General features: G+C 37.1%; 6 protein-coding genes across 6 annotated transcripts; 3 read left to right on the top strand and 3 right to left on the bottom strand.

The window, feature by feature from the left end:
• Window positions 1–17,855: 17,855 nt before the first annotated feature.
• Window positions 17,856–19,386, top strand: GGS23DRAFT_600965 (cysteine protease ATG4; the record flags this gene model as incomplete). Its single annotated transcript, XM_051519149.1, has 4 exons — window positions 17,856–18,432; window positions 18,501–18,669; window positions 18,726–18,950; window positions 19,014–19,386. The coding sequence occupies 4 exons, from the start codon at window positions 17,856–17,858 to the stop codon at window positions 19,384–19,386; spliced, it is 1,344 nt and encodes a 447-aa protein (XP_051367579.1).
• Window positions 19,387–19,789: 403 nt separating this feature from the next.
• GGS23DRAFT_607916 (DnaJ-domain-containing protein) lies at window positions 19,790–21,514 on the bottom strand (the record flags this gene model as incomplete). The annotated part of the gene is made up of 3 exons (XM_051520119.1): window positions 19,790–19,903; window positions 19,964–21,335; window positions 21,405–21,514. The coding sequence occupies 3 exons, from the start codon at window positions 21,512–21,514 to the stop codon at window positions 19,790–19,792; spliced, it is 1,596 nt and encodes a 531-aa protein (XP_051367580.1).
• A 13,833-nt stretch (window positions 21,515–35,347) lies between these two features.
• On the top strand, window positions 35,348–37,658 carry GGS23DRAFT_388788 (uncharacterized protein). The gene is made up of 4 exons (XM_051513500.1): window positions 35,348–35,450; window positions 35,521–35,692; window positions 35,742–37,110; window positions 37,168–37,658. The coding sequence occupies exons 2-4, from the start codon at window positions 35,551–35,553 to the stop codon at window positions 37,628–37,630; spliced, it is 1,974 nt and encodes a 657-aa protein (XP_051367581.1). The 5' UTR covers window positions 35,348–35,450; window positions 35,521–35,550; the 3' UTR covers window positions 37,631–37,658.
• A 495-nt stretch (window positions 37,659–38,153) lies between these two features.
• GGS23DRAFT_607918 (histone H2B) lies at window positions 38,154–38,713 on the bottom strand (the record flags this gene model as incomplete). Its single annotated transcript, XM_051520120.1, has 3 exons — window positions 38,154–38,332; window positions 38,384–38,455; window positions 38,548–38,713. 3 exons carry the CDS (start codon window positions 38,711–38,713, stop codon window positions 38,154–38,156), a joined length of 417 nt encoding a protein of 138 aa, XP_051367582.1.
• A 2,117-nt stretch (window positions 38,714–40,830) lies between these two features.
• On the top strand, window positions 40,831–41,811 carry GGS23DRAFT_588270 (histone H2A). Its single transcript, XM_051517537.1, has 4 exons — window positions 40,831–41,100; window positions 41,209–41,297; window positions 41,351–41,554; window positions 41,606–41,811. The coding sequence occupies exons 1-4, from the start codon at window positions 41,045–41,047 to the stop codon at window positions 41,659–41,661; spliced, it is 405 nt and encodes a 134-aa protein (XP_051367583.1). The 5' UTR covers window positions 40,831–41,044; the 3' UTR covers window positions 41,662–41,811.
• Window positions 41,812–42,840, bottom strand: GGS23DRAFT_588271 (uncharacterized protein). Its single transcript, XM_051517538.1, has 5 exons — window positions 42,604–42,840; window positions 42,407–42,539; window positions 42,257–42,335; window positions 42,132–42,173; window positions 41,812–42,071 (listed from the first exon to the last, which is right to left on the bottom strand). Exons 1-5 carry the CDS (start codon window positions 42,627–42,629, stop codon window positions 42,049–42,051), a joined length of 303 nt encoding a protein of 100 aa, XP_051367584.1. The 5' UTR covers window positions 42,630–42,840; the 3' UTR covers window positions 41,812–42,048.
• Between the last annotated feature and the right edge of the window lie 29,249 nt (window positions 42,841–72,089).

The raw sequence follows: 72,089 nt of genomic DNA on the forward strand, positions 1-72,089 counted from the left end.
ACTCGGAGATAAGGATTTTCTCGAGGTAATTAGAGTTAAAATCGTTCTAAATTAAATTACTCGCGTGATTATTAATCTTATTACGGTGGACCGGCTTAAACGATAATTCCTTATTCTTATAGAACTCGGTAAAATATTTTAAGCCTTTATAATCGAGGATAAGAAAACCGGTAATATTAAACCGTACTATTAAGCCCTGGAAGTATACGCCTACCCCTAGTTCGTTATTACCGGTAAAACGTTACGATTAACCTCGTATATAACCGACAAAATAAAACTAATTATTCAATAACGGTACGACTTTAACGACTTCGCTTTCTTCCGAGCTTTTATTAAAAGCGACGGTTAGAAAGTTATTATTATTAATCTAAATAGTTCCGGAATTAACGCCTTTCGGAATAAGAAAAAGAAATAATCCGGTAATATTAACGTAACAATAATCGACTTACGTATCGTTTATATAGCCTTTAACGTAAGGATTTTCTTTACTATAGATTTAATGGGATATCTCTTATCCGAAAGTACTATCTTTGATAATTATAAAGTTATTTACCTTATTAATAACCGGGATCTATTAAATAAAGGTTCCTTTGCTTCCGTTAGAAACGGATAAACTATCGAAATTAATACTATAAGCTTGCTTATTATTAATATTAATACTCGCGTTATTAAGAACTACCTTTAAAATAAGTCAGGTAACCTTACGATCGACTTAATACTTAAAGACGTTATTCTTATTAAAGATTTTTATATTAATATCATTTCTGAAGTAAACCTTCTTATTATAGATATTTAATATTATAATTTTAATTACTTCTTTCGCCGGGGGTCGATTAAAAGTAGGTTTATTATAAAAAAGCTCGAACGTCGTTATAACTTAATTTTCTTTAAATTTAAATAATTTTCCGTTTACTCGAAAGTTCTTTTCGTAATACTGCTCTATACGCCTTTAATAATTCTATATAACGTAGTATCGTTCGTTATTATTCCGACTTTTAAGGAAATAAAGATCCGATAAAGGAAATCGAGAGATTAAACGAAACCGAGAGAAAGTTCCGAGTAACTTTAATACCTTAGAACTAGGTACCTTAGCTTAAAAAAGCTTAAAGTATTCGTAAAGAATGCCCGGAATATTTAAATTAATAGTATACCTACCCTTAAGTACGAGTACTATAGGCTTACGATAAATAAAAGAGTAATCTCGCGCCGATTATTATTACATCGTTCGCTACGTTCTTTTTAACGTATATATTAAGATCTATTTAACTTTCTCGAAGGATACCATAGCTTTAAATAGATATTCGTTATTAGAGATAAACATAACGGAATATTTTAAGTAGAGACCCTTAAGAATAAGTAAGGTTATTTAATTACGAAGATTATTCGACTCTTTAAAAGATAGGTACGACGATAATTCCGTCTCTCGATTTATAAATTCCGATACGATAATAAACGAATAATGATCGGGATTAAGGGCCTAACCGGATACGAAATCTAGGCTTAAGAAGAAAGTATTAATCTCGAGTTACCGCCGACGAATACTAAAGAGCCGATTAATAGGGATAAGAGAACTAGATAATTTATCATCGTTAAATCGATTAAAATAAAAATAAAAGCAAGGCTTTTAGAGAAGCCATAGCCTAAATACGGAAAGGCTACGGCATATCTAATAAATATAAGCCCGAGCTATATATACGATCTTCGTTCGCCTTATAAATTATTCGATACTTAGTTTACCGTTTACTTTAAATAATATATATCTACGCTTATAAGGGAATTAACGAACTACTTAAGGCCAGATTAATATGGAATTTATACGTACGGGTATCGCGCGAACCCTTTATTAGAAGTACGCGTTTAAGATCTCGATAAAAAAGGGTTTAAAGTTAAATTAAGAACTTACGTCGGTTACTTAGTTAGATATTATATATCTAACCTATACCGCGTATAGGTTCCTAGGTTAAGGAGAATATTACTAATTAAAGAAGTCGTTTTCGATAAAGAAACGTTTTACGATTAATTTAAAAAACTATAAACCGTAAAGCTCGTTTAAGAGGAGTTAAACCGGATCGACCTTATAAATAAAGTTACTAATAATATAACGGAAGTTATTATTAAAGCTTTAGATATTTAGGTTTCGTAAGCTCTTTTTAATAAATAATTTATTAACGAGCTACCTTAACTCGGGGATAACGAACTTACTCCGAGCAATAGTCTAGATATAACTTAATTTATTGATCCGAATTCGGAAGTAAGTAATACCGAACCGGAAAAAGCTCCAGAAGAAGAAAAATCCGATATCTTAATCTAAAAGAAAGTTAGATTTATAGACGATTAACCTTCGGACGATTAACCGTAAACGCCTTTAAACGTTCCGATTTAATTGATAAAAAAATCCTCAGAATTAATTGATTAGGAAAAAAAGATATAAAAATAACTTAAAACGGAATCCTAAGCTTTAGAGCTAACGGAATAAAGGAATAAGAAGAAATTGGATTAGCTTAATAAGCTCTCTAGTCCTAAGTTAATACCGGAGTCTCCTTCGGGGACGTCTAACAGCTAAAGGATTCTTACCGGAAGTCCTTCGTAACTAGAGCGAGGTATCGTAACGGAAAATTGTAGAAAAACTAATACCGATCGGATAATAAACTATCCTAACGGAACGACAATTAATAAAGAGCTTAATACTATACGGCTTCGAAAGTAATCTACTTAATCTAAGGTTAACAAACCATCGAGTTTATTTCTATTATTTAAAAAGGAACGGAAAAGATATAACTGTAAAATATATCCTTTAGTTACGCGTTATAACCGGAGGAAGTAAAGAAAAGGTCCCGAAGGAAAAGGATTAAATAAAGAATAAGTTAATACCGGCGCCTTTATATTGAATATAACCTCGAATAAGTTAATCGACCTAACGAACGACTATAATTAATTCGAATTTACTTTTATATTCTTACCTAATTAATGCGACGGAACGTAAAACGACCGACCTTATATTACGTTATATTTTATTATTATAGCCGCCTTTTTATAGGTATACGCCGAGTGACTAAACGTAACGCCTCATAAGATAATAATCTATCGCGACGAATTAATTAAACTCCCGAAAACGTAGAAAAAACTCGAGAACTACCCCTTAAGAGATCGTTTTAAGGAAAACGTTAAGTTAGAAATGAATATCTTCCTAAGCGTTAAGGTTTAGAAAGTCATTAATTACGATTAAGTTTAAATTAAACTAATACCATTAAAGTGGGGTTTCGACTATAAATTCGATAAAGATAGTTATCTCGATAAATATAAATCGCGTTTAATTACGCGAGGAGACCTTTTTCCGAAAGGCTTATTCGAATTAACGTATATAGTAACGTTCGTAATAAAATCTTTCCGAACGATAATAATAGTCGCGGTTTATTTTAATCTTAACGTAGATTAATTCGACATTAAAAACGCTTTCTTAAACGTAACTCGACCGGACGACGACCTAATATTAATCGAACTATTAAACGGATTTAAATAAAAAAGGAAGTACGCGTTCGTTATAAAAGTAATATACGGGTTTCGAGACTTATACTTACTTCATTTTAAAGAGTTCGAAAGTACCCTTAATCGTTTAAGACTTTAAAGCTTTCTGGAAGAGCTATATATATTTTATATACCGACAAGGGAAGTATTCGTATTAATGTACGTCGACGATCTATTACTTATATATGATAAAAGTAACGATTCCATGGCTTTAAAAGGTAGCTTAAGGGTTAAAAACTACCTATATAATAAAAGAATTAAGGTTAATAAGTTAGGATTTAGGAATTCGGGTAATACGTAATCGTAAAAACCGAACGATAACCTTAATATACGACGCCTATATCGAAAAGATCGTAAGACGCTTTAACTTAACGAATAATGATTAGTTTCTAACAATACTACTACCGATTATCGAGTTTATAAAATATATAAGCGTCGCTTCGAAGTAATAAATTAGGGAATATTAAGAAAAAGTAGGGTTATTACTCTATAACGTTATTATAATCCGTCCGGACGTAACTTTTATTACGTTACAACTCTCTTACTTTCTTACTAACCCGGGACCTTGATATATAAAAGCCGTTAATTAAGCGATTAAATACCTTTATATTACGCGTTACCTTAACATTAGGTATAGAGGTAAGAGTAATAATATATAAACGTTATTAATCGTTAACGACGCTTTTTTTTACGGACGATCCGGAAATTAGAAAATCGTTATAAGGTTATGTTATATCGTTCTTTGGAAGCCCGATAATATAGAAGGTAACTCGTTAAGTTATAATCTCGACGTCGATAACAGAAGTTAAACTCTTAGGATTAAAGCATATAATTAAAGAAACGATAACCTTTAAACGTTTCTTTAGTGATATTACCCTAAACTTAGAAAGGCTATAGATTATTTATAACAATAACTAATAAACTATTAAACCAATCGTATAAAATAAGGAAAGAATTGATATAAGGCTCCGTTATATAAATATATAATATTTATAGCTCTGATAAAAGCGATAAAAGGGCTTATTCGAAGTACCTTATTTACCTATAAGGTAAATACCGGCGGATAAACTAATCAAAGCTCTTCCTCGTTAATTATTCGAACATTTTAAGTCATTACTTAACCTATAAGACGTACAAGAAAATATAACGACATTAAAGCTCTTAAATAATACGAAAGTAACGTAAGATTTTAATTTTATTATAAGAAGAACTGACGTAAAATAATACACTTTATTCGAAAACGACGTAAGGGTATTAATCTAAAAAGATCTACGCGTAATAAGACTTTATCTCTTAATGAATAACTAATTTATTTAATAAAGTTAATATAATACCCTTAAACCTTCCCGAAAACTTAATAACCTTTAAAGTTACCGGCTTTAGTACCCTCTTTAAAGTTATATTTATTTTTTAGAACTACTTACCTTAATCCGAGTTAAGGTACGGTTAGTTCTATTATTATTAAACTATATATAATTATCTAAAGTTTAATCTGGAAATATCCAGGTCGGTAGTAATAAGGATAAAGCTTTAAACCGTAGTAACTTCTTTTTCTATACCGACCTAGGAGTTTTAACGGAGGCGAGTAAACCGGCGAGGGGTACGAGTAATTCGTTATCGGATAACGTTATTACGGATACGATTATTACGAATACGAGCGATACAAGAGGAACGGGTCGGAATTAAAACTTATTTACATCTAGTAAGAGAGCTATCTTCTTAGGCTAAAGTATCCGTAGTCGCCTAACCGCAGAACGAGTAAACGGTAATATACGTTAACGTTATTATTCGGGATAATATAAATGAAGTGACTGCTTTATTTTCTCGCGGAGAACGATAATTTAGAGTAATATAATTAAAAAAGCGATCGACGTTAAAAGAAACTTAAGGATTTACCGCTTTCGAATTAAAGTTCGTAATTTAAATAACGATAAATCGTTACGCGGGCCGAATAACGCTAAGATAATTATAGTTTATTAATTTACGATATAAGATATATAACTTTAAAGAATACTTAAAAAACTACGTAAGAGTAATTACGCGAATAATGTAAATAACGGTTAACCGAAGTTAAAGATTAAAAGTATTCGTTTATCGAGCGATATTAAACGGCGTTATTAATATATCGATAATAAAGAAGATTATTACGCGGGCCGTACTCCTCGGTAATTACGGGAAATAATTCGATTATATTATTATTAATTCGGGTAGCTCTTCCGTTTCGTTTAATAATAAGTAATAATTCGGTAACTCCTTAGGAATTAAATCGTATTAAACGTTCTCGGAAAGTACAAGCGACCGGGGTAAAGTTAGGTTCGATTAATTATCGGGTTACGGTAGGAGTAACGATAAAAGTTAATTCGAATTTAAAAGCGTTATCTTTATTAGAAACTCATTTATTAGGTATAAATATAAAGAACGGAATAATACTAAGGATAAGAAAGGAAATAACCGTAATACTCGTACGATACCTCTCTTCTAAATTCGGTATAGTATCGTTAATAATAAAGGAGCGATTAATAAGCCGTCCGTAGTTAGGAAAAGAAAAAGAACCGATAATTTTCGTCGAGCGAATAAACGTCGGCGCGACTGTAGTAATAATAATAAAAGAATTATCTTCCCCGTTCTAAGCTTTAATAAAAATACCTAATATATATATATATAAAGATAATCTTTTAGGTGTTCTATATCTACTGATAATCTTCTTAAAAGCTTTTAATTTAACGACGGTTTAAATACGCGAAATAAGAATAACTATAAGCTCTTATTCGGTTATAATAATAAACGCCCGACTAAATCCCGGGATAATTCGAATAACCTTTTCTGAGCCGTTCCCGGAGTCGCCCTCTATAAAGTTATCCGTAAACTTTATATCCCGAGGTATAAACTCGGAAATATCTTTATTATTATCTAACTCTATAACCCCTTACTTTCGAGTAGTACGACGAACCTCCTCTCGTTCTAAATCTTTACGTACCTATTCTTTCTTAATATATAGGGTACGTTATTTTCGAACCTTACTTCCAAAGCTACTATCTTTACGAATCCGCTTACGAATAACGATTTTAAATTTAAATATAACCGGGAGAACTCGAGGAAGGGATAGGACGCGACGGAGGATACGTCGTTCGAAGACGCGAAGCTTTACGATATTCTATACTATAATAAGGCTACTATCGGTCATCTAAAGTAGATAATTAATTATAGGTTTAAAGTAATTATTATACGAGAATTAACTTACGTATCAGTAAATAAACTATACTCTTTTATTGCGATAAAGAAAGAGATTATTTACTTTAGTATTAAAAGGAATATCCTTTATAATATTAACCGAGATATAGGTACTAATAACGATATTTCGGGTAGAGCTACCTTAACGAGTAATAATAACATCTAAAAACGTATCTCGATCCTCTTAATTAACGTTAAATATATTAATAAAAGTAGTTTTAACGGCCGTTAAAATATTCGAAATAACGATGGCTTCCTTAATAGTAATAAATTAAGTAACTAACTCTACGTACTCGGCCGGACCCCGGTCGGGCGTAATAAGATCGTAAGCTTACTCCTCGATAAGCCTTTAAACGTAGCTCCGGAATTAATTCATTCCTTTGCTTAATAAATTAACAACGCTATCGATACCGGCGAGGATCTCTTAAAAACTAATACGGTCGGATATTCTATCGAACTATTAATATTTAATTAATTATACCCGTATTAATATCATAAAAACGTAAGCTTATCTTATACCTTACGCCCATTATATTAATATATAGCTCGTATTAATAATATATTATAAACTCGCGACGAAAGCGAGCGATAGTAAGGGAATACTATAATTAAAAGAATACTTATTTAAATTAAATATAAACGAATAAAATAATATATAAATCAAGTTCGTAATAAAAAGCAATAAGAATTAAAAAGAAATGTATTAAATTAACTCTAGATATACTTCTATAAAAGAAAAGAAGGGAGGAAGAGAACTATTACGAAAGAGTAGGAGAATTTTCTCTTATAATATAAGAGCTTAAGTATAAGGAGGAGCGTTACTGGGTACTAACTTAATAAGGCTACGAAAGGGTTCGCGTGCGAGAATAATCCTATCCGGAGGATAGTTATAATACGCATAACCCCCTGTTATGCTAATTAATTGCGGGGTTAAATACCCCTGTAAATACCCCTGTAAAGGGGTGTCATTTAGGGGAAACTCTGTTTTTACTGGCTAAAAAACGTACTATGGGTTCCTAAAAATGCGTACACCTAATAAAAACGGCGGGATAAATAGAGTTTTTCTTATTTAGCATATCCTTATTACCCCTTAAGATTTCTACATATATTTACTAACGCGTTTATTTATACGTTTTTATTCTTATTTATATAATTTCTATTCTTTTTCGTATCTTATTATCTATCTTTATAATTTATCCTTAGTTTAATTAAAATAAAGTCGCTTTAAGTTAAAGAATGTCGTATTTACGGAAGAATTTAAGCTATCGAATAATTTATTAATCTACGAAATTACGCTATATCTATAAAAAATTATCTCTCTTGCTACGAAAATATACGCCGTCTTACTTAGGTTAGTATTCTCTATTAGTAGTTTATGCTTTATCGTTAATTTTATATAGGATTCCCGATCCGATCTTACGCTTAAGACGCTTTAACCGGCTCCGCGATTAAATGTTACTTATTATCGATTATATTTTACTACCGCGTAGCTTTAGGTATATAGTTTAAGAGCTAAAGAAGTAGCCTTACGCGTAGGTAACGTATTACGATAGTAAATTCGAAAACGATATAAGATAACCCGACGTAATAACGGTAATCCTTTTCTTATTCCTTTACTTTCTTTATTAATAATATAATTATAATTAACGGATTTAACGGTAGCGCTAGAATTAGCGCCCCGAGGGCGACTTCCTCGAGTACTTACGCGAGAGCTAGTTCGTCGAAGCCGATCTCTACGCGCGTCTACGTTAGAACTAACGCTAGAGTAAGTATAAGTACGTCGAGGCCGACCTTTACGGCCCCTTACGTTAGAACCTCCTACGCTAAAACTAGCGCGGGAGTAACCGCGCCTAAGCCGACCTTTTAATTAAACCTTTTCCTTAAATACCGCTCGCTTTTAAGAACTTAATAGCGTTTTTTATCGTTAAAGTTTATTTATAATTAAACCGTTACGGTAGGAAAGAAACCTCGATATTAACGTAATTAACGATATCGATTACGCGATTTTAATACTGAACAGGAGCAGCGTGGGCACGCTGACGGAGGCACGAAAAGGGCTACCCAACTGCCAACAACTGGCCCAGTGCCGATCAACCAAGATTACAGCTGTAAACAGCTGTAATCGGTTAATCGGCCAGCTGAAAACGGCAGCTGGGAAAAGGGAACTAGAAACGGGTAGCGAGGATGGCTAGAAAGGCATGGCAAGAAACGAGTGAATGGCTGTAGGTCGTGATGTCTATAGGTCTAAGTCTAACTGATGAAAATATGAGTGCGCGACCCATATAAATACACATCGAAAAGGCTACGTGGCCTAGATCCACCGCACCACTACAATACGGTTTTAATTAACGTTAAAATAAGAACGACGTAAATATTATAGTCGTTATAAGGAGTATTAATTTAATATAGATTTAAATACCGCGGGTATTTATAAGCGTTATCGTAATAAAGATTAAAAAAACGCGTAAATAAGTTATTTTTTTTTAACGTAGGTAATTATTTTAACTTTAATATCCTTTGTTTTTTTAATTTATTACTAGAACTAATAATAATCGAAGAACTACTTATTACGCGGGTTTACATAATAATAAATATATTTATAATCCGCGGCTAGTAATATAAATATCGCGGCTACGTCGTATACTTTATACGTAACGTTAATAAAGTATACGATTATCTTCCCCTTCTTCCTTAGTATCTTAATATCGTTTTATTACGCTTACGCGAGCTAGCGTAAAATCCTAAGTAAATATCTTAGTTTCGAACTAAGTTTAAAATACGCCGGCGCGTTATAGAGGTATAGCTTAAGTATCTAAAATATAACTACCCGGGTTATAAAGACTTTAAATAAAATCGCGCCGCGTTAGAAGAGCTACCTAACGACGGTAATGTTTTTAAGTAGCTTAATATTTAAGACTTCGTCGATAACGGTTAAGCGCTCTAGACTAGTTTAATTACGGAAGACGACCTAGAAGGATTAAAGGCTTAATACGACAAATCTATTATACTAAACGTTACGTTAAAGTAAATTAAAATAAAGCGTTTAAAGTTAAAATTAAAGGGAGTATTTATTTCTAAAGATTATTCCGTTAAGCTTATAAGTACTTATTATTTATCTATACCTTTTATTCGCTAAACCCTTATTAACGAATTTATACGTTTAATTACGTTATTTTTACTAGCGTTTCCTACCTTATTTCCGCGTAAAGAAGCTAAATTTATATATCTAGGGTAACGTAAGATCGATTTCGACGATTAGGTATAATACGTTTATACGTTAACGCGATAATCGATTCGTATAATACCTTACTTTCCGCTTTATCGCGTTTAATATACTTATGCGTTAATAAGTAATAATAATAAGTAAATATTTCGTAAGGAAAAAAGGCGCCTAGTAGTAATAAATTACGCGGTAGGATCTCGAGTAAGCGTTAAAGAACCTTAAAAGTACCGAGGCTAATGCGTTATTAAGGAATATTACGCGCGCTATAATTTATTTAAAAGATACGCGGCCTTTTTAGTTTAAACGAAAACGCGAATACGTTACTTTTACTAAGTACCTCGGGGTTTCTAGCGCTTTTCTTACCTTAAGCCTTATTAATCTTTACTAGCGGAGCCTTTTTTAATATATATTACGCTTTTAGGAATAACTCCCCTCCTTTAAAATCTAATACATACGCTTATCCCGCGAGCTATTAAAAACTAATCCTTATATTACCGCGTAATATTTTTACGCTCGGAATTAATTCTTCCGTAATATCGTCTTAGTTAAAAAGTTTAACTTACGCGATTATTAATATCGATATAAATTTTAAGGGCGTAAGAGTACGTATTATTATAAGTTATTTTAATTCGAAGGTAATCCGTTACTTAATATAACCTCTTTCGAATAGTATTAAAATTACGCTCGTATTTAGAGCTACTACGCCTTTACGGTTAACCTAAAGCCGCGCTAGCGCTTAAATTGAAATAAGGATAATTCGCTCGTATTACGCCCTTTAAACGCGCGGCCGTCGTTTCGTTAGCTCTCTTAGATTATTAATCGTTATTAACGCTATAAATACTCTCCCGTATATTACCTTCGTATTAATAAGCGTAAAGCGCGTAAAGCGAGATAGAATAATAGCGTTTTACTACCTCTAGAATGCCGATTTCTTTTCCCGCGGCCGTACCGCGCTTACGCCGAGATTATTATACGGCCGTATAAAACCTAGTAATTATTTAAAACGTAACGTAACGACGAATAATTAAATTAATATAATCGAATAATTACCTTTACTTAGCTAATTAATATCGATATTTCGCCCTATATTAGCATGGAAGTTATTATAAATTACGTAGCGAAGTATTACTTTAAAACGGAAATTAAAACCGATAGTTATAGCGTTTTTACTAAGTAGATCCTCCTAAAGATCTCTAACGTAAATCCTCTTCATTCTTTTATATCGAAGTTAATAAATAAATTAATCGGAAAGCGAGATTACTTTACGTAAAAGGTTTATTATATATTATATAAGCTATCCTTATAAGCTAATTCGCGTATTATACGTAACGTAAATTACCGGCCCTTAGCGGAATAAGATTATAGCCTCGAGCTCGGCTCTAGCGACGTTTCTAACGGGCGTAATACTTATAAGAAGTATTTCTAGCGCGATTTAAAAGTATTAAAGGTTATTAAATTAAGCTTCTTTCGCTTTATATCGATCTAGAATTTTAATAAGCCATACGCTCGCGATTAACGCCTTTTTTAACGTAACGTAAAAGAACGTATACTTAATTATTATTATCCTATCTACCGCGTAAATAAAGGCCTTAACGAACTAGAGTTATTTTATCGCGTTAAGTTTATATTAAATTATTCGTATATTAACGAGAACGAGTTACTTTTAATTAACGGTACCTAATTTCTAACGCATATATTAACGTATGCGCGATATTAAATAACCTATTAATACGAGGATAACTACTACGGCGACTTTCCCGGATCCGACGAAGAAAAGTTCGAGCTCTTAGAAGAAGAAAAGTAGGCTTTAAACGAAAAGAACTAGGCTAAATTAACGCGTCTACTCCCGAATTAAGCGCTTACGTAAGAAATATTTAACGTACTTAAGAATAAAGATATTGACGTAAACTACGATTAAACTATATACGTAGCCCGATATAAGTACTTTTACTTTTACGATTCTATTTATTAACGCGAGATAATAAGTATTACGAATACGCCGGAGTAGGAAATCGTTCCCTTAAATACCTATAATACGTTAAATCCGGAATAAAGGCTAGTTTACGATACCGTTTTCGGCTACGTATAAAGTCGTAGCTAAGACTAGCTCTTATTTAAAATCGACGGTAATAACGGTACTAAAAATCGTATCTAATTAAGATTTTAGCCTCTTACGTTCGCTAAGCTCTTACTTAAGACTCGGTAACCCTTACTACCTTAACTAACGCTACGAGTAATAATATTCGCGGGAGGACGATATATTCTTTCCTTTATTTACTCGTAGAACGTAGCTTTAAGCCGTTCTTTAATAACGCTTTCGCTAAGATATAACGACGCCTTATTAACCTTCGCTATTTAATTATCGACGAAAAAAGTATATTAAGGCTACGTATACTTAGGTTTATTAACCGCCGTTTACGGTAGATATTCTCGGGTAATTCGTAGATTTTTAATAGCGTAAATATAATCTTAATCGGCGACTTCTTTTAGTTATCCTTAGTATTATTAAAGCCTATTTATATTCCTAATTCGACGTATCTTTCGGTAGACGAGCTCGTCGGTTATAATACGTATAAAGCTTTTTCGAAGTCGGTATTTCTATCGGTAGTTTAGCGCTAGATAAGCGAGGATTAGGCGCCTTTTCGAAAACCGTTAAACGAGTTACGCTTAACGTAAGTCTCCGCCGAGTCGTTCTAGCTCTTATCTACGAAAATAACCGCAGTACTAATTAAGTAAGATCGTTTCGGCTTTAAAGAAGCGGTACGTATATATTCTATACGTAAAGAGGTACTTTAGTATAATTTTAATTATCTCGTAACGCTTAATTCGTTAGTTATTTAAACGTACGTTATTTATTACGGCCGAGGAGCGTTAAACGCGCCTAACGACTTAGCCGGTAACCTCTTCTCTAAGCTACCGCTTTATATAAGCGCTCGAGTAATATTATTACGTAATATTTCTTTCGAAATACGGCTTATAAATAGCTCTTAAGGCTTTATTTACGATATAAGTTAAGCGTAAGGCGTTAATTCTAAACGCGAGCCGTTAATAGTAGTTATGATAGCTTTCGACGATTACGACGGACCTGGGTTTAAAGATACTTAGGGAGATAAGCTACGCGATTTTCGAGGGAAAAAGGTAATGTTAATATTATACGAGCGCTAGGAGTTCGATTATAAGGGCGTTTCTTATATACGAAAATAGTTCTTTTTAATTATTTCATACGTAATAACCGTCTATAAAGCGTAAGGTATTATTATTCTTTACGTTGTTATTAGAATTATAGAAAAGAAATTCGCGTTAGGGTTAAATTACGTCGCCTACTTTAGGGTTACCTCGTTATAAGGCTTAATATTTAACGAGCCGTTTTATAAGAATACGGTATATAAAGAGCTAATAAATAGTAAGTTTCTTTTTACGTTCGTTAATATTTAAGCTAATATATATTTCGTAGGTATAAAAGCTAAGCTAAAAGATAGAGATTTCCGTTTACGTATATAGTTATTTACTTAACCTTTATACTTATTACGATATCCTTATAAATAACGTACTTTAGCGTTATAAATAACGAATAAGAGTAGCGTATATACGTTAGTTCTATCGAGCGAGTATAGTTTATAATACTTTAATTAATCTCTATATAGCTAGATCGCGTAGAAGTAAAGAGTATGGGTATAAAAGTAGCGTAGATATATTATTTTCCATATAGGAGTATATTTTTCTTGCTTTAATTATAGAGAGTCTCTTAAAATACGCCGCTTCTTCCTAACGTATAAAGATATCGTAACTTCTTTAATAATTAACGCCGTACCTTCCTTTAATCGCGAATTCTTATAACGCTTCCTTATTTATGAAATAAAATAACCTATTTCCTATTATTAATTACTTTCATTATTTCCTTTCCTTTTTCCTTACGCCTCTTATCCTTTTTATAACTACCTAAGTTTAAACCTTCGTATATAATTAATTAAGCTTAAAACGAACGCTAACGATATTTCGTAATCTTTTATTTAATGAAATAAGATTAAAGTAGTTAAAAAAAGTAAGAAATTTAATACGCGCGCGATGGATTTAACTAATTAAAGTAATATTTAAGATTTCGACTACCGAATTCGTTAACCTAAGCCTCGGTTAGCTATCGGTTAGCGACACTAGACGCGTAGCTAGTATTAATACTACGATAAGTAATACTAACGGCCTAGCGGCCGCCGGCTGCGGTAGCGACCCTCCTTTTCTTAGTATACCCTATAAAGTAAGTTATGCTTTACGAACTTTATAGTATAAAAAAAGTACGCGATTAAGTAATAATATACGTAGGCGTTAATTTTACTATATAAAATCTACTTATAAACCGAGTCCGCTCCCTTGCTAGTAGCGACGACGACGACGGTAGCGACGACGACGGCGACGAGGAAAGAGCGTTACCTTATAAGGTATGCTTTAAACGAATTAATCGATTATAGGCGAACGCCTACGTAAAAAGAACCGGTATATAAAATAGCGTAGAAAACGCGAAAAGTTACGTATACGCGATAATTAATAAGTATAAAAGATAATCGCTACTACTATTATTATAAAGGCTACTACGTTTACGCTAAGGTACCCCGGAAGGCCGAGCTAAAGCTCGTTGAATTTATAGAATTAAAAAAAGCTTTCGATTCTAAAAGAATTAATAAAAAGGTACGTTAATACGTAATAAAGTATGCTAGCGTAGAAATTCTAATTTAAAGTAAGCTTTTAATAAAGTCTATAAGAAAACTAGAAAGGTAATCCGGAAGGCGGAAGAACGGGTTATAGAGTAATAAGGATTAGATATTAACGCTCTTTCTAGTAACGAATTATTGTGAGAAATCGTACGTATATTAGGAGAAAAAAATACGGGTACGTAGAAAAAAGTAGAAAAGAAACGTAGAAAGAAGTAATGAAGATATAAGTTTAAGGGTTTCGTAGCTTTATTAGGCATAGCGCCCTTTTTTAATATAGAAATTACGTATCTATGTAATTTTAACATTAAAAACTTTTTTCTATACTAGATTTCTTTTATATTTTATTCTTCTTAAATTCGGTTTACTATATACGTTTTTCATCGTAAATAATGTACGCTTTACTTGATATAATATACGTTAACGTAAAAATTTAAACTAATTTCGAATTTAGAAAAGATAGTTTCGTATAAACTATAAGTTTTCTACATATAATTTCTTACGTTTTCTAGGTTTTCTATAATAAATAAAGTTCGTAGCTCTAAAAGCCGTTATTAAATAAACTAAGTATACTTTTTATATCTCTTTATCCTCCGGATAGGTTATTATTTTTAGCGTTTACGTTAAAAATAAGCCCGAATTATTCTACGAAGCAGAATAATTCGGGCCTTATTTTAATATAAAGCGATATAACGGGAGCCTATATATATATATAATGTATATAATAAATATATACTGTAGTGGTGCGGTGGATCTAGGCCACGTAGCCTTTTCGATGTCTATTTATATGGGTCACGCACTTATATTTTCATCAGTCAGACTTAGACCTGTAGACATCACAGCCATTAGCTATTCACTCGTTTCTTGCCATGCCTTTCTAGCTATCCTCGTTGCCCCTTTCTAGTCTCTCTCCTTCTTTTCCTTTCCCAGCTGCCGTTTTCAGCTGGCCGATCAACCGATTACAGCTGTTTACAGCTGTGATCTAGGTCTGATCGGCACTGGGCCAGTTGTTAGCAGTTGGGCAGTCCTTGTTTCGTGCCTCCATCGCAGCGTGCCTACGCTGCTCCTGTTCAATACTTGATTAAAAGCTATAATATATCTCCTTTATTAGGATATTGAAAAGAATTAATATAGAAACTAAGTAAGAGGATATTAAGAGTTATTAGGAAAATGATATAAAGGTTTAGGTAACTAAAGCGACGTATAAATTACCTCAGAGAATTAGCGAAACGAACGAAGCTAGAGCTAACCCGGTATTTCTATTAGAAGGGTAGCTAAGCTAAATTATCGCGAGCCCTTTGCCTAAGTTACTATTTAATTAAGCTCGTTATCGCGAGCCTAACTAAAGGGTATATTACGTAAAGAGCTACTTATATATAATATAATAGTGCGGTAGATCTAGGCTACGTAGTGTAGTGGTGCGGTAAGACATGCCCTCTTGATACATCACGTGATACGTTACGATAGGCCTTATGCTTATATAGAGTAACCATAGCTCCCGTAAGTACGGGTCATGCTATACTTATTATTTAGTTCATTACTTAGTTAGATTATTATCTTTATTATTTTTACCTTAATTAAAGGTTCGTTTTTATTATTAGATTCGTCGTTTTCCGATTAATATATCTATCTTAGTTATAGGCGCTTAAGTTACTTCGTCGTACCGTTATAACCGAATAAGTAACTTTTACGTTTTGCCCCTTTTCTCCCCTTACCTCTTATGCCTTCGGGCTAGCGACTATTACATCTCTACGACCAAAGGGTATAGCTAAGATATAATAACTACATTAAATTCCTTATCTCTCGATTAATATAGCGATATTAGTTTTATTTATCTTAGACCATCGTACGTACTATAGTCTTCGATAGAGTGCACTTTCGAGTAAACCTATCCGGGTCTCTAGTATCGCGTACGCTCTGCTCCTCCTCAGTAGCCTTTTAGATGTGTATTTATATAGGTCGCGTACTCATATTTTCATCAGTTAGACTTAGACCTATAGCCATCACTAGTTACAGTATTTCACTCCTTTTACTATGCCTTTTTTCGCCATCCTCGTTACCCTCACATTTTAATCTTTTCCCAGCTGCCGTTTTCAGCTGGCCGATCAACTAATTATAGCTGTTTACAGCTGTGATCTAGGTTGATCGGCACTGAGCCAGTTGTTGGCAGTTAGGCAGTCCTTTTTTTGTGTCTCCATCACAGTGTGCCCACGCTGCTCCTGTTTAATAACTCCTTACTTCTTCTTTAATTACTCGTTAACCTAATATAACTCTTAACTCGCTTATATAATATAACTCGTAGTTTCATATCATCTATATATAGGTAGTTTATATCTCCTTTATTTATCTCCTTTTTTCTTAAATAGTTAATTAATTTACTTTCTTCTTCCTATATTTTATTACTTTTAAGAAGCAACCTCAGTACCTACGTAGCTTTCCCGATCTATGTAATATAATATATTATATCATATAATATATTATAATAACATGTCGTACTATGCTACTATAATACTTCATTTCTTTTAATTTATATTAAGATTATAGGCAATTTAAAATACAGACTTTTACTATGTTTTAGCTATAGTAAAGCAATTTAAAAATAATAGCTCATTATTAAATACTATTTAATATATTTTAATATAATAATATATTGAAAAAGAAATTTACGTAGTATTTATTTAATGTTAATATAAACCTAATTTATTTATTCGTATATGTAAATAAATTAAATGTTACCGGTAAGGTTTAGGTGTAGGTATTTTGTATCTACTGCTAGATGACTAAAGAGTCGAACACATGCGAAGCTCTTGTGACCTCCCTCCTGGTTACTAACGCAAAGCATTACGCCTAGGTAGAGATGCCTTCAAACCAGGCTCCAACCCTATGACTCCCCATATAACACCCGGGCTTTACTCATAATAATCAATATCCCCATCCCATATTCACATTTGTTGTCCCCTCATTGGCATTACGCCTACCTTGTTACCCATTCCCTTATCGTATCGTCCCTGCAAGTCAGCAGGAACAGGTCAATTTCCTATTCCTTCCCATACCTCTTTACTACTTCCACTCACTAACAAAGGGTTTATTCCTACCAGGGACAGAGCTGACTATTTTGCCTCCTGGGGAGCACGTTGCGCGACGCTCGACATATCTTGCTTCAGTCTTTCGCCATGGACACCACAGTAGATCTGGGTAGACGCATCGTGCAGATGTTTTGGGATCCTGAACCAACTAACGACGTCGTCCGTGACCAACCAGTTTGGTGCCTCGGATCATCCTACAAGCTTAACAATAGTGGTGGCAATAGTAGTAACAGTAGTAGTGGCACCGGGCCCAGCGGGCCAAACCCCAAGCTTGATACGGCTTTGGCATTTGAGCAGCCGGCAAAAGAACCTATCCATGCTCTAGCAACGGCTCCCACCAGACTCCCTGAGACCCCTCCAGACTCTACCTCTAGTAGCCTCGATTCATTTCTGGCCTACGACGAAGCAACCTCTGGCGGGGGTTGGCCCCCAGCCTTTCTCGACGATTTCGAGTCTAGAATATGGATGACCTACCGGTCTGAGTTTGATCCCATAGCCAAGTCACAGGACCCAAGGGCCCTATCTGCCCTCTCTTTCTCAATGCGCCTCAAAAGCCAATTAAGCGATCAGGGCGGGTTCCCATCGGACAGCGGGTGGGGATGTATGATTAGATCCGGGCAGAGCCTTTTGGCCAATGCCATGCTCATCCATCGTCTTGGTCGAGGTATGTGAGTCCTCGTCGTTAGGAATACAGGTCGGAATGCCCGTTACTGGTTGCTAATCTGGTCATAGAATGGCGACGGAATATGCCTAACTCGGAAGAGAGGAAGATAATATCATTATTTGCCGATGACACACGAGCACCGTACTCCATTCACAACTTCGTACGCCACGGTGCTTCTGCGTGTAACAAGTATCCTGGAGAGTGGTTTGGTCCTTCGGCCACGGCAAGGTGCATACAGTAAGTCTATTTCGTTACCGGTTAATAGCTCGAAGACGGCTAAATAGTAATTGTAGAGCTTTGACGAATGCCAACGAGCCGGTATTACGCGTATTCTCGACAGGGGATGGTCCCGATGTGTACGAAGACAACTTCATGAAAATTGCCAAGCCACATGGTACGGCATTCCACCCGACAATAATACTAGTTGGCACGAGGCTTGGCATCGATAAGATCACGCCGGTATACTGGGAAGCCTTGGCAGCATCTCTACAAATGCCACAGTCAATTGGTATTGCAGGGTACGTACATTTTATATTAGGCTGATATATATGCCGCGTCATTTTTCTGATCAAGATGTGTAGTGGGCGTCCCTCATCGTCACATTACTTCGTCGGGGTCCAGGGCCTTTATTTCTTTTACTTAGATCCCCACTATACAAGGCCTGCTTTGCAACATCACGATGATCCAGACGAGTATACACAGGAAGAATTAGACACTTGTCACACCCGGAAACTACGGCGTCTACATGTCAAGGAGATGGATCCCAGCATGCTCATTGGCTTCCTGATTCGGGATGAAGATGACTGGAGAGATTGGAGAAGAAGTGTCAAACACGTCCAAGGTAAAGCCATAATTCACGTGTCAGATCACGACCCAACCGCGCACTTACATGAATCTGGGGGTATCGACGAGGTTGAAACGCTTAGCGATGACGAGGATTCGGTCTCGGAATAATGCCTGTCGTATGCTGTCCGCGGCGGTTTGTTAGGGACATTGTCTTAAACCCCCAAATCCGATGTATACCTATCCCGAAGTACTAGTTAGGTGTTTACGTGAGTTTGGGATCATGGCAAGCTATCAACGCTGTAAATATCGCGGCAGCTTACTGTATAAATACAGATGCCTATGAGTAAGTATAAGCAGCTAACTACGTAAATAGTTGCCCGCCCTCTTGTATATAGTAGTAGCACGGTGACGAATGCCAGAGGACTGTCTTCCTACCCCGGAAAATGATGGAGGTAGCATGCAGTGGTGCGTATACAATGGCTTGGTCCAAGCTAGTTAAACAGATTCCCCCTCACCCCTTAAAGCAGCATCGACATGCTGCCTAGCGTCACCTAGAGCGAGCGCTTGAGACTCATTTCTTATTAGGCCTAGATATATTAGACCTAGTTGTCGCGTGGCCAGTTTCGTTTAGATGTTTGAACAGTTTCGTCCTTGAATCGAATGTGTCGTTACAGGCAGCACACCTCTTTAGTCTTTAACATTAGTAGCGGCCACCTTTAGATTTCTAATGGGCACGATTACTTACAACGCCAGCCTCCAGTCCCAAAGCAGCTTGGCGAGCGGCCCGCTTCTCCCTCTTAACCTTGGCCTTGCCTACCTTCTTCGAAGGTTCATTAAGCGTAGGTGAAATATCCTCCACGCTCTTGACGAGATTATCTATTTGGCTCTCTTCATCGCCCTGCAAACGGGGCAGTCCTTCTAATGCATCCCTTGAGGTATGGTCATCGCTTTCACCCTCTTCCCGCCCATCGTCCAAGACCGAGGCGTTTGTCGTAACCCTTAATAATGTAGGCTCGCTGTCGCTGTTGGTAAATGCCCCAGCCTGGTCGATTCCATCCTCCCGGGCTATATCCAGTGTACTCCTGCCAACAGCATCCGCGGCATCAACATCTACACAGTTATCAGCTACTGCTAGCGAAATTGGCTCCCCCAGAACAAAGGTCTCGTTCTCCTTCCTCATCTGCCTTTGCAGTTGCTGGACGGCTTTAATGTGCTTCTTGCTCTTCTCGTGGGCCTCGTACTGCTTCTCACTCTTGAACATCTTACTACACACCACGCATTCGCTATGCTCAATTTCGAGTTCTTCGTCAGTCTCGGAGAATTCCCCTTGGTACAGGCCATCACCCTGGGGTAGCACCCAATCGGGAATAGCGGAGATGTCATTCATCTTCCTTTGGTTCGCGGCTCTTGACCTAGCAGCTTGTGCAGCAGCCGATTCGCGCAAAACTCTCTGCCTTTCAGCTTTAGATTGTTTGTTGGGCAAGTAGCGGGGATCGCGCTTGCGGGCCAAAGTAACCAGAGACCGCACTGCGTCATTGAATTGGCGTACAGCGTCCTCCCGGAGCTTTCTATTCTCTTTTTCCATGACACGCCGTGTCCTCCGATCCTGTGCGTCGGAAAGCCTCCATTTGTCTTTCCAGGAGAAGTTGAGCCTAGTGGAGAAATTGGCCCATTGGCTATAGAATGCCTTGGTGACTCTGTCATCGTCGGTAGATGAGCCGAAAGCGGGGTACTGGGGGTGGTTTTGGCCATCCCATTCTGCCGCCACTTTTTCTCCTTCCGCGAGCCTCTCAAAGGTTTCTCGCAGGATGGTAAAAAAGCCATTCGGGGAGTCGTCGAACGGGATTGCCTTGTTAAAACCACCAATCAAGTCAAATATCTCATCGGCGGTGGCAAGTCGGACGTTGTTGTATTCGGGAGGGATTTCATGGCCGGTTGGATCATCCCCATGTAGGATAGCATCACGGTGTGAATCGTACCAAGCGCGCTCCTGAGGGTCAGAGAGAACTTCGTAGGCGACCTGGACTTCAGCAAACCTCCTGGTGGCGTTCTCGGCATCACCGAAATTTCGGTCAGGGTGAAGTTCTAAAGCCTTCCTCTTATACGCCTTCTTTATTCTAGTACCAAGGGGCAGACCAAAGTTAGGAATGAAATATATATGTGGATGTTAGGTTTGATATGCTCACTCGTCATCCGCAACCTGTTGGTCTACACCCAATAGCTGGTAATAATCAGTTCTTTTCGGTGACTGGTTATTCGTCGTGGTGCCTCTGGGGGCGGACTGCTGGGCCCCCATTCTCTAAATGGCAGAGGAAGGTAAATAGAGAAGTAAATAAAATACGTGTAAAAAAAGGAAAAGAAGACAGGTGGGAGGGTTTATTAACAATACCAAGGCTTCAGGTAATCATACCATCGGTTACGCGACCTTAGGCTAAATATATTGTATATTCTATAACTAGCTATCCTCCTTTAGGCAACTCTATATATTAAAAATAGCAAAACATATTACTTTGAACTGTGTAAACTATTATAAATATATATTTATGAAAGTTATTAAAGTATTATTATAGTTATTTTAAAGCTTTCTATATATATAAGTAATATAATTTTAAAAGTATATATATTTCTTATTCATTTTTATAAAATATATACAAATAAGTATTTAAAGTTAATTATGTATAGTATTTAAAATATTATTTATAATATAATAATATATAATATATAATATAATTTATACCCTTATACTTCTCGGGCTTCCTTTATAGGATATCCTCCGAAACGACGTATTTAAGCACTTCCTTCTTAAACCGGGTCTACCGTTTTTAATACCCTATTAATCGGTTACCTCTTAGTCGGGTAAGTAATTAAAATTACGTAAGAAACGTTACTATCTTTTACGACTTTATCGACTATTCTTCTAGCGGTTATAACGATAGAGCTTTATCGCTAAATTATTCGGCGGCGTTGAGTAATACGGCTATATTTACATATATTATATTAAGCTATATATCGATAAAGTCCTCTATATTGCCTTCTTATTAATCGTCGTCGTCGTCGCTTAAGCCGTTAAGTTTACGTAAGAAACCGTCCGTAGCGGAGTATCTCTTACTGGATATATATTAAATATCGAAGCTAAATATCTTAATATAAGCTATTTACCTAGTAAGGATAGCGCCTAGGAAACTAGAGAATCCGTCGTTAAGCTAAGCGATTAATACTTTAGCGTCGGTTTTAAGTACGAAGTAGATACCGTAAAGGTAGTTTTAAAGCCGTCGTAGGGACTTAACGACTCCTAGATACTCTCGTTTCGTAGCGTCGTAATTTAACTCCGTCCTTCTCTAGATTCCTAACTCGTATCTCGAAGGTCTAAAGTTACCTTTGTCGTTATCCTAACCTAATACGTAGCCCTAACCGTTTCTTAATACGTCGACTTTTATTTAGATTAACTATTCGATAATATAATTTAAAATAATTAATATTAATACGTTAATAAGAATAATCTTAAGCGAATCTATAGTATATTATTAATCGATATCTTAAATAAAGTATACTTTCTTACGTATTAATATTAAGAGAGGTTTAGCGACTATAGCGTAATAATCGATCTATATCCTAAAGAAAACCTAATACCGATAAAAGACCTTATTTCGTTTATATTATTATATAACTTCTACTTTAAGATCTTAACTATCTTTACTTCCGAAGGCTTCCTACCGTTTATACCGTATAGATATCTAACGATTACCGTACTACCTTTATACTAAGTAAACTTAACGACGCTAGTAATAATATTAGCTAATTTAAAGTTTAAAAGGATAGCGTTAATATTTTCTAAGTACTTTAAGATAAAGCGTCGTATTCTTAGAAAAGCCTCCTAGTTATCGTATCTCGATACCGGCCCTTTAATATTAACGTCGTCGAAGAAGAACTCGTATTTAATAGGAATTAAATGGTAAAGAATTCGTATAACGACTCAGAAAAAAGCGGTAATTAAGTTCGTCGCGCCTTATAGTAGAATCGTTATACGTAAAAAGCTAATAAGGGTAGCGAACGTAGTTAGGTTATAGTTCGTTTCCGTTAGCGTTACTTAGTCGTACCTAAAGAAAAAGTCGACGATTATAAGGATTAAATATATAACGAATTCTTAGGTAAAGAAGTCTTTATCTCGGGATAGGAAGGCGTCGCTAATAATCTAGGCGTTAAGTTTTATCGTAGAGTTAATAAGTCGTAAACTACTATCTTTTTTCTCGACTACGAATTACGCGTTTCGATAAGGACCGTAGCTTTCTTTTAGGATTCCATTCTTTAGTCGTATACGTAAGACTTCGATTATTCGTTCCTTAAGGGGTATTAGGATAAGGATGCCCTTAGCCTACTAGGCGTTATATAGTACCGTTTTAATCTCATAATCGGGGTAAACCTTAGGTTGGATTTTCCTGATTTTAAAGAAATCCTAAGCTAAGGCTATCTCTTTTCGGTATAAGATCTTAATAAATACGTCTTTCTCTTAACCGGTTAGTTCCGTATTTAATAAACTTACTTTAATAGCGTTAAGCCTTTCCGTTATTAATCTAATACTTCGAAGGATACTAGTAAATCTTAATATAATATTCTTCTAGGGTCTATCGCGCTATAATATATCTAGTAGCTCGTACTTCGATTAACCTCTTTTAATATATAATCCTTTTTTTAATCGAATATTCTTAGCGGTATTTAGTCGTTTAACGGTACGTTATCTATAGGCTAAACTTTACGTAACTTAAGTTTATATATAATATTAATTAAAAATATACGTTTAGCTTAATAAGTTAATTTCGAAATAAGGGCTAGGTTTCGCTTATATTATTTCGACTTTTACGTCGTATATCGAATTACCTTCGTAACGGCTTTACTAAAGACGTAAAGGAATTCTTTATCGCTTAATTTAATAATCGCTTTATTTCCTTTATCTAGACCGAGTTCGAGGGCCGATAAGTCCTTAGCTTCGGAGATAGGTACTACCTCTATATCGTCGTTATAAAGGCGGGTATAATTAATTTTAGCTTAGAGGCTAGCGTCGGTCTTTAAGTACTCGGTTAAGAACGCGTTTTCGGGCCTATATACGTTATTAAAGCGGCCTAGAGTATTAATAGCATTTAGTTTTCCTAATTACCGAATATAAAGCTTAGTAGCGTATCGCTTCTTAAGTCGATAACGAAAGGAACCATTATCTAAACCGAGCTAAAGTTAACGGTTCCTATTGTAGTGGTGCGGTAGATCTAGGCAACGTAGCCTTTTCGATGTCTATTGAACAGGAGTAGCGTAGGTACGCTAACGGAGGCACGAAAAGGACTACCTAACTGCTAATAATTAGCCTAGTGCCGATCAACTAAAATCATAGCTGTAAATAGCTATAATCGGTTGATCGGCTAGCTGAAAACGGCAGCTGGGAAAGGGAACTAAAAAGGGGTAACGAGGATAGCTAGAAAGGCATGGTAAGAAACGAATGAATGACTATAGGTCGTAATATCTATAGGTCTAAGTCTGGCTAATGAAAATATGAGTACGCGACTTATATAAATATATATCGAAAAGGCTACGTAGCCTAGATCCATTACACTATTATAGCCTCCCTAGTTTAATTAATCCGTAAGGAGTAATTGAACTCCTTATATAATAATAGGTGCGGTGGCTCTCGTTCCTATTGAACCTAATCAACCTAATCCTGATTAACCCTGATTAACTAAAAGCTAGCTAGTTTAATTAAAGGCTAATAGGATAAGTTAGGAAACAGGGCTAACTGGGAACGATTGTAATAGCAATAAGTGGGTGGTGGGGTGGGTGACTGTAACCGTGCCTGATCCTGAACCTGATCCTGATTAATCTTGAACCTGATCGATACCGTGGCTAACTAGGAGCTAAGCCAGTTTACTCTAAAGGCCATTAGGAAATAATAGGAAAGATCTGATAATAAGAATAACTAGGCTGGCGGAGCTGTAACCTATAAACTGACTTGATTAACCTGTTCCTAATTAACCCTGATTAACTAGGAGCGAGCTAGGTCCATTAGGGCCATTAAGAAATAACAGGGATCTGTTAGGAAAACAGGAATTATAACGGGTAGGTAAAATAAGCGTAGCTCCCGTGAGAAACGAAAGAAATAATCCCATACGATATAACGTAATCTCCGTCCTTCTCGTCCATAGCTATTACCGATCCTTTTTAACTGATTCCTAATCCTATAAACTAAGTGATATATCCTGTTTAATGCCCGTTTCTATGACTCGTTTCTGGTAACCGTTCCTATATTCGTCCGGTAGTATCTACCGGGCTTCCCTTGACCCTCGATCCCTCCTCTGTACGTGGTTCTAGGGGCTCTCTAGGCTCTTCCTACTAACCATATATTGGTAAGGGCGATAAGAGGGGTCTCTGGGCATTACTGTTCCTATGGTTGTTCTTATAACCGTTCTTGATCTCCTGGGCTGTCTTGTTTAATATCTATTTAATTCGTTCGTATCGGTATCGTTTATAGGTCTATTGCGCTAATCGGTAGGTTCCCCGATTAGGTTCGTAGGTATAAGGTGTATCGGTATCTTCGTGTGGTAATTAAGGGCATCGTGGTACCTATCGGTTGGAGAGGAGAAACCTCCCTAGGTGCCGTAACTAGCTGGTAGGGATAAAATAAAGGCGATCGGAGCTATCGGTAAGCCTCTTGTAATTAAAATAAACTAATCGGTAAAGAACGGATGCCTTTAAGCGCGTACGAGGTTATAAAAAGGGGGTAGTGGCGGTAACGGTGTCAGATTAACTAAGGGCGAAAACTGCCATCTAGGCACTGGTAAAAACGAAGACGAAACCGGGTAAAACGGGCATAGCTCCTTTAAAAGAAATAACTAAGAAACGAGGATAAGATAGATCTACTAATCGGCGAACGAGCTTTTAGGTAAGCTAATTAAAAGCTGATGGGAGGGCGTGGTTATTAATGGTCGCCATGGTTGTTTGCCTTTCCTGTTAATCCTAACCTGAAAAGCTATAACCTGAAAATTCTAACCAAAAGCCACGAAAACAGCTCCTGATTAACTAAAAATCAGGGAATCTCCTGATCGTCGTATCCTAAACCTATTAACTGTAAAACGGTCGATCAAAAGGTCGCTCCTAAGGCTAAGGTAAAGACGAGCTACTAGGTGGTCGCTATTAAACAGGAGTAGCGTAGGTACGCTAACAGAGGTACGAAAAGGACTACCTAACTACTAATAACTAGCCTAGTACCGATTAACTAAGATCATAGCTATAAATAGCTATAATCGGTTAATCGGCTAGCTGAAAACGGTAGCTAGGAAAGGGAACTAGAAAGGGGTAACGAGGATAGCTAAAAAGGCATGGTAAGAAACGAATGAATAGTTATAGGTCGTAATGTCTATAGGTCTAAGTCTAGCTAATGAAAATATGAGTACTAAACAGGAGCAGCGTGGGCACGCTGTGATGGAGGCACGAAACGGCTACCTAACTGCTAACAACTGGCCCAGTGCCGATTAACCAAGATCATAGCTGTAAATAGCTATAATCGGTTAATCGGCTAGCTAAAAACGGCAGCTAGGAAAGGGAACTAGAAAGGCAAAGACGAGGATAGCTAGAAAGGCATGGCAAGAAACGAGTAAATAGCTATAGGTCGTAATATCTATAGGTCTAAGTCTAACTAATGAAAATATAAGTACGCGACCTATATAAATATACATCGAAAAGGCTACGTGGCCTAGATCTACCGCACTACTACAGCCTCCCTAGTTTAATTAATCCGTAAGGAGTAATTAAACTCCTAATATAATAGGTACGGTGGCTCTCGTTCTTATTAAACCTAATTAACCTAATCCCGATTAACCCTAATTAACTGAAAGCTAGCTAGTTTAATTAAAGGCTAACAGGATAAGTTAGGAAGAAATAGGTCTTTAATTAGGAGCGATTATAACAGTAATAAGTAGGTAGTAGGGTAGGTAACTAACTACAGCCGTGCCTGATCCTGAACCTAATCCTAATTAATCCCGAACCTATTCAATCGCTACTAACTAGGAGCTAAGCTAGTTTAACTAACGATTAATAGGAAACGGTAGGAAAGATTAATTAATAAGAATAACTAGGCTAGCGGAGCTATAACCTATAAACTAACCTAATTAATCTATTCCTAATTAACCCTAATTAACTGGGAGCGAGCTAGGTTTATTAGGGCTATTAAGAAACAATAGGGATCCGTTAGGAAAACAGGAACTATAACGGGTAGGTAAAACAAGCGTAGCTCCCGTAAGAAATAAAGAAAAAACAATCCCATACGATATAACGTAATCCCGTCCTTCTCGTTCATAACTATTAATCCTTTTAACTAATCCTAATCCTATAAACTAAGTGATATATCCTGTTTAATGCCCGTTTCTGTGACTCGTTTCTGGTAACCGTTCCTATATTCGTCCGGTAGTATCTACCGGGCTTCCCTTGACCCTCGATCCCTCCCCTATACGTGGTTCTAGGGGCTCTCTAGGCTCTTCCTACTAACTATATATCGGTAAAGGCGATAAGAAGGGTCTCTAGGCATTAACCTATAATTCGTTTCTTTCCTATGGCTATTTCTAGGCTTTCTTATTTAATATTTTATTTAATTCGTTTATCGCGGTATCGTTTATATAGGTCTCTTAATCCTAATCGGTACGTCCCCGATTAGGCTTATAGCGTAAGTATAAGGTCTATCGGTATCTTCGTATAGTAATTAAGGGCATCGTAGTACCTTATCGGTTAAAGAGGAGAAACCTCCCCAGGTACCGTAACTAGCTAGCTGGGATAAAACAAAGGCGATCGGAGCTATCGGTAAGCCTCTTATAATTAAAATAAACTAATCGGTAAAGAACGGATGCCTTTAAGCGCGTACGAGTATGTTATAAAAAGGGATAGTAGCGGTAACTTAATTAGATTAACTAAGGGCGAAAAACTACCATCTAGGTACTTAAAAAACGACGGAGGTAAAACCAGACGAAAACGGGCATAGCTCCTTTAAAAGAGATAATTAAGAAACGAGGATAAAATAGATCCATTAATCGGCGAACGAGCTTTTAGGTAAGCTAATTAAAAGCTAATGGAAAGGCGTGGTTATTAATGGTCGCTATGGTTATCTACCCTTCCTATTAATCCAGCTACTTAAAAAGGCTTAATCCGAAAGCCACGAAAAACGGCTCTGAAGCTACGAAAATAGCTCCTAATTAACTAAAAATCAGGGAATCTCTTAATCGACGAATCCTAAACCTAATAACTATAAAAACGGTCGTAAAAGGTTACTCCTAAGATAAGGTAAGGTTCGAGCTACTAGGTAGTCGCTACTAAACAGGAGTAGCGTAGGTACGCTATAATGGAGGCACGAAACGGCTACCTAACTGCCAACAACTAGCCTAGTACCGATCAACTAAGATTATAGCTATAAATAACTATAATCGGTTAATCGGCCAGCTAAAAACGGCAGCTAGGAAAGGGGACTAGAAAGGTAAAGACGAGAATAGCTAGAAAGGCATGGCAAGAAACGAATAAATAGCTATAGGTCGTAATATCTATAGGTCTAAGTCTAACTAATGAAAATATGAGTACGCGACCCATATAAATATATATCGAAAAGGCTACGTGGCCTAGATCCACCGCACCACTACAGTACGCGACCCATATAAATATACATCGAAAAGGCTACGTGGCCTAGATCCACCGCACTACTATACTATTTATATAGGTCGCATACTTATATTTTCATTAGTTAGACTTAGACCTATAGCTATCACAGCCATAGCCATTTACTCGTTTCTTGCCATGCCTTTTCTAGCCATCCTCCTTTACCTCTTTCTAGTCCCTCTTTTTTCCTTTCCTAGCTGCCGTTTTTAGCTAGCCGATTAATCGATTATAGCTATTTATAGCTGTAATCTTGAGTTAATCGGTACTAGGCTAGTTGTTAACAGTTGGGTAGCCGTTTCGTGCCTCCATTATAGCGTGCCTACGCTGCTCCTGTTCACTATGAAGGTACTTCCGTCGAATTTAAGTTTCATACGAAACTAAAAGATGAAGTTTATATTAAGTAATAGGAGGTAATTAACGAACCTATTTTTAATGACGTAAATCGGTAAGCGGAGGTAATAATCGACGACCTAGATAAAACCGTCGACTATTCCTACGTATAAGGTCTCTATAGAGGATCTAAAACCTCGTTATATCGCCCTAGTACCGGTTATAGGAAGACGCTACTTCTTTACGTAGCTTTTTACGATTATATTAAACTACGCGCCTATATCGATTACCGTAAATACGAGAGCTTCGTTTCCGTTAGGTCTTACGTTAACTATTAGTTTAGGGAGAGGCCGGATATAGTTTCTAATATCCCTCGCGATAATAGAATTTACCGATATTTTATTCGAAGGATCGGTAGACGAGGCGGTAGTTTACGGTACGCTAGGTATTTTAACGCTTTCTTTCCGATCCTTTTATATTTATTCCTTTATAATCTTAATAACCTTAAGTTAACCTTCGTTAATCTCTATAGCGCGTATCGTAAGGTACTTAATTACTTATTTTAAAAACCCGGATATAAACTTAATTAGGTCGTCTTACGAAACCTCGAAGCATTTCCTATTCTTTTTATTAATCTTATCTAGTTAAAACTCTTTTAAGAGCTCGTTAATAATCTTCGCCTTCCTAATTAGGTCGTTCGTATTCGAAGTAGCGTTTTTACCGGCTTTAGTCGGTTTACGCTTAGGTTATAACGATAGGACTTCTATATCCTCTTAATCGGGTACTTTTCTTTCGATATACTCGCCGTTAGGACCTCTAGCTCGCTTAATTACATTAACTTCGACTAGGTCCGTCTTAATAATACCCTTATAATAATAAATATCCTCGTCGTCGATAAAACCCTTAGTTTAATTATAACCTAAGATCCTAGTCTCGTATAATTCGTAGCTATATTTACGTTCGACTATTTAAATAACATTAATTTCCGATATAGCTCTAGGTATCTCTTCCTACTTCGGTACTATTTCCTCGTTCTTAGAATATCGTAAGTCGAGGGATATAAGCTTTAGCTTCCCGGTTAAATAATAATACGCTATCCTACGTACTTACTCTAAAGATTCCTTACTCTAGTATACGTAGAATAAGATATAATAAGCGATCGGTTTTCCTTTACGCTTAGCTTAGGTAATAATCGATCCTAGGATTAGTATCGATTCTAGCTTATCTAGGTCTTCGTTCTTAAGGTAATAGAATCGCTTTTTATTTCTATAATAGAACTGATTTTATATTATATCCGTTAGTAATAGGTAACGGATATAGTTATAAAGACGATCGAAAGTATTATAAAACTAACATTCGAATTCCTTATAATTACTCGACTAAGTTAATAAAATCCTACTATATATACTTCGGTAGTCTAATATAATACTACGTTTAAAGCTTATTAAGGTTCTTTCGTTAATTTATAAGTTATAAAGATTTAGGTTCCGAACCGCGTATACTAAGAACGGGGTTTTTTATTAATATTATTAATTAACGCCGTACGTATCCCTAGGGTTATAAAAGCTATTCTCTTAACGGTAATTCTACGAAGTTATTTTTATTTCTAAAGCGTTAAGTTAGTCGTAAAGGGCTTATATATTAGCTTCTTAACTAGTATTTAGGTAGCCGTAAAAGGATCTAGGCTACGAGGAAGGCGGTAGTAGAGGCATCTAGAGATTAGGAGTCGCTAATTATTAAACTATTTATATTATAAGTTTTTCAGGTTCTTCGAAAGTTATCGTTTTTTACTATCGTCGTTCTTCAGCTTAGTTCCTATTAGTAATTTATACTATTATACGACGTTCCGCTTACTTATAAAGCTAGGTATAAAAAGTTTAGTAATCGATATTTCCGATCTTATTATAGTTATAGTCTCTCGTTTTATAAAACTTTATAATTAGAGATATTTGAAGTTTATTAATTAAGCGTCTTACTTTCTAAGGAAGCTTTCCGTCGTTATTTATAAGCTTAAAAAGACGTTTATAGTTTATAAGATAAGTAAAGATCGCCTTAAGATCGTAAATTACGTTGCCTCGTTTTAACGCTACGAGTTTTCGTTTAACGTTAACTTAGCTTAATTTATCAGTAATCTTAAAACGGTACTTTAAGGCTATAACGATAACTCTTTAGATCGTTAAATCCTTTATAATGTCGTTAATACGCTTTCTAATGATTTTAATCGTAATTTATTTACCGATCTTTTTAATTTTATCGTTATTACTTATACGATAGCGGTTAAATAATCGATCTACCCTCTTTTGTTATTAAGTTACGTTACCTTTATTAAACTTAAACCTAGGGTAATCGGTAGGGTTTAGGAATTTAATAGCTAGTATTATGATAATCGAGGTAGCTACCGGTATATTTTAATTATTAGAAGCCCTGTTATTATTATTTTATAATAATACCATAAAGATTAGCGGGATAAGTATAGAGCTACGGATAAGGAGTAGTTAAGTAGGAGTTTTATCGTCGTCGTCCTTTTCTTCGGGCGGATATAAAAGCGGAAAGTTAATATCGATTCTTAAGGACTTTATTAATAATTTAATCTTTATTACTTCGGAGCCTAATAACGATCTGCTCCGTTTCCTAACTACGGACTCCGTTTAGTTTATCGGTACGAAGTAGAAAGTAGAAAGAAAGGTAATAAGAGTCTTATTATTTAATATAGGGATAAAAGTAAGATAGCTATTATTTATATCTTAATACTTTTTCTTTAGTATAGGTATATGATTATTTATTATATTATCTTAATCGATAAGGTCCGGGTATTATATAAGCTTATTTAGTCGGTTAACGCTTAACTAAAGTACGAGGCGTATTCCCTAAACTAAAAGTTTAATTATTATAAATAAGTCGACGATAATTTCTCTTATTAAGGTCTAGAACTTTTAACGTATAACCTTCGTTAAGGTAATACGTATAAGGAATAGATCCTGAGTAAAGGATCGCGCTAAATACGATATCAGTTATAGCTATGGGCCGGTTTCGATCTAACGGAAGTTATTTAATAGTATTAGCAGTATTACCGCTAGGCGCTGCTTTACGCCTATGTTAGTACTTCTCGCCATACTAGCTATTAATTAGTAATATAAGGCTAACTTATATATAGGTATACTTATTAGTTCGACTTTAGTTCCGTTCCCTAATCCTTTATATTTACATAGTCCTATTAATATTAATTCTTAATTCTTCTTGAAATTATTAGTTATTAATAGCTATTAATCTATTAATCCTATCTATACTATTAATACTAATATCTATATTATATTGTATATTATATCGTCGAATCGTTACGTTTAGATATCTTAAAATGCTTCTAGTATAATAAGTTATTAATACCTATATATTTAATTTATATCGATTAATAGGTTTAAAAAGAAAAAGAAGCTATCGTAAGCTCGGTTAAGGCATAATTACTATTAGCCTTTATCCGCCTTTAATCTTAATAAAGAAGTAACAGGTCTTATAGGTTATTATAATTTATATTAAGACGTTCGTACGTTCTTTATATAGCAAATAAATAACTATTGTAGTGGTGCGGTGGATCTAGGCCACGTAGCCTTTTCGATGTCTATTTATATGGGTCGCGCACTCATATTTTCATTAGTTAGACTTAGACCTGTAGCTATCACAGCCACCAGCTATTCACTCGTTTCTTGCCATGCCTTTCTAGCCATCCTCCTTTACCCGTTTCTAGTCTCTCTCTCTCTCTCTTCTTTCCTTTCCCAGCTGCCGTTTTCAGCTGGCCGATCAACCGATTACAGCTGTTTACAGCTGTAATCTTGGTTGATCGGCACTGGGCCAGTTGTTGGCAGTTAGGCAGTCCTTGTTTCGTGCCTCCGTCAGCGTGCCCACGCTGCTCCTGTTCACTATAAAGGGGCTACCCTAATCGCTATAATCGCTATTTATTCGCGCGAAATATATTATGCTATTAGCGGTTCAGGAAAGCTATTAATGTCGAGGGCTAGGTACCATCCTTAGTAGCGATAGTATTACGACGAAAGTTTCTCGGGCTTATAGGTACCTCTATATAATAGATAAATAACTATACGAGGGTTATCCTAATCGCTATAAACGCGGTTTATTCGTCGTATTATATCGTAATATTAATAGCTTAATAACGTTCTGAGTATTAAGGGCTAAGTAGTATCCTAGCGGTAGTAGTATCGTAAAAGTTCCCGGGCTTATACGTAACTCCCTATAGTAAATAAATAACCATAAGGCGGGATACTTTATTTAACGTAAAACGCGGACTACTTCGCGGGTTATATAGCAGTACCTATAGCGATCGGTATCCTTTAAATCTTAGTAACGTAATAGAAACTCTGTAGATTAAAGGTTAAGGGGTCGAAAAGTCATAAGGTAGTCGCTACTAAGGAGGAGTAAAGCGTACGAGATATTAAAGTCTCAGATAAGTTTACTCGAAAGTATACTTTATCGAAGATTATAACTTATACGATAGTTTAAGATAAATAAAACTAATATTACTATATTAATTAAAAGACGACGAATTTAATGTAGTTATTATATCTCGGTTATGTCCCCTAGTCGTAGAAATGTAATAATCGCTAGCCTAAAGGTATAAAAGGTAAGAAAAGAAAAGAAGTAAAACGTAAAAGTTATTTATTCTATTATAGCGGTACAACAAAGTAACTTAAGCGTCTATAATTAAGATAAATATATTAATAGGAGAACGACGAATTTAATGATAAAAACGAATCTTTAATTAAGGTAAAAATAATAAAGATAGTAATCTAGCTAGGTAGTAAATTCGATAATAAGCATAGCATAGCCCGTACTTACGGGAGCTATGGTTACTCTATATAGCAATAAGGCCTATCGTAGCGTGTTACGTAATGTATCAAGAGGGCATGTCTTACCGCACTACTATAGTATTAACCTTATAGAGATAATAATATAACTTTGTATTCAAGTTTTGAAAATTATTAATTAAATAAAAGAATATACATTGAAATAAGAAAGTTATATAAAAAGAGAAAGTAAAAAAGGTATGCTTTATTAAAGTCACTCTTTCAAAAGTTACTTATATATAAAAGAAGCAGTTACGTACCTTAATACTATGCTAACTAAGGTTTTGTAATTATACATAGCTTATTACAGAAGGCTCATGTAGTTTAATTTTACTATACTATTATAATAAAATGAAAATTAAATATTTATATAAATTACATTTATAATATATTAATATTTTTAAACCTATTTAGTAATATTATAATTAAAAAAATATTTTTAAATTTTCTATAATAAGTTATACGTAGTAATTGTACTCTGGCTAGTATTAAGACTTAGTATGTAATCTCGCTCTTAACGCTGGTAGAGGATAAAGTTCATAGTTATAAATACAGTCTATATAGAGAGTATACTTTTTTTTCTTTTCTTTATATAGCTATAATTTGTTAATATACGGCTTTTACACAGTGAATAGCTTTTAAAACTGTAACATTTTCTTAATAAAGTAGAATTAATAACTCGAGAGTATATAACTAATAGTTAAGTAAATATAATATAGGGTTTTTATTTAATATGTAAATTTTAAAACTAAACTATTTTCAAAATTAAATAGAAAAGATATTGAAAAAAGAACATATAAATAGGTTTAAACAACTTATTTATATTTACTTTATTACTTAAATTTCTGCAGCTATATAAAAACTTAAATATATTAATATATAGATCCTATTACGTATGCTACGGTTTTATTAAATGCATCTCCTTTAAGTAGGCTGTACAAACTTTTAGCTAATAAAAATAAAGTATCCCTTAGATAACCCCGCATTTACAGGGTTATTTACAGGGGTATTTTTATAGGAGAATTACCCCTGTGAATTAATCAGCATGACAAGGGGTTTGACGTATTATAACTATCCTTCGGATAGGGATAATTATCCTTTAAATACGAAACCATTCACCTACCTCAGAGTGTGAACTAAGTAAAGTTCGCCCTCCTATGGCCGGTAACTAGGTTGACACATCGGCCTTCCCAGCTAAGCTGATTATTAATCTCGCCTTCATTCATTTCTCTTTACCTAAATCATTCCTTTGTGGCCGTACATGACTTACTCGCCGTGCAAGGGGATACGCGAATGCCTGAAAGCTGGAAATTCTAACGTAGCGGCTCCGGAAACTAAAAACGCACTGATCTTCTAGTTCAAGTCCACGTCGTGAGACTTAGATAGGCGGCCTTCCCGTGGCCTTCCCATGATACGGCTTAGGCTGCTAACCCCTCTTCAGTCCCCAACAAACCATCGCAAGTATCCCAAGATGCCAAGAAACAGGAAAGGTCCTTCTTTCCGTTGGACGAGCCAGCGATTCCCTCACCAAGGCGAGCCAACTGAAGACCTATCAGGAGAACACGATGTTAACAACTTCGTAACAGCCTGGCAACCCTCGATGAGAACTCATGGTACTCCCTGCTCACTCGTCGTCCGTGTTTCAACTCTAACCCGATATAGGCCATACACTTGCCGACGAGGCTAGGAACACGGCATACAACCGCCGTGATGCTCTTAGTCGTGATGCCGGGCTGAGATACAAACCGGTGACCTTCGTCTGCGCTGGCCTGATGGATCCATTGAAGGATCTTGAGATTCAGCTCACTGTCACCGGTCAAAACCAAGCTAATATGGGGGCTATCGAGGAATCTCCTGTCACCCCCATTGTTGCCGTTGAGAGTAGCAGCTCGCTTGGTGATCCCGTTTCAGCTCCAATTCGTCATACCCTAGGGTCCGTGCAGACCGAAAGGCTGACCCCAGAGCCACTAGCACTTTACACGGTTGATACAATGTCCAAGCTTGAACGTACCACAGATTCCGAGTCCTGCCATAGTTGTGACGAAGTCATTGTTTTCAAGGGGAGGGCCGGCAATCGTCCGGGATGCGTCCCTCGCAAGATTAATAATGATGTTGATGCCAATTCATTTCGACTACACCAATTAGATTATGAGCTACAGACTATCAGAGAGAGCATTCGTCACAGGCTGCCAACGCCAAATCACGCCTTCGACGAGCACGACTACATACCCCTTACTTCCGCAGCAGGGGGCCGTGGTAAGGCCCGACAATCTCGCCGAAGCACCGATTCGGCAGAAGATTCGCCAGCTATTGACGACTACATTGCCAACCTCAATAATTGGAAAGATGACGAAAGCGATGGGGAAGAACACACGGGGCTCGGGTTCAATAACTTCACCATCCTAAGAGACTTAGGTGGCACCAACAGCGATGTAGCTCCCGTTACGGCGTCTAGTTCAGACGATACGGACTACGTCGCAGTGGACCGCACCGTCGCAGCGAGCCGACAACGTCACCTCGAGACTGGTGACGAACGCATGGCCCGAATTCTTGCCAAGCAAGAAGAATTTGGTCTCGGCAGTGATGATCTTCTGCTTTTCGACGGAGAGGTCTCTCATGATGAGCTGGTGGAGGCATCAAAACCCCTCCGTCATAAAAAAAAAGGGCGTCCTAGCAACCCTCGGATGTCGAGAAAAAAGGGCCAATATTCAGCGGCAACAGAGGAGAGGGCGGATGCGTTTGATGGGCCGGCGTTTATGGACTGGCATCGGCCTAGCGTCAAGAACGTGAAGGATGGGATACACCTGTTCAATATATCGGACTCCGAACTCGAAGAAGCTATACTGTCCGCCAAACAGAAGGATCGGGCGAAGAAGGCAGAGAGAAAAAAGGCACGCCAGGCGCTCCGGTCCGAGGGGTTACTTGGGAAGAAGACCAACCCCGACGATCTCAGAGTCAAGTATCTGAAAGGCATGTCCCTTGACGACCTTGCTAACGAGCTTGAGGTATTCCTCCTCGGCTCGCAAGAGCAGTAAGTCCTATAAATGCTCCATGCTATGAGAAGATATATTGGGCTGATATTCTTTAGGCTAATTTTGCCTCCATTCGGCAAAGTCGCTCGCAAAACCATCCATTCCTTAGCCAATAGGTTCTCCATCAAGTCGCAATCCGCGGGCCAGGGAAACCGCAGATACCCAGTTCTCTATAGGTCCAACGCTACAGTTCCCTTCGACCAGGTCATGTTTGATAGAACGTTTCGTCGCATTGGGCGAACTTGGTTTCCCCGCAACGACGTCAGCGGTACTCGGATCTCAAAACAACCGCAAGTTCAAGACGGCAAGTCACGCCTAGGGAGGTCGCTTACTTGTCAGGATGGCGACGTTGTAGGCCAGCATGCAGCCGAAATAAGTGCAGAGAACAAGGGTAGAGCCATGCTGGAGAAGATGGGCTGGTCCAAGGGTATGGCATTGGGAAGCGATGAGAACAAAGGTATCATGGTGCCCATCACCCACGTGATAAAGAAAAACAAAGCAGGACTTGGAGAGAGTTGAGATCGTTGGTGTCGGGTCTCGCTCACTCCGTAAATAAACAAGAATGCATACAATACTAGGCAAGATCCCCGTGCCTAACGGGTCCTGTCACAGAATCCACAGCTGAGTCTAGTGCCCAGTCAAGAAATCCGGCATAAACCTGGGCAGCCTGGGACCGTTGCTTGGATACGTTAACTGCAAACCCTGTGAGCAGGTGACGATGACTGAGCCGCATGTTAGCCAACAGTGGACATGCCATGGCAACAGAACATGACAGGCACTTCACGCTGGTAATGACGAGATGTTCATATGCAGATTCATTCCGAAACCGGTATCGGCAAAGTGTATTGTACAACCACAAACCCCAGACCGTGTTGTGCGAAGACATTGCCCCCTTAAAAGCAAACCATCCGTAACGCATTATGAGACTCCCTGAGTTGGGGGACCTGTGTATCAACGACTCTGGCCAAGCCTCATCATGATGCCAAAGCGATTAAAAATGAAGTCCCATGCCTAAACGAGAAACCAGATGTAGAAACCAGACTTATTTCGTCGATGACGAGTACTTGGTAACTGCCTTGGTGCCCTCCGAAACGGCATGCTTGGCGAGCTCGCCCGGTAGAATTAGGCGCACTGACGTCTGAATTTCCCGGGAAGAGATAGTGGACTTCTTGTTGTAAGCTGCTAGCTTGGATGCCTCGGTAGCGACACGTTCGAAAATATCTATCGGACTCAGTCAGAATCGGACATGCGGGCGGACAGGGAGCAACTTACCATTGACAAACGAGTTCAAGATTGACATTGCCCGATTGGAGATACCGGTGTCCGGGTGGACTTGTTTGAGGACTGGGCTGTGAGTCAGCACATGAAGCTAGATATACCGCGTAACAGATTGACCCGCCCCCCCGGGGGGGGGGGCCGAGGCGTAGCCGGCTTACCTTTGTAGATGTAAGAGGAATAGGTCTCCTTGCGAGACTTGGTGCGCTTCTTCTTGTCCCCAGTTGCTGCGGTCTTCTTGCCTGCATCCTTCTTCTCGGGGGCCTTCTGGGCGGTGGCCGGGGCCTTAGAGGCGGCGGGCTTCTTGTCAGCAGCTTTCGGAGGCATGTTGGATAGCGGGGACGGAGATTTAAAATTGGCGGGACTGGCTGCGGAATGGGGACAGTTGAGGGATAACGAAGAAATCCAAATTGTGGTGGTGTGTTGGGAAAGACTGATGGATGGAAGAAATGGGAAGAAGTCAAGATGGGTGGATGGGTGAAGGGTGGTGGGTGCCAGTCCTTTTGTATTGAGGGCGGCCACTAGCGTGATTACTGATTTGATCCTCGTAACGTCTGTACTGATCAAGGTTTGGGCGGGAGCTGGTGTCAATTAAAAAATGCATAAATAAAAGAAAATACCACGTTATAAAATCAGGTACGAGCCAAAGGTACCTTCGTCCCCACCCTGTCAACGCGACCGAGGGTACGCGTCGGGGTGACGCACAGGCCCTCCTCACCTTACCTAAACACCCAAACACTTACCTACCTCCAGGTACCTTCCAGCCTGTTGCGGGCCGCGAAGGTACCTGAGGGTACATCTGTCCAAACATACCGCAGCCAGAGGCAGTCTCAGCCAATCGATAAAGTCGATATAATCTGCGAGTGAGCGGGAGACACGATCAGGCATTTTCGCCCCCGGCATAATCTCAGATACCACCCCAGGTATCACCTATCTGCCTGCCTATGAGTAGTTACTACCTATGTATGGTCCCCAGGTCTCAGGCGATTTTTGCTCCCTCCAGATCGGCCCTCCCAACCTCCCGTGGGTGGTGAGCGGGAGCAGCTCGAACTCCAGTCAGGTCAGACGGCGGTGTTCTTACTTCGTAGTTGTTCTGGCGCGCCCTGTGCAGTCGCTACTACACGCGCCCATTCTGCCTAGGCTTGTGCCCCGAACCCAGTACCGTGGCCGATTGCAATGACCCCGGCCCGGGTTTTTTAGGAGGCTCCTCGTTCTGAGCTAACAGTGTGTACGTACTTGTTTGGGCGAGATGCACGATGCGCCTCTTCGAAGGGGTTCCGGAAATCCACCGCCCTCCCTCTCTCCCTCTTCCAGCTTTCTATTCGCTCTACGAGTTACCCTTCCTTACGTAACACGCACCGCCTACGTACCGAATCCTGCGAAGTTGTGTTCTACCCAGGTGGTGCCCGTTTCCGGGTGATCTGTGAAGAACCTCCCCGGCTCGAGATCCCTACATGGTAGATGGCTCCCGCCAGTCCACTTATCGCGGACGTACCGAAGCGTGCCATCCCCGAGCAGTCACACACCACCGCCTTGCGCCGATCCCGATACCTATGCCAGCCTCCTCCTTCCTCGCTGTGCCGGAGAAATACGTATGGCGGGCGGGATCCAATATTCGGAAGATCCATTCCAACGTACACGTGCGAGACCGTTCACCGGCACGGCCAGGCCTCTTATTGTCTGAAACCATGGTGGTGGCTTGAAACCGCATCATTTTGGACCGCGAACTCGCTGCTTACCACCAGTCCTGCACGCTCATGCTGCTCCGGGCGAAAAACACGGAATACCAACGATAATCCAGAGGACCAGCGGAGCCAGCGCAGAGCACGGACGGCATCAAACCTCTAGATCGGATAGGATGCTACGCTTCGGTAAACACCGGCTGGTACGCACTGACAGAAGTAGCGGGTTGGGCCAGGAAAGAGGTGATCCAACGATCAGTAGACGCGGCCCGGCTCCGGTCTGTAGTGATTAGCGGGAGCAGGACATGGAGGGAAGTCTGCGAAGAGTCCAGGATAGAGAGAAGGAAGAAAAAAAAAAATGCTTTCTTCCGCCATCCAAGCATCATAGGAGGCACGTTATGACTACGTGCGGATATCAGTTGGATCAGGCAGAGATCGATGCGTAGTAGGTACCTACAACATATGTAGAACTGGACGGAGTTCGTGGGCAGGTTTGGTATTGATCCGGGGTTGGGGTCGACGACCTCGATTTTTTATTCTTCCACTGCCGAGCGTTTCCAACAATGTTGGAGCCCACAGGCAGCGGGCGCCCTTGCGGGTCGTAATTGCCTGGTTACAGGTAGGAGGGACCCACACCGGGCCACGGTACCTAGGTACATATGCTCCTCCCTTCGCGTGTTGTTATTTTTTTGTACCGAAGCCGCAGCTCCCTCAAGTCAGCCTAATGCGGACTAGGCGCGCAACCCGGCGTTTGTTTTAGTGATCCGTGATTTTGATCCGGGACGCGAACCAACAGTACTTAAAAAGGCTTCTCCCCACCCTAATCCGCCTCTTTCTCCCAATTCTCATCTTCCATCTTTCCCTATCAACATTTCGCCGCTACGATACCACGAACCCGAACACCGCTGTCCTGTCCTCAGTGTCCACGCGTCCTGAAGCAACCGTTTTACGACCTATCCAATCCTGCACAATCAAGATGACTGGAGGCGGCAAATCCGGCGGCAAGGCCAGCGGCTCCAAGAACGCGCAGTCGTAAGTTGCATCATTCACGCCACCGAGTCTCACGATCTGTGCCGATCTAGGCCGTCGTGTCTGTACCACCCCGTCGCGCGTTTGCTAACGAGGAGGTGATCACTGTAGGCGATCTTCAAAGGCCGGCCTCGCTTTCCCCGTCGGTCGTGTTCACCGACTTCTGCGCAAGGGGAACTACGCCCAGAGAGTGGGTGCTGGTATGATTCCTCGGCCTTTTTGGCCATGCCCGCGTCTAATCTGTCGAATGCAGGTGCTCCGGTGTATCTGGCTGCCGTCCTCGAGTATCTCGCTGCTGAGATTCTCGAGCTTGCTGGAAATGCCGCCCGTGATAACAAGAAGACCCGCATCATCCCCCGCCATCTTCAGCTCGCTATTCGAAATGACGAGGAGCTGAACAAGCTTCTCGGTCACGTCACTATCGCCCAGGGTGGTGTCCTACCCAACATTCATCAGAGTATGTCTTCGGATCTATGCGCCGTAGATCATGTGCTAACAAGTGTCCTAGACCTCCTACCCAAGAAGTCGGGCAAGCCTGGCAAAAACGCTAGCCAAGAACTGTGAGGGGTGTGGTTTTCTGTTTTCTGGTTGTTTGGTACGCTTCATGAACAACGGGGTCACGGCTGGGCACGGTTTGCTTTTCACGCGCAAGGGTTGTACATTACAGGCATAATCCATCGAGTAATGGACACGAATGAGAATAATTCCTGAACATGCTGTTTTGACTTCTACGAGACTTGGCCCTGAACAGTGTTACGGGCCGGTCGTTCCTTCACTTCCTAGCGAGATACCGACCACAACTTTCGTCTCCGCCCATTGAAGTTCGAACTAGAAGACCCGCGCTGTCCGCTTGAGGACCAATGCTGGCCTGCTTTTCGCGCAACATAGTTATGATAGTAATGTACAGGTCGGCCTGATGTGAAATGGTGTCGTCCTATTTCAGCAAAAGGTCTAGAATTTGAGTGGTGGCGGTGCTACAATAGCCCAGTCAGCATCTGGCAGACTTAACTATACCAACCAGATACTAAACTCACGATTGGTAGAATGGGGTGGCAGGTTTCTTTCGTATTTCGACCCTTGAATTCGATATCAGCGAGAGAACATCCGGGGAACATCCGCTTCCATTGAAGAGTATCTCCGCCGATGATCTTAACCATACCTCCTGGGGCCGTGGGGGCACGATATGGATCGGGATGCTTCCATGTTTCGAGTAATTTCTCTGCTTCGCTGAGTAACACCTTCAGAGAAAGGATTAGCTAGTCAACGCGGGGTCTTCCCTTGTAGTGGTTTGTCGGAGGAACAGCGTTACCTTCTGCTTCTTCGTCTCTGTGATATTCCGGTTCGCTTCAAATAGAGATCGTATGTATAGGGCCTGACCGCGCCACAAGCTTCGGTGGACAGCCCAATCGAGGGCCAACTTCAACGAGCGCCGGTAGAGAGACCTATATAACCGCTAGATTAGATCTTGTGAGACGCATATGGGGAAACGGGGCGAACAATTCTCACAGCACAGCTTGCCGATTCGACATCATGAGATCTGCGATAGCTGATTTCTGTGCACGTCGGGCACGATGACATAGAATCAAGCTACTCCACGGAGTTCGCTAGTTAGCATACAAGGAGTGAACCTCAACGGCATCTACGCGGCGCTAGTAACTACAAATCCTTCTCTGAAACGAGATATAGCAAGGTTGAGAAGGTTAGTTTTAAAATAATACCTAAATTATTCTACTTTGTAAAATGATTCGGGTTTATTTTTAACGTAAATGCTAAAAATAATAATCTATTCGAAGGATGAAAAGATATAGAAAATATAGTTTATTTATTTAATGACGATTTTTACGTTTACAAACATTATTTATTATAAAAAATATAAAAAACGTAAGAGATTATATATAGAAAGATTATAACATTATATTTAATTTATTTAATAATATCTTTTACGTTTACGAACTTTATTTATTATAAGAAACTTTAAAAAAGAAAATTTTTATACATAGAAAACTTATAATTAATATAGAATTATTTATTATAAATACGAAACAGGTTTAAATTTTTATAGTAACATATACTATATCGAATATAGAATAAATTATTTATAATAAAAATGTATAAAAACAAATTCAATAAAGATAAAATAGAAAAGAAATTTAATATAGGAAAAGTTTTTAAAGTTAAAATTATGTAAGTACGTAATTTATATATTAAAAAGGGGCGGTATATTTAATTAAACTATAGAATTTTTAAATTTATACTTTTATTAATTTCTTTTCTAAAAAATGCTTTTTTAACATATGTATATTTTTTTCTTATAATTTATATCAGATTTCTTATAATATCTCGTCTCTAAAAAAGGTATTAATATTAAATCCTTTTTACTTTATTACCCGCTTTTCCGTTTTATAGTTTTTTTTCTAATTTTCTTAAAGGTTTAATTAAAAGCTTACTTTAAATTAAAATTTTTACATTAGTAAACTTTATTATGTATTAACGTATCTTTTTATTAATTTAAAATCGAAAGCTTTTTTAAGTCTATAAATTTAATAAATTCAGGCTCGTTGTTTCGAAATACCTTACCGTAAGCGTGGTAACCTTTATAATGATAATAATAACGAGTATCTTTTATACTTATTAATTATCACGTACATGTAACTTTTCGTGTTTTTTATATCATTTTATATACTATGTTTTTTTACGGAGGTTTTTATTTATAATTGTTTAATCTTATTAAAATATACTTTATAAAGTAACGTGTTTTTCTCGTCGCTACCGTCGTCGTTATCGTTATCAACAGAGAAAAACCTCGGTTCGTAAGTAAATTTTATATAATGAAATTAACACTTTCGTATATCATTATTTAATTATGTACTTTTTTTATATTGTAAAGTTTATAAAGTATAACTTACTTTATAAGGTTTACCAGGGGAGAAAAGATTACTATTACTACCGGCGGCCGCTAAGTCGTTAATATTATTTACCGCAGCATTATTATTCACATTATTATTAACGTTATTAACTGTTAATCAATCGAAGCCTAAGCCAGGGAGCTCGGTATCTAAAATTTTTAAATATTACTTTAATTAATTAAATTTATCACGTACGTATTAAATTTCTTACTTTTTTAAATACTTTAATATTATTTTATTAAAAAAAAAAATTATAAAATCTCGTTAACGTTAATTTTAAACTTAATTAAGTATATATAAAGGTTTAAACTTACGTAGTTATAAAAATTATAAAAAAGCATAGAAAAGATAATAAGCGTAAGAAAAAAGGAAAGGAAATGATAAAAGTAATTAATACTAAAAAATAAATCATTTTATTTTATAGATAAAGGGGCACTATAAGAAGTCGCAATTAAAAAACCGTAACGTTAATTATTAAAGAAGTCGTAATATTTTAATATATTTAAAAAGAAGCAACGTACGTTAAAAATTATTGTATAATTAATGTAAAAAAACGTATTTTATATAAAATATACTATATCTAGATTACTTTTATACCTATGCTCTTTATTTATATACGATTTAACTATATATAAGGTTATAGAGATTAATTAAAATATTAGAAACTATATTCGTTCAATAGAATTAATATGTCTACGCTATTTCTATTCGTTATTTATAATATTAAAGTATATTATTTTGTCACGTAGGTATGCTCCCCTAGTGGGAACCACCTAGCTTACCTAAGCTAGTTAAGTACTACTATATATACCTATAGATTACTCTATACTCTCTAGTAGCTTTCCTTCTTTTCTAGTTAGTTAATAAATACCTTCTTACCCGTATTCCATTACTTCCTTTACGCGTAACTTATTAACCCATACATAGCTCTCGCTAGCTACGTAATAGTTATAAGCCCGGGGTACTTCTAAGGAGCTATTATTACTTAGGTTATTCTAGCGTAAGTAAGTATTATATATTTATTTATCTCTTAAATCTTACGATTATTCTTCCTTCTTATTTTCTATACCGGTATTCTACTTTCGTATCTAGCATTATATAATTACTTGCCTATTCGCTATAACGATTAATACGTTTAAATTCTCCCTGGATAAGATTCTAGTTAACGTTTACTTACGAGCTTACGATAAATAGCTACGTTAATTCCTTATACTTAAGTCGGTAGTTACTTAGTTCGGTATTTAAAAAAGCATTAATCTAAATAGAGCTAAATTTAACCTTAGTCGAGTCGTAATAAGTACTCTTAAGGAGTATATTACTTAAGAGAACGAATTCCTTAGAGAAAATTATAAGAAAGCGATCTACGAATAGGTATCGATCGTAACCGAAGATCGAGAAAATTAGCTACTAAGACTTAAGGCTCGAACTCGAGAGTAATAAACGGCTTCGTATAATAAGTTCGTCTCCTAATAAATAACGATCGAGGCTTAGGTTATAACTACTAATAAGTAGCATAGGGTTTTCTATAGCTAGATTCTCGTATTTATTTCTATAGGCTTTCTTAAGATAGTTAATATAAAAATATAGTTCCTAGACCTTAATCCGATTATTTAAAACCTTGTAAAGATTCTTCGTAAGTAGATTACTCCTACCAAAGCCGTAATTAAGACGCTCGTTAGGCGAGAATACCGTAAGATATTCTAAAGAATAAAGGTAAGTACTTATAATCCCGAGTAATTCTACGTTATATAATAATATACCTTCCTTCGTACTCGCGCTTATTATATTAACGAAATTAAAGGCGTTATAGGAGCAAAGGATTTCCTCGAAGTAGTTAAGGTTAAGATCGTAATCGACTAAGTTATTCGGGTATTAATTACTTTTATAGAAGCTAATAAACTCGGCGAGTAACTAAAGACCCTCGAGTAATTAGGTATCGTATTTAATGCTTTCGCTACCGAGAATAAGTAGAAAGGTAAATTAGGTTATAGAATTTTCGTAATAACCTATTAAGGTCTGATATTAGGAGCGAAATTAGGTAATAATAGCGGCTAAGGAAAAGTAACGAGCTACGAATACCCTTATAAGTCTAGAGGTAAACTATATATATAGTTAATTCGTTCTTATGGAATCCTTTAAAAGTCCGTTACTAATTAGACTATACGCTACCTAAAGCCTATTCCGGCTAATATCATACGAAAAATCAAGGCTAAATACGAATTACCTAAGTACGTTAAGCTTTAAAATTAGATTAACCGCTAAGGGTAGGACGTTCCCGTAAATAATATACCTAATAATCGCTCTAGGAACGGGGGAGGAAATAACGCTACTACCTAACTAGCTAATATTAATGTAATAATTATCGACCTACGTATTATATACTTATTTACCTAAACTAAGATCTATTTTATAATAGATTTAATCCGATACTTATTATCAGAAAATACCGTCTTTAATAACTATAGAGCTATTTACCTTATTAATAATCGTAACCTTTTAATAAAAGGGTCGTTCGTTCTCGTTAAAGATAAATAAACGGTTAAAGCCGGTACTACGAGCTTTCCTATTACTAATACGGGTTGTAAGATTATCAAGAAGTATATCTTAGATTAATCTAATAGGCCTACCTTTAATCTAAAGCTTAAAGACGTCGTATTTATTAAAAGCTTTTACGTTAATATTATTTCTAAAGCGAAACTTCGTAATATAGGTATTTAATTTTACGGTTTAAATTATACTTTAAGAAATGGAACCCTCGAGAAAAGTATTATAATAAGGAAGCTAAAGCGACGCTTTAACCTAGTCTTTTTCGAATTTAAGTAGTTCTTTTCTTATTCGTAAGTCCTCTCCGTAATACTATTTATAATATTATCGAGCATTCTACGTAGCGTAGCGTCGATCGTAGTAATATCTTATTTCCTGGAAAGAAACGTCCGGTAAAGAAGATCGAGAGATACTACTAAACTAAAAGAAAACTCCGAGGTATTCTAGTACTAGCGAGTAAGGTATCTTAGTCCTAAAGTACTTAAAGCCTTCCTTAAAAACGCCTAGAATATTAAGATTAATGGTATACCTATAATTAAGTACGAGTATTATATTTAAGTAATAGGTAAGAGAGTAATCTCGCGCTATTTATTAATATATCCCTCGTTACGTCTTTTTTAAAAGATATATTATAATCTTTTTAACTACCTGAAAGGTTACGACGGATCTAAGTAACTTATCGTAATCAGGAATAAATTTAGCGGAATGTTATAAGTTAAGACCCTAGAAAATAAGCAAGGTCTACTAATAATAAGAACTCTTCGACTCTTTAAAAGATAGTTTCGGAAGTAATTCCGACTCTTAATTTATAAGATACATTACGATAACGAGCGCTTAGTAATAAGCATTAAAGGTATTGTAGTGGTACAGTGGATCTAGGCTACGTAGTGTAGTGGTGCGGTGGATCTAGGCCACGTAGCCTTTTCGATGTCTATTTATATAGGTCGCGCACTCATATTTTCATCAGTTAGACTTAGACCTGTAGATATCACAGCCTACAGCCATTCACTCGTTTCTTGCCATGCCTTTCTAGCCATCCCTCCTTACCCTTTTCCAGTTCCCCTTTCCCAGCTGCCGTTTTTCAGCTGGCCGATCAACCGATTACAGCTGTTTACAGCTGTGATCTTGGTTGATCGGCACTGGGCCAGTTGTTGGCAGTTGGGTAGCTGTTTCGTGCCTCCGTCAGCGTGCCTACGCTGCTCCTGTTCAGTAGCCTTTTCGATATTTATTTATATGGGTCGCATACTCATATTTTCATTAGTTAGACTTAGACCTATAGCTATTATTATAGCCATTATTAGTTATAGCTATTTACTCGTTTCTTGCTATGCCTTTCTAGCTATCCTCCTTTGCCTTTTCTAGTCTTTTCCCTTCCTTTTCCTTTCCTAGCTGCCGTTTTTAGCTAGCCGATTAACCGATTATAGCTGTTTATAGCTATAATCTAGGTCTGATCGGTACTAGGCCAGTTATTAGTAGTTGGGTAGTCCTTATTTCGTGCCTCCGTTAGCGTGCCTACGCTACTCCTATTTATTAGCGACCACCTAGTAGCTCGTCCTTACCTCAGCCTTAGGAGCGACCTTTTAATCAACCGTTTTATAGTTAATAGGTTCAGAATACGACGATTAAGAGATTCCCTGTCTTTTAGTTAATTAGGAGCTGTTTTCGTGGCTCCAGAGCCGTTTTCGTAGCTTTTAGCCTTAGCTTTTTAAGATAGGCACTAGGATTAATAGAGAGGAACAGACTACTATAGCGACCATTAATAACCACGCTCTTCCATTAGCTTTTGATTAACTTACCTAAAAGTTCGTTCGCCGATTAGTGGATCTATCTTATCCTCGTTTCTTAGTTATCTTTTTTAAAGGAGCTATGCCCGTTTTTACCCGGTTTCGCCTTCGTTTTTAATAGTACCTAGATAGCAGTTTTTCGCCCTTAGTTAATCTAACTAAGTTACCGTTATTACCCCTTTTTATCACCTCGTACGCGCTTAAAGGTATCCGTTCTTTACCGATTAGTTTATTTTAATTATAAGAGGCTTGCCGATAGCTTCGATTACCTTTGTTTTATTCCTATTAGTTAGTTACGGTACCTAGGGAGGTCTCTCCTTGCCTCCCTAACCGATAGGTACCACGATGCCCTTAATTACCATAAGAAGATACCGATATACCTTATACCTACGAACCTAATCGGGGACCTACCGATTAGCCTAAAAGACCCATATAGACGATACCGCGATACGAAACGGATACGATATTAAATAAGATAGCCTAGAAATAATTATAGGATAGGAACGAGTTATAGGTTAATACTTAGAAACCCCTCTTATCGCCCTTACCGATATGTAGTTAGTAAGAAGAGCCAGAGCCCTTAGAACTACGTACAGGGGAGGGATCGAGGGTTAAGGGAAGCCCGGTAGATACTGCCGGACGAATAGAAACGGTTATATAAGAATAGTTAGGAATCGGGCCTTAAATAGGATATATTACGTTAGTTTATAGGATTAGGAATTAGTTAAAAAGGATCGGTAAAAGATAGCTATGGACGAGAAGAACGGGATTACGTTACATTAGATTTTTCACGGGATTGTTTCTTCGTTTCTTACGGGAGCTACGCTTATTTTACCTACCCGTTATAGTTCCTGTTTTCTGATTAATCCCTATTATTTCTTATTAATCCTAATGGACCTGGCTCGCTCCTAGTTAATTAGGGTTGATTAGGAATAGGTTAATTAGGTTAGTTTATAAGTTTATAGCTCCGCTAGCCTAGTTCTTATTATTAGATCTTTCCTATTATTTCCTGTTAATTGTTAATTAAACTAGCTTAACTCCTAGTTAGTAGTGATTAAATAAGTTCAGAATTGATTAGGAATCAGGTTTAGGATCAGGCACGGCTACAGTTAGTTACCCACCCCACTACCTACTTATTACTATTGTAATTATTCCTAGTTAGCCCTATTTCCTAACTTATCCTGTTAGCCTTTGATTAAACTGGCTAGCTTTTAGTTGATTAGGGTTGATCGGGATCAGAATTAGGTTAAATAGGAACGAGAGCTACCGTACCTATTACTGTTAGGAGTTTAATTACTCCTTGCGGATTAATTAAACTAGGGAGGCTATAGTAGTACGGTGGATCTAGGCTACGTAGCCTTTTCGATGTTTATTTATATGGGTCGCGTACTCATATTTTCATTAGTTAGACTTAGACCTATAGCTATCATTATAGCCATTTTTAGTTATAGCCATTTACTCGTTTCTTGCCATGCCTTTCTAGCTATCCTCCTTTGCCTTTTCTAGTCTCTTCCCTTCCTTCCTTTCCTAGCTGCCATTTTCAGCTAGCTGATCAACTAATTACAGCTATTTACAGCTATGATCTTAGGTTGATCGGCACTGGGCCAGTTTATTAGCAGTTAGGCAGTCCTTTTCGTGCCTCCGTTAGCGTACCTACGCTACTCCTATTCAGTATATCCGGATATAAGATCTAAGTAATAAAAGATGGCATTAATCTTGAACTCCCGCCGGCTAATACTAAGGAGTTAACTAATAGGGGTAAGAAAATAAAATAGATAATTATCGTTAAGTCGATTAAGATAAGAATTAAAGTAAAGTTATTAAAGAAACTATAGCCGGAAACCGTTAAAGCCGTAATATATTTAATTAATATTAACCCTAGCTAAGCTTATGATCTTCGTATATCTTACGAGCTCTTAAATGCTTAGTTTAAGTAGTACTTTAGATAGTATACTTTAAAAGTAATAAAGGAACTAAGGAGCGACCTATAACCGGACTAGAACGGTATTTATACATACGGATATCGCGCGTATCCCTTAATAAGAAAACGTACTTAGAACCTTAACAGGAAAGGGTTTAAGGTAAATCTACGAGCTTATATCAGGTATTTAATAAGATATTATATTAATAACCTATACCGAATTTAAGTTCCTAAGCTAAGTAAAGTAATCTTAACTAAGGATATAGTCTTTAATAAAAAGACGTTTTATAGCTAAATAAATAAATTAAAAGCTTAATAACTCGAAGGGGAAGAAATTAATCGAATAAATTTCTCGATACGTATAAATAATAACGTTACTTAATTAATTATCGAAGTATTAGACCTATAGGATTCGTTTATATCATTTAATGGAGAATTAAGTAGCGAGCTAACTCCCCTCGGGGGTAGCGAGCCTACCTCGAGTAATAAGGATCTAGATACGATTTAATTCGCCGGTCCTAGCTCGGAAGAGGAATAGCCTCTAGAAGAAGAACCAATGATATATTCCGATAATTTAAAATACGAAACGGCTAAGTCTAAAGACGATTAACCGTAAGAGGTAATAAAACTATTCGAATTAATTAAATAAGAGATATAAAAGTAACTCGAAGCGGAAACCTAAGAGAAATTAAACGAAGAAACGGATATACCTTACGGGCTCCCGAGTTTAAGACTTATTCTAATCGTACCCGCGGAAGCTACGAGAAGTAAGAATATTCTGATAAGAAGTATAAAGTAACTAGAGTTAGGTACGGCTACTAATAAAAGTACCGAAAGTCCGGAGCGGCGAGTATATTTCGCCGACGGAATAAATACTCGAGAATAGCCTCTAGAGTAATTAACTAGAGAAATTCGTACTTCTTCTGAGGAAGAAGAGTAATATAGCTTATTCCCGTAAACTACTTAGCGTAAGAAACGTACGAAAAAGGTTTATCCTCTTATTATTCGTTATAATAAAAAAAAGAAAAGAAAAAGCCTAGAAAAGAATAGAGTAGTAAGTAGTTCTAGTACTAGAGTCTACGTAACATTAGGTAACCTAACGGCTAAGAATAACCTTCTAAGAGATCGCTAGCTCGACTTCGTAATAACCTTCTAGCTTAATTAATTAAAAAGGCAGTAAGTAAAAAGCTACGATAAGTATATTACGCTATACTTAGTTTTCGTAATAGCCGTTAATTAAACGAAGGCCGAGCGATTAGGCGTATCGCCTAATAAGATAAGAATTTACCGCGACGATCTACTTAAACCGCTAAAGATATAAAAGGACTTAGATAAGTATCCATTAGGAAAGCGATTTAAAGAAAACGCTACATCTAAGATTAAGGCCTTCTTACGTATTAAAGTATAACGTATTATTAATCGTAAACGGATAAGAATAAGGCTAATTTTATTAATATAAGTCTTCGATTATAAATTCGACGAAGATAATTTCCTTACTACCTATAAGTCGCGCTTAATAACGCGAGGAAACTTATAGCCTAAAGAGTTACTCGAGAGTACTTACGTAATAACGTTAGTAGTTAAATCGTTCCGTATAATAATAATTATCGTAGCTTAATTCGCCCTCGAAGTTAATTAGTATGATATTAAAAACGCGTTCCTTAACGTAATAAGACCGGAAAACGACCTTATATCTATAGAATTACTAAATGGGTTTAAGGAAGAGGGAAAATACGCCTTTATTATAAGAGTAGCATACGGGTTTAGAGATTTATCCCTACTTTAGTTTAAGTAGATCGAAAGTATCTTTGACCGCTTAGGACTCTAGAGCTTTCCAAAGGAGCCGTGCTTATTTTATATAAAAGAACGAGAAGTCTTCGTATTAATATACGTAAACGATATATTAGTTATAAATCATAAAAGCTTAGAGGCGATAGCGTAAAAGGTAGCTTAGGGATTAAAAGATATTTATGAAATAAAAGAGCTTAGACCGGTAAAGTAATATCTACGGATTAAGGTAATACGTAATTACAAAGTACGAACTATAACCTTAATATACGACATTTATATCGAGAAAATTACTAAACGCTTTAAACTAACGGATAATAATTAGTTTTCGATAATATTACTATTAATTACCGAGCTAGTAAAGTATATAAGCGTCGCTTCGAAATAATAAGTTAAAGAATACTAGGAAAAAGTAAGGTTATTATTCTATAACGTAATTATAATACGCTTAGACGTCGCTTTCGTAGCGTCCTAATTATCTTACTTCCTAACTAATCTAAGACCTTAGTACTTTAAAGCGATTAACCAAACGATTAAATACCTATATACTACTCGCTTCCTTAGCATTAGGTATAGAGATAAAAGTAATAACGCGTAAGTACTCTTAATTAATAATAACGCTTCGTTTATAAACGATTATAAGTTAAGAAAGTCGTCTTAGGAATACATTATATCCTTATTTAAAGGTCCGATTATATGGAGAGCCGCTCGCTAGGATATAATATTAATATCGACGACCGAAGCTAAACTACTCGCTCTAAAGCATATAGCTAAGGAAACGATAGCTCTTGAACGTTTATTTAGGGATATTACCCTAAAGCTAGGAGAACCTTAGAAGGTATATAGCGATAACTAATAAGCGATTAAACTAATAATAGTAGAAAAAGAAAGGATTAATATTAAGTTACGCTATATAGATATATAAAATATATAATTACACTAGGAGTACTAAAAGGATACCTTCGAAGTAATCTACCTTCCTATTAATTAAATGCTAGTAAACGGACTTATAAAAGCTTTATTACGTTAATCGTTCGAGTACTTTAAATCTTTACTTAACCTATAGAATACTCGCGGAAAAATAGTTACGATAACGCTTAAAGAGTCGTAATAAGTACTAACGGTACGTAAATTCTCCCCTTAAGAAGCTAATAAGTAAATATAAAGTATAACTACTAAATAAGGATTACTCTCCTTACTATTAAATACCGAACTCGAATTATTCTTAGATCTTAATATATAAAGGTTATTCTAAAACTAAAAACTTAGCTACGAAAGTCGTAAGTATGGTTAGACTAACGGGATATACGAGCGCTAGTAGGCTCGTTCTAATACTCGAGGATTTCCTCGTATAAGCGGTCGGCTTATCGGTATAGTACGTCGTATAAATATTAAGGAGGTACAGCGCGTACGCGATACTAGAGACCCGGATAGGTTTACTCGTAAGTATACTCTATCGAAGACTATAATACGTACGATAGTCCAAGATAAATGAAACTAATATCGCTATATTAATCGAGAAATAAGGAATCTAATATAGTTATCGTATCTCGGCTATGCCCCTTAGTCGTAGAGATATAGTAGTCGCTAGCCCGAAGGTATAAGAGGTAAGGGAAGAAAAGGGATAAAACGCAAAAGTTACTTATTCGGCTATAGCGGTACGACGAAGTAACTTAAGCGCCTATAATTAAGATAAATATATTAATCGGAGAACGACGAATTTAATAATAAAACCGAATCTTTAATTAAAGTAAAAATAATAAAGATAATAATCTAGCTAGGTAATAAACTAGATAATAAGTATAATATATCCCGTACTTACGGGAGTTATAGTTACTTTATATAAATATAAGGCCTATCGTAACGTATTACGTAATATATTAAGAGGATATATCTTACCGTATTACTATAGCTTTCTTAGTTTAATTATACCGTAAGGGATAATTAAACTAAAAAGGATAGTACAGTATATTTCGATTAATATCTTCCCTTAAAAACTACCGCGAAACTTTATTCTACCGGTTATTATCTAATTATTACCGTCGCGCTTTTAGCTTTTCGTTTAATATTATAAAGGGGTTTCTTTACTACTTTACGGCTAACTTAGCCCGGTTTACCTTCGTTAATCTAGCCCGATCGGCGTTCTTCTTTATTTCGGCTACCTTCTTTTTAGTTTCGTCCTCGCCCTTTTAATTAGGGGGATGGTAGGGGAGCGGGCGCGTCCCGAGGGTTAATTAGGTATCTTCCTTCTACTTATAGAATATAAAGGTCTCCTTAGACTAAAAAGCCTTAATCCTTACTAAGCCGAGGGAAGGAAGAGGGCGGGTCGTAACCTTAACGAGGTCGTTATAGCGTAGGTCGGTATCCGCCGATACGAGGAAGTAAAAGGGATTAAGTATTAAGGCTATAAAGAAACGGCGGACTTCGGCTTATACGATAAACCGAACGAAGGATTTACGGTTAGGAGGCTCGCCGATCGGCGTACTTTAAGCGGATATTATAACGTTAATAAGGTTAATTTACTTTTAGTAATTTACGGCTTACCGAAGACGCTTAACGATACCTACCCCTCCTTTTAAAATTCGAACGCTATAAAATTACTTTATTACCTCGGCGTATTTTCTTATAATATTAAGGAGGTTAAGCTCCTTATTTTCTTAGGCCTAGCGTACGACTTCGATCGGTCGTTTAAAGATAAGATACGGTAGAATACCGCTTTAAAAACCGTAACTAAAGCTATTTTATTAATTTATTAACGCGACGTAATAAGTAAACTAAGAGGTTATATTAGGCTCGAGATTACCGTCTTCTTATATTCGCCGTAGTTAACCGAACGCGTACGCCGCCCGATCGAAGGCGCCGTTCTTAACTATATTAAAGCTAAATAATTTCCGGGACTTAGGAAGGTATAATGTTACGGCGAAGTAAGCTTAGGAGAACTTTAAGGGATCGGTAATAGCTCGTTCGGGATTTATTAAATCCGTATAAATCGTAAAAACTAAAGTAAAGGTAGGATTATCGAGGAGGTATTAACGGATTAAGAAGTTAAACGATCCTACCGATCGATAGCTTATCGTTTAATACGGGTTTACTTCGAAAGCCGTCTTTTTACTTTTAAGGTCGTAATTAATTATAGTATAAAGAACGCGGATATCTTCGTTAATAAAGTAGTTATAATAAGCGAAATATACGAAAGAATTAGTTAGGGCTACCTTCGTTTACTTTTATAGCTATTAATTTATAATTCGGGGTCGATTAACGGATAGCCGAAGGGCCTAGGTTATATCGGATCCTAATTCGATCGGACCTTTCCCCGAATCGTAATTATCTAGAATACTAAGCTAATACTCCTCTATATTATTTTAGTTATATTTACTATCGTAAATCTCCCGTAAGAGTTTAATTAAGTCGGCTAAATCGGCGCGACGTACGTCTCTATAAACGAAAGGAAAGAAGAAGGAAAGAGGGATTCCGGCGGAGCGGGGAGAAGATATCGTAAAAATAAATAAAAAGAATTAAAGAAAGAGGGAAAAAAATAATAAGTTAAAGGTAAAAATAAGAATTTAAATTAATAATAAGAAAGATAGGCTAGAAATTAATAGGAATATAATGATTATAGGGAGGGGTTTTCGGAATAAAATACCTAAAGAGGAAAAAGAGAGGAAGGAAGGGAGACGTATCGACGATATAGTTAGATATACCTTTACGACTAACGCTTTAGGAAAGCGCGTTCCTCCGTATACGTATAGAGCTATAATAAAAGACGCGCTAGCTTATAGCTTCCTATTATATACTCTTAGTAAAGTAATAAATACGTACGTTCGTAGACTCGTAATTAAACGTAGGCTAGGGTAGGTATTATTAAAACTCTTCCTAAGTACGGTACTTACGACCTAAGTAACGTATTCGATTCTTTCGTTCTCGTTCGACCTCCTCTCTTATTTCTCGTTATTTTACGGTTCTAATTTATTTCCTTTCTTCCTTTCCTTAGGTCCTTTATCTTCGTTTTAATTCGTTTTTCGATTTTTTTTAATTCTAGATTTATAATTTCGTCGTTCCTATCTCTCTTTCTCTTATATATATATATATAATAAACCTTATTATCTAGAAGTAACTCTTTAAACTAAACCGGGCGTCCGTCCTTAAGCTATTCGAATAGCTTAAGGCTACGGGGATTACCGACGAGGAAATCGCCGGGACCTTTAGGAAGGCTAAGGAGGATAAGAAGAAAGCCGTAACGTATTAACGGGTTAAATCGATACCGCCGTCCGTAAATCTAATAGATAAGTAGCCCGACGAATCCTTCCGCCGGTTACCTTCTACCGAGGAGTTCCGGGACGTTAATCGGCTAATCTTTAAGCCTTAGTAGGTACCGTATATCCCGTACTCCCGCTTATTAAACTAAAGCCCGAAAGTAATTATCGGCCGGTAGTTCCGAAATATCGAGGAAATTCGGATAATAAATTAATAGCGCTAGGTATATAGCTCTTAATATTAATAAGATCTATTAATCGAAGGTTAGATTAATTAATAATAAGATAATTCGTAACGTCCGGTTTTACTTTTTAGGTAGGCCGGCGGTCGGCCGGTATATCGCATAAGAGATCCTAAGTAAGGATTTTTAGGAGGTTACCTACCTTTAGGGCTACGTTTTATCCCTCGCCCGTTACGTTTAATCCTTTCGCCGTCGGACGTTATTTATAGAGATTAATAATAAAGGCTCGGTTAGCGAGTATTTCCGTCGCTTAGCGACGGACCTTCGTTACGTCGTTAGTTTATTCGTTTAATAATATAAGGTACCTAACGAAGTATTCTATTAATATTACGAACGCCGGCTCGCCTCCTCCGATACCGTTAAATACGCGGATATATAGCCTTTCTTTTCCTATCGATCGCTAGCTCCCGATTATATCTTCGGGTACTCCTACGGCGTTTACCTCTTTTTTATTAACGAGATACGTTATAAATTTCGTAACAAACGGTTTACCTACCTACGGGCGAGGATAGATCGTAATCTCTCTTTAGTAGAGGATTTAAGCTAAGCCGTATACCTACTTATAATACGGGTAACGGAAAAGGAGTTATTATTTATAATAAACTCGAAGATCGTTACTTTCCGGGGGTCGGAAGGTAAGTAAGTTTTTAGTTTTCTTAGTAATTAATAAGTAAGGGATAGGATAAGAAGGTAAAGAGGAAAAGAAAGGTATTAATCGGCGGGTATACGTTATTTCTAGCTTATTTTTAGACGCGTATTCCTTTTCTTTCCTTTTTTTTTACTTTTATTAATATGAATTACTTTCCTTACTTTCCCTTTAAATATTAAAATATACCTATATTAAAATATAATAGTTATATAATATTAGGATATTAGTATCCTGGATTCCTAACGATAAACGTAAAGGATAACTTATCTAAGTATAGGAACGCGTTAATCGGCGTTAATAATCTATGGAAATATACTTTCTTTTAAGGTAAGAGATAGGAGGAAGCGTATTTATTAATATCATAATTTAAGGTATTAATTTCGTATATAAGCTATCGGTTTAATAATTATATAGGGATAACTTCTTTCCTCCCTTACTTAGGAGAGCGACTATATATTAAGCTCCTAGGCTTTATTATTCCTTAGTCGATATAAATAGGTTATTTTAGGATATTATAGCCTTATCGTACTATAATAAAAAGGTTATTTATTAAGTCGGATCGATCTTCTTAGTCCGGGTTTATCGTTAGGTATAACTTCGTATCCTTTAAGTTTCCTATTTAATATTTTTATTATAATTCGTACCTTATTATTCGGGGCTAATCATTTTTCTTCTTCGTCGTCGATTACCGAAGGCATAGGCTCTAGGCCTTCTTTAGCTTAGGGGTCGTTAATAATCGTCGATTCTTAATCCTTATATTTAATCGGTAGTAGGCGTATAATTCATTCGTCTTCCTCTAGGTTCTCTAGCTCTTAAAACCCGTTAATATCTTAGATAAATTTCCGTAGTTTATAGCTTAAAACCGGGTATAATAACGTAACTTTATCCGGTTCTTTAAGCTTATAACGATTATAACCTAAATCTTCGGCGATTAAGTACGGTTTCTTTTAATAGTACTTTAGTTTTACGGCTATCGACTTATTTATATGTCGTAACGTATCGTATAATAGTACGAGGTCGTCGGTTTTTAGGGGCTCTTTTCGTATCCGGTAAGCGTTCTTTTCGTCCTAGTACCGGGTAGCTTTCTTATATTTAGCCGCTAAAACCTTAGCTACGGCTAATATATCTTCCTAACGTCTTTCGATTAATCGTACGCGTATAGCTAAAAGCGATTCTCGGTCCAGGATATTTTTTTAATTTATAATACGCTAGGTCGGAATAACGGTTTTTATCGGGATAATAGCCTTACGCCTATATATTAATTCGTATAACGACATACCGTATAAGCGCGTTAAAGTCTTATTTACCTATATAATTACGCTTAATAGATTCGTTTACTTCCGATCGCCGTTATTTATACCTTTTATAAGGCCTCTGCGAATTATTTTATACCTAACTTCGACTATACCCTAGGATTACAGGAAATAAATAATATTAACTTTAATTCTAATACCGATTAATTCTATTACTTTACGGACCTCCTTTTTATTCTCGGAATTATTATTATATTTAATTACTAGGGGTACGCCGTATTATAAGAATATCTACTCTTAAAGGAACTTAGCAATCGTCTTAGAATTTATCTTTTTAATAACTCGGGCTTCGAAAAAACCGAATAATTCGTCTCGTATTTCGATTATTACGATAAATTCGTTATTTATTAATATATACTATACGTTTATTACCTAATAAGTAAGAACGTTAATTAGTTCGTTATATAAGGCGGGGTCGACTTTCCGGATATTATTTCCTTTTTAATATCTAAAATACGATTTAACCTTTCGGCCGACGTATTCGAATATACCGCGCTAGTAATATAGTTTAGCTATCCGATTATAGGTCGAGATACGTCCCTTATAGCCGAAATCCTCGTAGTAATCCTTAACTATAGCTTTACGTAATTTCTCCTAGTCGATAACGCGTCGTATATCCTTATACTTCTCGGGCTTTCTCTATAGGATACCTTCCGAAACGACGTATTTAAGCGCTTCCTTCTTAAATCGGGTCTACCGCTTTTAATATCCTATTAATCGATTATCTCTTAGTCGGGTAAGTAATTAAAATCGCGTAAGAAACGTTACTATTTCTTACGACTCTATCGATTATTCTTCCGGCGGTTATAACGGTAAGGCTTTATCGTTAAATTACTTAACGACGTTAAGTAATACGATTATATTCGCGTATATTATATTAAGCTATATATTAATAAAGTCCTTTATATCGCTTTCCTATTAATCGTCGTCGTTATCGCTTAAGTTATTAGGTTTACGTAAGAAACCGTCCGTAACGGAATATCTCTTACCGGATATATATTAAATATCGAAGCTAAATATCTTAATATAGGTTATTTACCTAATAAGGATAGCGCTCGGGTGACTAAAGAATCCGTCGTTAAGCTAGGCGATTAATACTTTAGCGTCGGTTTTAAGTACTGTCACATAGAGAGCCACTTATACATGGCTCCCTACTCCTTCTCGAGTTACTCGCTTACCTAACATAGCTCCTAGCTCGCTTATGTAATATAGCTCGTAGCTCCCTATCGTTTATATATAGGTAGCTCGTATCTCCTTTATTAATCTCCTTTCTTTTTAAATGGTTAGTTAATTTACCTTCTTCTTCCTACCGTTCGTTACTCTTAAGAAGCAACCTTAGTACCTACGTAGCTTTCCCGATTTACGTATTAATTATAAGCCCGGTAGCCCTTCTAAGGAGCTAAGTTAACTAAGGTCTTATTATATAAGCTTCCGAGTAATCTTATTATTCATCTCTATCTCTTTAATCTTTCGATTAATCGTTTTTCTCTTAAATATCGCTTTCGTTTTCCTTTCGAGTAATATATCTATAGTAATAACTAATACTAACGGAGACTTCTTTATTAAAAAGCTACCTATTAATATTAACCTACGTAACTTCGACGAATATTTACGATAGTTTATTACTTTCTAGAACTACGCCGAGTAATTCGATATCTAAAAGGATATTAATCCTAATGCGAACGATTATAAGCTAAGTTCGGCGATACTCTTATCGCTCGAAGAATTTATTACTTAGGAAAAGGAACGAACGAGGAAGTAATACCTTTAAGCTTTTTACGAGTAGGTTAAGAAAGATCCTAAGACTCGTAGGAAAGAGCCGAAAGCTCTAACCGAAAACCCGCGCTACTTCTTTACCGAAAAGTATAAGTAATTATTCGAGTAAAGTCGCTCTTAAGAGTCTTAAGTTACTATCGCCGGTAAAAGTTACCGAGCTTTTTATTATTAGATTATATCCTCGGTCTTTATTAATTATCTCGAGTTTATCGGTATATAATTTAAAGCTTAGGAACTTAAGCCGAACGTTTAGAATACCGTAAGATTACTTCGCGACTACCTTACTCCTACTTTTATTATTACGTAAACGCTCGTTCGCTAAGAGTACCGCGAGGTCTTATAGAAGGTAAAGGTAGGTATTCTTTACGGCGAGTAATTCTTTACTACTTAGAATAACGCTTACTACCGAGCTCTCGCTTTTACGATATTAATAAAATCCGAGGCGTACTCGGAGTAAAGGACTTCCTCGAAGCTATTAGAGCTAAGATCGCTTTAAATTAAGCTACTCGCGCGATTATTAAACTAACTACGGCGGACCGGCTTAAACGATAGCTACTTTTCCTTATAGAGTTAGGTAAAGTATTCGGAGCTCTTATTTCCGAGGATAAGAAAATAGGTAAATCGGGCCTTTATATCTTAGCTACGCATTAAAAAGCTACTTTAAGATATAAAGCCGGAATAACTAACGTTAGTAGCTCTAGTAGCTCTAGTAGCTCGACTAATAACGCTAGAGCTAATAAATATCTATATAATAAATAATACCGTTAAGCTCCGGAGGCATACGTTAACCTTTAATTCGCTATTACCGATAAGATACTACGATAAATCTTATATATACCCGACGACGTAAAACTAATTATTAAATAACCGTATAACTTAAGCGACTTTACCTTATTCCGAGTTCTTATTAAAAGCGACGGATAAAAGGTTACCGCTCTTAGTTAAAGTAGCTCCTCCGGAATTAACCTACTTCGGAATAAGCGTAATAAGAATAATAAATAATCTAGTAATATTAACGTAACGGTAATTAACCTACGTATTATTTATATAACCTCTAACGTAGGGATATTTTCTACTATAGATCTAATACGATATCCCCTTTTCGAAAGTACTATCTTCGATAACTACGGAGCTATTTATCTTATTAATAACTAGGATTTATTAATCGAAGGCTCCTTCGCTTCCGCTAAAAACGGATAGACTATCGAAGCTAATACTACGAGCTTTCCTATTACCGGTATTAATATACGCGTTATTAAGAACTACCTTTAGGATAAATCGGGTAAGCTTACGATCGATTTTACGCTTAAAGACGTTATTTTCGTTAAAGATTTCTATGTTAATATTATTTCCGAAGTAAAGCTTCTTACTATTAATATTTAATACTATAATCTTAATTACTTTCTTTACCGGGGGTCGATTAAGAACGGGTTTATTATAAGAAAGCTCGAACGTCGTTATAACCTAATATTTTTTAAATTTAAGTAGTTTTCCGTTTACTCGTAAGTTTTTCTTATAATACCGCTACGTACGCTTATAATAATACTATATAGCGTAATATCGCTCGTTAATATTCCGACGATTAAGGGAAGAGAGACCCGATGAAGAAAATCGAGAGATTAAATAAAACCGAGAGAAGGCTCCGAGTAACTCTAGTACTTTAAAGCTAGGTACCTAGGCCCGGAGGCGTTTAGAGTACTCGTAAAGTATGCTTAAAATGTCGAGATTAACGGTATACCTACGCTTAAGTACGAGTATTATAGGCTTACGATAGGTAAGAGAGTAATCTTACGCCGATTATTATTATATCGCTTGCTACGCCTTTTTTAGCGTATATATTAGGATTTATTTAACTTTCCGGAAGAATACGACGGCTTTAAATAAATACTCGTTATTAGAGATAAATATAGCGGAATGCTTTAGGTAGAGACCCTTAAGAGTAAATAAGGTTACTTAATTACGAAGACCATTCGATTCTTTAAAAGATAGGTACGACGATAATTCCGCCCCTCGATCTATAAGCTTCGATACGATAACGAACGAGTAATAATCGGAATTAAAGGCCTAACCGGATATAAAATCTAGGCTTAGGAAAAAGGCATTAATTTCGAGTTACTACCGGCGAATATTAAAGAGCTAACTAATAGAGGTAAGAGAGCTAAATAATTTATTATCGTTAAATCGATTAAGATAAGGATAGGAATAGGGCTCCTAAAGAAGCTATAGCCTAAGTACGTAAAGGCTACGGCATACCTAATAAACATAAGCCCGAGTTATATATACTATCTTCGTTCGCCTTATAAATTATTTAATACCTAGTTTACCGTTTACTTTAGATAGTATATACCTACGCTTATAAGGGAACTAACGAGCCACCTAAGGCCAAACTAGTACGGAATTTATACGTACTGTAGTGGTGCGGTGGATCTAGGCCACGTAGCCTTTTCCATGTTTATTTATATGGGTCGCGTACTCATATTTTCATTAGTTAGACTTAGACCTATAGACATCACGACCTACAGCCATTTACTCGTTTCTTGCCATGCCTTTCTAGCCATCCCCATTACCCTTTTCCAGTCTCCTTTTCCTAGCTGCCGTTTTCAGCTGGCCGATTAACCGATTACAGCTGTTTATAGCTGTGATCTTAGTTAATCGGTACTAGGCCAGTTATTAGTAGTTAGGCAGTCCTTTTCGTGCCTCCGTCAGCGTGCTCACGCTGCTCCTGTTCAGTGGCGACCACCTAGTAGCTCGTCCTCACCTCAGCCTTAGGAGTAACCTTTTGCGACCGTTTTTTGTAGTTAATAGGTTCAGGATACGACGATCAGGAGATTCCCTGTTTTTCAGTTAATTAGGAGCTGTTTTCGTGGCTTTCGGATTAAGCCTTTTTAGGTTAGGATTAACGGGAGGGCAGATAACCATAGCGACCATTAATAACCACGCCCTCCCATTAGCTTTTGATCAACTTACCTAAAAGCTCGTTCGCCGGTTAGTAGGAATCTCTGTTCTCGTTTCTTAGTTATCTCTTTTGAAGGAGCTATGCCTGTTTTTACCCGGTTTCGCCTTCGTTTTTATTAGTACCTAGATGGCCGTTTTCTTAGTTAATCTAACTCCGTTACCGCTACCACCCCTTTTTTATAACCTCGTACGCGCTTAAAGGCATCCGTTCTTTACCGATTAGTTTATTTTAATTATAAGAGGCTTGCCGATAGCTCCGATCGCCCTTGTTTTATCCCTACCAGCTAGTTACGGCACCTGGGGAGGTTTCTCCTCCCTAACCGATAGGTGCTACGAGATAGGCTTAATAATAGAGACTACCAAGTAGCGCTATTAGGAATCGAACCTATCCTCTATTATATAACCTACTTAGCTCGACCCATATAACAAGTACGCGCCCCCGCGCGCTATTATAAACACTACCTGCTCTAGTAACGTCGGAATATAGGATCTTATAAGGATAAGATACGCTCTACTACTATCGTATAGCCTGTATTAGTATATACGTACCACCTAAAAGGACCTTATTACAAAGGCGGCACTCTGGCTCGAACCAGTAGCTTCTGGAGTTTAAAGTACGCAGTACCTACTGCCTGGACGAAGTCACTAGATAGGCTTAACAATAGAGACTACCAAGTAGCGCTGTTAGGAATCGAACCTGTCCTCTATTATATAACCCACTTAGCTCTACGATGCCCTTAATTACCAAGAAGATACCGATATACCTTATACCTACGCTACGAACCTAATCGGGGACCTACCGATTAGCGCGAAAGACCTATATAAACGATACCGCGATATACGAATTAAATAAGATATTAAATAAGACAGCCTAGAAATAGTTATAAGATAGGAAATAATTATAGGTTAATGCCCAGAGATCCCTCTTGTCGCCTTTACCGATATGTAGTTAATAGGAAGAGCCAGAGCCCCTAAAACTACGTACAGGGGAGGGATCGAGGGTCAAGGGAAGCCCGGTAGATACTGCCAGACGAATATAGGAACGGTTACCAGAAACGAGTTATAGAAACGGGCATTGAATAGGATATATTAGTCAGTTTATAGGATCAGGAATTAGTTAAAAGGATCGGTAAAGCCAGTCATAAACGAGAAGGACGGGATTACGTTATATCGTATAGGATTATTTCTTTCGTTTCTCACGGGAGCTACGCTTGTTTTACCTGCCCGTTATAGTTCCTATTTCCTAACTATTAATCCCTGTTATTTCTTAATGGCCCTAATGGACCTGGCTCGCTCCTAGTTAATTAGGGTTAATTAGGAATAGGTTAATTAGGTTAGTTTATAGGTTATAGCTCCGCTAGCTTAGTTATTATCAGATCTTTCCTATTGTTTCCTATTAATCGTTAGTTAAACTGGCTTAGCTCCTAGTTAATAGCGATTAAATAGGTTCGGGATTAATTAGGTTTAGGATTAGGCACGGCTGCAGTTAGTTACCTATCCCACTACCTACTTATTACTATTGCAATTATCTCCCGTTATTTTAGGATTAACCAAAGACCTACCTAACTTATCCTATTAGCCGTTAATTAAACTAGCTAGCTTTTAGTTAATTAGGGTTAATCGGGATTAGGTTAATTAGTAGTTAATTAGGTTTAATAGGAAACGAGGGCTACCGTACCTATTATTAGGAGTTTAATTACTCCTTAGGGAATAATTAAACTGGGGAGGCTGTAGTGGTGCGATAGATCTAGGCCACGTAGCCTTTTCCATGTCTATTTATATGGGTCGCGCACTTATATTTTCATTAGTTAGACTTAGACCTGTAGACATCACGACCTACAGCCATTCACTCGTTTCTTACCATGCCTTTCTAGCCTTTTTCTTTGCCCTTTTCTAGTCCCTTTTCCCAGCTGCCGTTTTCAGCTGGCCGACCAACCGATTACAGCTGTTTACAGCTGTGATCTTGGTTGATCGGCACTGGGCCAGTTGTTGGCAGTTGGGCAGTCCTTTTCGTGCCTCCATCACAGCGTGCCCACGCTGCTCCTGTTCAGTACGGGTATCGCGCGTACCCTTTATTAGGAAAACGCGCTTAAGATCTCGATAGAAGAGGGTTTAAAGTTAAACCGAGAGCTTACGTCGGTTATTTAGTTAGATATTATATATCTAACCTATACCGAGTATAGGTTCCTAGACTAAGGAGAATAATGCTAACTAGAAACGTCGTTTTTTAATAAAGAAACGTTTTACGATAAGTCCGAAGAGCTATAAACCGAAGAACTCGCTTAAAAGGAGCTAGACCTAATCGACCTTACGGATAAAGTTACTAATAATATAATAGAAGCTATTATCGAAGCTTTAGACATTTAGGATTCGTAAGTTCTCTTTATTATAAAGTCTATTAATAATTTACTTTAACTCGGGGGTAACGAGCTTATTCCGAGCGATAATCTAGATATAACTTAGTTTATTAACCCGAACTCGGGGATAGGTAAACCTAAACCGGAAAAAGCTCCGGAAGAAGGAGAATCCGTTACTTTAATCCAGAAGAAAGTTAGATTTATAGACGATTAACTTTTAAATAATCGACCGTAAACGCCTCTAAACGTTCCGATTTAATTTATAAAGGAATCCCCGGAATTATTCGATTAAGAAAAAGAGATATAAGAATAACTAAAGGCGGAATCTTAAGCTTTAGAGCTAACGGAGCGGGGGAGTAAGGAGAAATCGGATTAACCTAGTAGGCTTTTAAGTTTTAAGTTAATACTAGAGTCTCCTTCGGGACCGTCTAACGGCTAAAGGGCTTCTACGGGAAGCCCTTCGCGACTAAAGCGAGGTATCGTAACGGAGAATCGCGTAAAAACTAATACCGATCGGGTAGTATATTATTTTAACGGAACGACGATTAATAAAGAGCTTAGTATCCCTCGGAGTCGAAAGTAATCCGCTTAATCCGAGCTTAGCGAGCTATTAAGTCTATCCTTATTATCTAAAAAAGAGCAGAGGAAATATAACCGTAAAGTATATCCCCTAGCTACGCGTTATAACCGGAAGAAGCGAGGAGAAAGTCCCGAAGGAAAGGGATTAAATAAAGGATAGGCTAATACCGGCGCCTTTATATCGGGCATAGCTTCGAGTAGGTTAATTAACCTAACGAACGACCGTAACTAATACGAATTTACTTCTATATTCTTACTTAATTAGCTCGACGGAACGTAAGACGACTAATCTTTTATTACGCTACATTTAATTATTATAGCTACCTTTATATAGGCATAAGCCGAGCGACTAAGCGTAACGCCTAGTAAGATAATAATCTATCGCGATAAATTAACTAAGCTTCTAAAAACGTAAAAAGAGCTTAATAGTTACCCCTTAGGGGATCGTTTTAAGGAAAACGCTAGGTCGGGGGTAGGTACCTTTTTAAGCGCTAAGGTTTAGAAAGTTATTAATCGCGACTAAGCTTAGATTAAACTAATACCGTTAAAATAGGTTTTCGATTATAAATTCGATAAAGATAACTATCTCGATAAATATAAATCGCGCTTAGTTACGCGAGGAGATCTCCTTCCGAAAGAATTATTCGAATTAACGTATATAGTAATACTCGTAATAAAATCTTTCTAAATAATAATAATAATCGCGGCTTATTTTAATCTTAAGGTAAATTAATTCGATATTAAGAACGCTTTTTTTAACGTAGCTCGACCGAAAGACGACCTAATATTAATCGAGTTACTAAACGGATTTAAATAAGAGGAAAAGTACGCGCTCGTTATAAGAGTAGTATACGGATTCCGAAACTTACCTCTACTTTAGTTTAAGGAACTCGAGAGTATCCTTACCCGTCTAGGACTCTAAAGCTCTCCGGAAGAGCTATATATATTCTATATACTAATAAGGGAAGTATTCGTATTAATATACGTCGACGATTTATTACTTATATATAATGAACAGGAGCAGCGTGGGCACGCTGACGGAGGCACGAAACAAGGACTGCCCAACTGCCAACAACTGGCCCAGTGCCGATCAACCCAAGATCACAGCTGTAAACAGCTGTAATCGGTTAATCGGCCAGCTGAAAACGGCAGCTGGGAAAAGGGAGACTAGAAAAGGGTAACGAGGAAGGCTAGAAAGGCATGGCAAGAAACAAGTGAATAGCTGTAGGTCGTGATGTCTACTGGTCTAAGTCTGACTGATGAAAATATGAGTGCGCGACCCATATAAATACACATCGAAAAGGCTACGTGGCCTAGATCCACCGCACCACTACAATAATAAAAGCAACGATTCTATAACTGAAAAGGTAACTTAAGGATTAAAAACTACCTATATAATAAAAGAGCTAGGGCTAGTAAGCTAGTATTTAGGAATTCGGGTAATACGTAATCGTAAAAACTAAACGATAACCTTAATATACGACGCCTACGTCGAGAAGATCGTAGGTCGCTTTAACTTAGCGAATAATAACTAGTTTCCTATAATACTACTACCGATTATCGAGCTTATAAAATTTATAGGCATCGCGTCGAAGTAATAAATTAAGGAATATTAAGAAAAAGTAAGGTCGTTATTTTATAGCGTAATTATAATCCGCCCGGACGTAGCTTTTATTACGTTATAACTCTCTTACTTCCTTACTAATCCGGGACCTTAATATATAAAAGCCGTTAACCAAGCGATTAAATACCTTTATACTACGCGCTACCTTAGCATTAGGTATAGGGATAAAAGCAATAATATATAAGCGCTATTAATCATAGGCGACGTTTCTTTCGTAAACGATCTAGAAACTAAAAAATCGTTATAAGGTTATATTATATCGCTCTTTAAAGGCCCGATAGTTTAGAAGGTAGCTCGTTAAGCTATAGTCTCAACGTCGATAACCGAAGCTAAGCTCTTAGGATTAAAGTATACGGCTAAGGAAACGATAACTCTTAAACGCTTCTTTAGGGATATTACCCTAAATCTAAAAAAGCTATAAATAATCTATAGCGATAACTAATAAACCATTAAACTAATCGTAAAAAATAAGGAAAGAATTAATACAAGGTTCCGCTATATAGATATATAATACTTATAGCTCCGATAAAAGCGATAAAAAGGCTCCTTTAAGGTACTTTATCTACCTATAAGGCAGATACCGGCGGATAGACTAACTAAAGCTCTTCCTCGTTAATTATTCGAGCATTTTAAATCGTTACTTAACCTTTAAGATATAAGAAAAGAAATAACGATATTAAAGCTCTGAAATAATACGAAAGTAACGTAAGATTTTAATTTAACTATAAGAAGAATTAACTTAGAATAGTATACTTTACTCGAAAAACGACGTAAGGATATTAATCTAAAAAGAATCTACGCGTAATAAGACTTCTCCCCTTAACGAAAGAGCTAACTTATATAATAAAGCTAATATAATACTCTTAAAGCTCCTAAAAACCTAACGACCTTTAGAATTACCGGCTTTAATACCCTCTCTAGGGTTATATTTATTTTTTAGATTACTTAACCTAGCCGGAGCTAAGGTATTACTAGTTTTATTATTACTAAACCGTATATAATTATTCGAAGCTTAATCTAATAATATCCGGGTTAATAATAACGGGGATAGAGCTTTAAGCCGAAGTAACTCCTCGTTTAATACTAACTTATATACTCTAACGAAAACGAACGAACCGGCGAGGAATACGGGTAGCTCGCTATCGATTAATTCTACTATAAACGTAACTACCGCGAGTACGAGAACTACGAGGGAAACGGATCGGAATTAAGACCTATTTACGTTTAATAAGAAAGCTATCGTCCTAGGCGAAAGCATCCGTAATCGCTTATCCGCGTAACGATTCGGAAGTAAGCGGTAATATAAGCTAACGCTATTATTCGGAATAATATTAACGAAGTAATTCCTTTATTTCTTCGCGGAAAGCGATAGTTTAAAGTAATATAATTAAAAAAATAATTTACGATAAAGAAACCTCGGAACTTATTACCTTAGAGTTAAGGTCGGTTATTTAAGTAGCGATAAGCCGCTAAGTAGGACGTATAACGCGAGGGTAACTACTATTAATTAAACCTCGACGAAATCTTATATAATTCTAAGGAATACTTATAGAGCTACGTAAGAATAGCTACGCGAATAGCGTAAGTAACGGTTAATAAAAGCTAAAGATTAGAAATATTCTCCCGTCGAACGATACTATATAGCGCTACTAATATACCGATAATAAGGAATATCGTTACGTAAGCCGTACTTCTCGGTAATAACGGAAAATAACAAGGCCGTATTACTATTAGCTCGGGTAGCTCGACTTATTCCTCTAAACGTAAGCGATAATTCGGTAGCTCCTTAGAAGCTAAATCGTATTAGAAACTCTTAAGAAGCGCGAATAATAAGGATAAAGCTTAGCTCGGCTAACTAACGGATAATAATAAGAGTAACGATAAAAGCCGTTTCGAATTTAAGAAAGCTACCTTTATTAAAAGCTTACTTTTTAGGCGCGAATATAAAAAAAGGAACCGAACTAAGAATAAGAATAAAAACGGCGGTAGCGCTAGCGCGATAGCGCTTCCTTAGACTCGGTATAATATCGTTAACGATAAATAAACGATTACTAGGCTATCCGTAGCTTAGAAGAAAAAGGAGGCCGCCGGCTTTCGTTAAGCGAATAAGCGTCGGCGCGACGGCGGTAATAATAATAAGGGAATTATCCTTCCCGTCCCGAGCTTCCGTAAGGATATCTAATATATATAACGACGGCTTAATAGGTATTCGATATTCGCCGATAGTTTCCTTAAGAGCTATTAATACGGCGGCGGCTTAAGCTCTCGAGATAGGAGCGATTATTAGCTCCTATTCGGCTATAATAATAAGCGCTTAACGGAATCCCGGGATAGCTTAAATAATTACCTTTAAATCGCTTTCGGAATCGCCCTTTATAAAGCTATCCGTAATTTCTACGTCCCGAGGTATAAACTCGGAAGTATTACTATTATTATCTAGCTCCATAACCCCGTATTCGCGAGTAACGCGATAAACCCCTTCTCGCTCTAGATCTCTACGTACTAAGGAGGAGCAGAGCGTACGCGATACTAGAGACCCGGATAGGTTTACTCGAAAGTGCATTCTATCGAAGACTATAGTACGTACGATGGTCCAAGATAGATGAAACTAGTATCGCTATACTAATCGAGAGGCAAGGAATTTAATGTAGTTATCGTATCTTAGCTATGCCCCTTAGTCGTAGAGATATAGTAGTCGTTAGCCCGAAGGTATAAGAGGTAAGGAGAGAAAAGGGATAAAACGTAAAAGTTATTTATTCGGTTATAGCGGTACGACGAAGTAACTTAAGCGCTTATAACTAAGATAGATATATTAATCGGAGAATAACGAATCTAATAATAAAAATAAATCTTTAATTAAGGTAAAAATAATAAAGATAATAATCTAGCTAGGTAATAAATTAAATAATAAGTATAGTATATCCCGTACTTACGGGAGCTATGGTTATTCTATATAAGTATAAGGCTTATCGTAACGTATTACGTAATATATTAAGAGGGTATATCTTACCGTATTATTATAGCTTCCTTAGTTTAATTATACCGTAAGGAATAATTAAATTAAAAAGGATAGTACGGTATATCCCGATTAATATCTCCCCTTAAAAACTACCGCGAAACTTTATTTCTTCGGCTATTATTTAATTATTACGACCGCGCCTTTAACTTTTCGTTTAATATTATAAGGGGGTCCCTTTATTATTTCATAGCTAACTTAGCCCGGTTTACCCTTACCGATTTAGCCCGATCGGCGTTTTCTTTCTTTATTTCGGCTACCTTCTTTTTAGTTTCGTCTTAGCCCTTTTAATTAAGGGAATAATAAAGGAGCGGGCGCGTTCTAAAGGTTAACTAGGTATCTCCCTTCTACCTATACGGTATAGAAGTCTTCCCGGATTAAAAAGCTCTAATCCTTACTAAGCCGGGGAGAGGAAGGGGACGCGTCGTAACCTTAACGAGGTTATCGTAACGGAAGTTTACGTCCGTTAATATTAAGGAGTAAGGGGGGTTAAGTACTAAGGCTATAAAAGAACGGCGGACTTCGGCTTACGCGATAAACCGAACGGAGGATTTACGGTTAAGGGGCTCGCCGATCGGCGTACTTTACGCCGAAGCTATAGCGTTAATAAGGTCGATTCGCTTTTAATAGTTTACGGCTTACCGGAGACGCTTAACGATACTAACCTCCTTTTTTAAAACCCGAACGTTATAAAATTACTCTACTACCTCGGCGTATTCTCTTATAATATTAAGGAAATCGAGGCCTTTATTTTCTTAGGCCTAGCGCGCGACTTCGATCGGTCGTTTAAAGATAAGATACGGTAAAATGCCGCTTTAAAAACCGTAACTAAAGCTATTTTATTAGTTTATTAACGCGACGTAGTAAGTAAACTAAGGGATTATATTAGGCTCGAAATTACCGTCTTCCTATACCCGCCGTAATTAGCCGAACGCGTACGCCGCCCGATCGAAGGCGCCGTTTTTAACTATATTAAAGCTAAATAATCTTCGGGGCTTAGGAAGGTATAATACTACGGCGAAATAAGCTTAGGAGAACTTTAAGGGGTCGGTAATAACTCGTTCGGGATTTATTAGATCCGTATGGATCGTAAAGACTAAAATAAAGGTAGGGTTATCGAGAAGGTATTAACGGGTTAGGAAGTTAAACGATTCTACCGATCGGTAGTCTATCGTTTAATACGGGTTTACTTCGAAAGCCGCCTTTCGGCCTTTAAGGTCGTAGTTAGTTATGGTATAAAAGGTACGGATATCTTCGTTAGTAAGGTAGTCGTAACGGGCGAGGC

Source organism: Durotheca rogersii (genome assembly GCF_024521655.1).
Source record: "Durotheca rogersii strain YMJ 92031201 chromosome Unknown GGS23scaffold_41, whole genome shotgun sequence".
NCBI lineage: Eukaryota > Fungi > Ascomycota > Sordariomycetes > Xylariales > Xylariaceae > Durotheca > Durotheca rogersii.

Coding starts and splice junctions, on each gene's coding strand:
- GGS23DRAFT_588271 (XM_051517538.1), bottom strand. CDS start 42,629: ATGATGTCGAATCGGCAAGCTGTGCT. Junction 42,336..42,406: donor CAGAGACGAAGAAGCAGAAG/GTAACGCTGTTC, acceptor CTTTCTCTGAAG/GTGTTACTCAGCGAAGCAGA. Junction 42,174..42,256: donor TGCCCCCACGGCCCCAGGAG/GTATGGTTAAGA, acceptor ATCGAATTCAAG/GGTCGAAATACGAAAGAAAC.
- GGS23DRAFT_588270 (XM_051517537.1), top strand. CDS start 41,045: ATGACTGGAGGCGGCAAATCCGGCGGCAAGGCCAGCGGCTCCAAGAAC. Junction 41,101..41,208: donor GGCTCCAAGAACGCGCAGTC/GTAAGTTGCATC, acceptor TGATCACTGTAG/GCGATCTTCAAAGGCCGGCC. Junction 41,555..41,605: donor CCTACCCAACATTCATCAGA/GTATGTCTTCGG, acceptor CAAGTGTCCTAG/ACCTCCTACCCAAGAAGTCG.
- GGS23DRAFT_388788 (XM_051513500.1), top strand. CDS start 35,551: ATGCCAAGAAACAGGAAAGGTCCTTCTTTCCGTTGGACGAGCCAGCGA. Junction 35,693..35,741: donor ACCCTCGATGAGAACTCATG/GTACTCCCTGCT, acceptor AACCCGATATAG/GCCATACACTTGCCGACGAG. Junction 37,111..37,167: donor CTCCTCGGCTCGCAAGAGCA/GTAAGTCCTATA, acceptor GATATTCTTTAG/GCTAATTTTGCCTCCATTCG.